This window comes from Nicotiana attenuata, chromosome 2 (genome assembly GCF_001879085.1).
Source record: "Nicotiana attenuata strain UT chromosome 2, NIATTr2, whole genome shotgun sequence".
NCBI lineage: Eukaryota > Viridiplantae > Streptophyta > Magnoliopsida > Solanales > Solanaceae > Nicotiana > Nicotiana attenuata.
Genome location: NC_031990.1, coordinates 71235184 through 71307272, shown reverse-complemented (window position 1 = coordinate 71307272; position 72089 = coordinate 71235184). Strand labels below are relative to the sequence as shown.

Sequence of the window (72089 nt, the reverse complement as noted above, 5' to 3'; positions counted from 1 at the left end):
TCATGTTCCACTCTTCGGGGAATGGCATTTTCTCAGCTGGAATTATGTCGGAAGTCCTCACTCGGACAAACCGGCCCATCCATTCTCGGTCCTTGTCCTCATCTATGCTTGAGAACAACACCTTGGTGTCCCGACGCTGAAGCCTTATTAATCCGCCTTGATAGAGACGTGGGCTGTACAGTCTAATGAGATGGTCGAGGGTAAAAGGCATCCCTTTCACTTTGCTCACGAAGAATCGGAGCAAAATGACAATGCGCCAGAAAGAAGGATGGATCTGGCCCAGGGTTATTTTGCATTGGCGGCAGAAATCGAGGATAACGGGGTCGACGGGACCCAGTGTAAAAGGGTAAGTGTAAACACTTAAAAACCCTTTCACGTGAGTGGTGATGTCCTCTTCAAGGGTCGGAATCACCACCTCTTTGCCTTCCCAATGGCAATCTTTCTTCACATGCTTCAGATCTCCCTTAGTTATCGAGCACATATATCTCGACATTGGCTCACATCGGCCAGGGACCGACGAAGGTTTCTCAACCTTGAAATCGAAAGTAAGATCTCACACCCCGGGAACGCACTCCTCGATGCGTGGCTCAATCGGCGTCTTGTCACCGGCCGGCCGCGATGAAGAAGCTTTCTCCTTTTGAGGAACGGTTTTTGATGTTTTAACCATTTTTATATGGATTCAGGGAAAGAAAAAGATGAGATTTGTAGTTTTGAAAAAAGGTTGGTAATGAGGCCTATAAACTGTGCAAGGACGGAGAGACTTGTTAAGATGTGAAGAACTTTGAAGATTTGCAGAAAGGCTTGGAAGAACTCAGAAGGATCTTGAAGATTAGTGCAAGAAAAATTCAAAGTAAAGCTTAAAGAAGTGAGAAGAAGACCCATTTAAGGATTCACGGCGATGGTTCAAAGGTACTAGTGGCCGGTCACCAACTGACGCTCATTAATGATCTTGGGAACCGTACCAACGCGATGCTTCGGTCGCTTCTATAGCTTACGTCACGAGGGTGACGTCATAACTGGTCGAGGTATAAAATCGAAGGCTGAGTTCGTTTCTTCTCATGTATACGGTTAAAACCGGGCCTACCCGATTGTGCTATTTAATCAAGACCACGGAATTGGATCGAGGGTCAGCCTCGTAATGGATCAGACCAGAACACGAAGGCAAGGTAGCCGATTCGAGGATCGAGGTGACTGTCGAGATCGAGGCCAGCAGCAATCGAGACCGACTATAGCAGGCTTCGAGCAAAGCGCAGTAACGGAAAAGCGAAACATCCGTAATCGATCGAAAATCACGGCGGAGATCCTGGAACGGATCAAATCAAGGGCGATTGTTTAGGCTAATCATGGGATTTACTTCCGTAATTAGAATTGTACCATAACTAGGGTTCCTCTGCTATATAAAGAGGGCCCTAATCATTTTGTAACCACCTTACATTCACTCAGAAAAATCAATACAATATTCTCTCTTTAATTCACATTCTCTTGTCTATCAGCTTGCTGCATTTTAATTGTTCTTGCATAACTAGCTCGAGGGTATTCAAGCTCGAGGGCTCTGCCCAAACGCAGGTTTGCTTTATATTACTATCAATTTCTATCACTTATCTTACGTTTATCAATTGGTATTAGTTGAAATCACATATCCTTAAAACCACGTTATAAATTTAATTGTTATCCGATTTTTAGGGTAAACACACTTGAAGTCAAAGTTGAAAAAGATGTCTGTGGAAGTCCAATATGAAGTAGATCAAAGATAGATAGATGTCCACCAACTCCTGGCATGGCAGAGCTAGAAATGCAAACATATATACCACATCATGGATTGATCTACTTTTTAGACAAAATTTGCAACAATAAAGAAGCACACATCTGATAAAAGAAAACCTAGATGATTTTAAAATGACTACTTCACCAGCAAAAATATCACATACACAAAACTTACTCAAAGTTGGCACAGGACTTGATGATCATAATAGAAGTTGGTTTAAGATAAGCTCTTTACGCTATGCTTAAACAAAACTTCCAACTCAACCCCCACCACAATACAATCATTGACAATATAACCTTTATTCTGATCATGCAACTGACTTAGAGGCATCAAATTTGGTATACCCCAACTCTGCGCGGTGTTTGAAAACCAATTACAATCTGTCAAAACATTAAAAAAGAAACTACTAGATATACAAAAGAGAATTTAATATTTACAAAACAGAAGTGGATAACAAAGTAATTAAATACTAGCACCATTATAATGAAAATAATCTTACAAGATAATTGCCTATCACATCCACCATTTATCTGATCCTTGATGCAGATGCTGCAATTTGCTTTCATTTTTTTACGGTGATCAAAGTCCTTGGAATCCACAGAAACTATGTATATTGAGATATAACGTGTCTTATATTTCCCACTCCCTTTTGGAATTAACCAGAGCTTCCTACACAGGAAACATAAGGATTCAGCAAAGAATAACTACAGTAGTATAAAGCAAACCATTTATAACTGAAATATGATTACTTCCTTTTTCGCTTCTCTTCCCATCAGGATAAATGATCATTTTCCTGCATCAATCATTATTAATCACATGAAGAGGGAAACATGTTTAATTAGCTTGTTACTCCAAAAAAAGGAATTTGAAAGCTTGTAAATACAATAATAATGCATTAATTAATGGGGATCAATTAATTAAGTACCATTTATAACCACCAGCCCCAAATTCATTTGATTCATACTTGTCAATGCCACTCTCGGAAAATAGGGAGAAAGACTCAATCTTCAACAAGTAGTGTGTTGGTGAAACATCTCTTACTTCAACTGTCACTTCTGCCCATTTATATTGCACACAAAACAAAAAAGATAAGCTTTATAGCAATTATTCTTTCTTTCTTTTTAAAAAAAGAAGGGTATAACCACGTAACCAGTAGTGTTAGAGTTCCATCTAATAACAATTACAATAATTCGGACAAGGGAATTTGTTGCTCCCAAACGCACACGCAAGTATACGTGGTCGACAAGTAATATAACGATAAGTTGAGTGTCGAACCCACAGAAACTTGTGTAAACTACTCACGGAATTACTAAAATTGTTATTCAGTCCAACTAAAATCAAAGTCCAATAATATGATTATATTATACTACAATTCTAAATAATAACTAAATTATCAAGTAACGAATTGATTGTTGTGTATTCAGTAGAGACAAGTATTCCAGGGTTGTGATCGATTCACCAATCATATTGTGTTCTAATTAACTCTCCCCTTCATATAATTCACTCATGGTCGCTAATTAGTCGATAAATGCTCTCATAGCCTTCTCCCGAAGTACTACTCACCTATTCTCAATAGATTAACGCCTATATTCCTATGAAATCAATCTATTAAGAACGCATTAAGATCATGATATTTAATTAAGCACGGTGACTAGGTATATTCCTATCCTAACCACAAATTCGCTCCCCCCTAAGGGTTAAGATCATGCTCTCTTCAATTCTTCTCTAATCTAAACACGGCTTTCCCAAGCATAACATAGATAGTAAATAGAACCTAACTGCTGGCCAGACAATTAAGCAATTAAACACAGAATTGAAAAAACAACCATATATTGGTGAATTACAATCAAGGTCAAGTTAATATCAAACAACAATATTCATGGCTAAATCACAACCCCAGAACAATGGGTGTTTAGCCACTCATGAAGTAATCAAACAATTGCATAAGTGTTGAATCAATTGAAAATACTAGAAAAGATGAAGAAAACTGAGAATTCTCCGCTTCCTCACGATCCCGTATGTATCTTTACTCCAAAGTGGCGTCTCCCCCTTCAAAAATAGGTTTAGTCTTGCTTTTATACGTGTTGGGTAGGTCTAGGGCCGAAATAACCTTGTCCCGGACGAAATAGGACGCATTTCACGTTACCTGCACCCAGCCCGGCGCCAAGCGCCCTCCACGGCGCCGCATTATTTGTGCACACTGTTTTCGGCGCCACAGGTGGCGCCAGGCGCTGCCTGTGGCGCCCAACTGGCCCTTTTTCCCGGTTTCGTTCGTTTTGGCTCAAATCTTGCGCGTTTCGCCCCGTTCCGTTTGGAATTTGAAAAAACGTAAAATATGAAAGTTGTAGTCCTTTGAGTTAGCTTTCCAATCATATATTGTGGAGACCAAATGGAGTTCTGAGCATAAAGTTATATCCATTTTACTAGACAGTGCGCAATATGCCTACTCGATTCTTCGTTCGCTCTAACTATCATCCGTTGACCCCCAAACACGATTCCGGCTTAATTCCTTGAGCTTTTACTCAGACTTCAAAGCTCCAAATTACTTGAATTCATTCCGTAACATCTATATAGCTCGGAATCACTTCTACAAGGCATAAAACACACAGTTAGTGCAAGACACTAGCGATTAAAGCTTAAACTCAATCAAAGTGCAGTAAATTTGAGTGTAATAATCGACTAAAATACGTAATTATAGCCTATCATCAGAATTCAAAAAGAAACTACAATGTCACACCTAGGACTTGAACTGTGACCAAAAATAAAATTTTAATGGTTTATATATAACAAACAAAAAGAAGAGATCACTATTTGCATAGTACTATTTTTTATTCAATTGAGGGGTACTAGTGTTGGAGCCATGTTCAACACTGAAAAATTACGCAATACTGTTAATTTTTATTTTTGTTTTATGTATGTCACTTGACCTTTGGGTGTATTTAATTTTTATATTTTGATACCCTATGTGGAAAATTCTGATGGACTATCCGTTTCTAGCAAAGGTTAAACAGTTCACCAGAGCAGTTGTATTTATGTGGCAAAGAGTCAGCTTACACACATACTCACACACACACTTGCACGCGTACACACATATATAAATATACATATAGACCAAAAGAAAGAAATATAATGTTAAAGTACATTGGAACACTAATAAACCTTCATCTTCATGAGCAATCAATCCCGTGCCAATGTTGCTGCCTTGGATTTTGGAGGGATTTCTTCTTTTCTTCGTACAGAAACACATGACTTACACACTAACAAATATGTACACACTCCATCCCAAAAGGAAGAAATATAATCCCATGCTATAATGTTGCTGAGGATAAAACAAAAACCCCTAGAATTTTCTCTACTTGATCCAGTTCATGTTCATTGGGATTTTGCTTATATAACCCTTTCGCTTTAGAGTTCTAAAGCCATTTGGAGTTCTAAAGTAATTTGGAGAGAGAATGCGTCTTTTTTTTTAAAAAAAAAAAAACCTTAAATCGAGATGTTTCGCCAGCACACCACTTGTTGAAAAACAATTTACTTTGTTAGAAAATACTTTTTTTTCTTTTATTTTTTACCATGGCTATTGATCACGCCCAACTATGCCTTATAAAAAAAAGGATAAAGCATTCGCTGCAAATATATTCCGGTTAAGAAGTCCGGAGTCGAATCCCACAGGAAATTAACCTATCAATCACAGCTATTGGACTCACAGAAATTCACGTATTCAATCTTCAGAGATATTTGATTAACAATTTGGGTGATTATTAACTAAATATTATGTAATAAAAATGCAGTAAATTAAGACTAGTTATAGACTGATTGTAAACAAGAATGAGAATGGTCTAAGGTTATGATTTTCCCTCTTATCGGAATCCTTTCCGCTATGTTTGCTATAAATTTGCCTAAATCTTCTCTATTGATCATGAGCACTCTGACTGTCGTAACTCTCTCCCGAGTAATTACAACAATATACTAGACATATTCTCCCGAATTACTGGCCTTAGTTACAGCTCACTTAGATCGCACCCAAGGTTTCGTTATCCCTAATCCCACATTTAAACCCTTCGTGTTGATCCCTCATATACGTTAGGAGTGGTACCTAAATATACACTCTCTCCTGAGTAATGCATACTAAATAGGCACAGCCGATTGAGGGCCCTTCAATCAACAGCAATCATAATATAGTTGAACAAACAAAGAAATTCCTAAGGCAAATCCGTATTAACATATCTGAAATTCATCCTCCAAGAGGTTCCATCAAAACCCTAGATTAAATATTTAGCTATGCATAATCGTTTTCACAATCACAATAGTAGAATTCATCAGTAATGATCAAAACAAGAGGAAGAAAGGTAAAACTCTATGCCGAATCTTCCGCCTTGCCTCTTGCCTCTTCTTGCCTTCAATAATCCTTAAAAAACCTTGATACCTCCTCTTTGGGCGACTTGGGCTTCTTATATGTTAAGGAGAGTTTCCCCCGAAGTTACGAAATTACCCCTAAAAATAATTTTCCTCGAGGTGACGAGCGCGGCCGCGCATACCACGTTCTATTTTGCCTGAAGAGCGCGGCTAGAGCGCACCCGCGCTTGGCCCACACTCATTAATTTCAGTTGTTTTCTATTTTTTTCCTTCTTCTTTCAAGCGCATTCACCTCCGATTGGCTTTCCTTGCTCCAAAGTAGCTCCAAATGCTGTTCAATATCCTCCTAATCAAGACTTGCTCCTGCAAAGCACAAAATTCATAATTAGAGCCATTTGTTGTCATTTAGCCTTCATATAACAATAAAGCATAGCTAAGTTGGGGCATAAATGGTCACTAAACTACATGAATATAGCCTATTATCAACACCCCACGCTTCAACCATTGCTTATCCCCGAGCAACCAACCATACTCTACAGAGGTTCCTTCACTAAGCAACTTCTCTAATGTATCACACCAAGAACATACTACAAGGATTGAGTCCAATAGTGTAACATCTTTGCCTCAAGAGTTGACTCTCACATGCCGCGCAATATTCCTAACTTACTCACTTACTCTACACAGACGTCAAAATGTACCTTTCCTTCATGAATCAAGTGCCCTCACATCGCAAACGAGAGTAGTTCCACAAGCAATAAACATTCAGAACAATTAGGAACTCAAATAGACAAAATTCACTCACTCTCAGAAAGAACCTTCATATGCCACAAAAGATGCACCATAGGCTTGCCCGTAGTGTACTACTCTACTAATCGAGCTCATTCAGTCTAGGATCAAATAGGACTTTATTTGGTTGTAATGTAGGCTAAGGGACGGGTAGGATACATTTGGATATAAGAGTGACTACACCTCCCTAAGCACTTTAATATATATACTTTCACATTCATAACCCCACACTTATGCCAAACCAAGACGCCACCTTTTACATCAGTATATATTAACTCCCTGCTTCTTTAACTCCCTAAGCACTATATATTTTTTTTTGTTTTCACAACAATGTAACTATTTTCTTCTTCTTCTTTTTTTCTTTTTTTTCTTACTTATTCAAAATCGTGCACCTTTCTCCTGATTTCGTTAGTTCCACTAAAAATCCAAACCAACCACCCCACACTTTAACTTTACCAGTTCATCACAATTCAAGTGCTTACGGGATGTGAAAGGGTTCAAAAATATGATTCATTCGAACAATTGGGTGAGGCTTGTAATGTGGTTGCCAAGGAAATAGGATTACAGGCTCAAAGGGGTTAACTACGGTACATAACACTTAGGCGGGTAAAATATACATATCTGGTTCAACAAAGAAACGCCTATATCACTTCCAAGACCGAATAAAACTACTATTTTGCTTTGCAAACACACAAGGCAAGTTCTAGGCATCAAATGCAGTGCACAGAATATAATAGATCTAACACACACATGGCACATGACTCACTCCAGATTGGCTTATCAAAACACTCTCGTCTGAGTACTTAAGTCAACTTAAGAACATACAATTTAAGGCACTCTACCAAGAATCGACAGATGAGACTAAGCGTCACACTAAAGTGTCTATTGTATTCAAGGCGTAACAACGTTAAGAGATTCTCTTTCCATCTCAACTCATAGCCCATAAGTACCTAAAAAATAAAAAAAATAAAAAAACTAACTACACCCGGTTCAAACAAAACCCTTGGAAAACCCAATGGGGAATTGATACACTACCTACAAAAGAAAATCTTTTCTTCTCTTTTTCTTGTTTTTTATTTTTTTTTATTTTTTTTATATTGACTTAGACCCTCAAGAAACCCGTTGAGTGATATACATCATCGGGACAAGTCGAATCACATATTTAGACAACTAACTAACAACCAAAATCAAAAAAACCAAAGACCAAAATCAAACTATGTTCCTACATATATACAACATACAAACGAAGCATCCCCACCCCACACTTAAAAAGATGGCATGTCCCCATGTCATACAAAATAAATAAATGCAAGGTAAAGGAACTTCCCTGACAGATCAGTCTTGATCGGAGATAGTGCCAGGGTCAAGGTGACACGCCCGACCCAAAGCACGCAGCCAGACCATGATTTTCTTTTCAGATTTAGCATTCTGGGTGGCCAAAGCATCAACTCGCGTCCCCAAGTCTGTGACAGTTGTACGCATCCCTTCCATCTCCTGCTCTAAGGCTGCTAACCGAGTAACCCGACCGACCCCAGATGGTCCTGCAGCTTCCGCAACATGCTCATGGGACGGCGACTCGGCTCCTACTTCCTCCTGCTCATCCTCTTCCTCCTCAGGTGCATCTGAGTCATCACTATCATCACCACCAGGTGCCACAGGCTCCTTCCCAGTAGTTACCTTATCTGCTCAAAACTTTGCCTCTCTCGGCACTTTTCCATCCACGCTCAAGTTTTCCGGCACCCGAGCTGCCCGGCATAGCCTAGTGACTAGGGAAGGGAAGAAGAAACCATATCTCTTCACCGGAAAACGACTAAACATCTCCTCATGAATAAGCTTGGCCACGTCAAAATTGTGACCATTCATAAAATACCAAATCAATGCAGCTCGAGGAGCATTCACTTCCGTGGTGTTGGAGGACGGGAGCAGACGGTTGTTAATAACATGCAGCCAACACTTCCCTTCAAAGGTGAGTGCCACTGAATGGAACTTATGCCCTTGTTTCATCCACATAATCTCCTTGCCATGCACACAAATTGTTTCAAAGAATAACTCCTACTGAGTGTATTTTCTGCCATAGGCTTCATAGTAATCCTCCATCTCTGCCACAGGTGCGGGCAGCCAGTATATTCTCCGGATAGCCTTAATAGAGGCGTCCACAGACTTCTTGCGCATTGTGACCACACCATTCACATGTTCTTTAATGTTAGCATAGAACTCGCGCACAACTATCAAATTCCCATCATCCGGTTCTTCAAAGAAAATTTCTAGCCCTTGCCTGACCAGCTCATTGTACAAGTTTGGACAGCCATATTGGAGCGACCCTATATCCATGCCCCTTTCCGGTATTGTTTCTTGGGTGGAGACGAACCTATTACTATCATAAGGACGAGCAGGAGCTGAAGCGCGCGCTCTGGAGGATCCAGCTTGGCTGTTGGATGAAGCACCGGTGGTTCGGCGTTTCTTGAAGGTGCCATAGTACCATCAAGAACATCATCAATGAAACACAAGAGATGTGAACCAAAGGTGGTTTCTTAGACTTCATCCGCCCAATTGGTCACAATTAACATTAACAACTCACTGAGGCATTTTAACAACCACCTTGTATGCACCATTCACCGGAGTCCCTAATTAACAAATTTATAAGCCAAAATCCATCACAATTGCCCCAATGTCACCCACGTTTGTTAAGAGATACATTTACAACAACCTCAACAAACCCACTAGCATACAAGAGCATACTACAAAAATAAAAAAATCTACTAAAGAAAAGAAAAAAAAACTACCACATCACCAAGAACTCAACTATCCCAACAAGAATAGAAACAATTGATCTTACCTGGTAGAGATGTGATTAGGGTAGGTAAAGGGACTGTTAGAGGAGAGAAGAGAGTGGATTGTGTGTGATTTGATCGTGAATGGGGAGTATGAGGGTTGGGGTTCTTTGGGAAGAAATAGAGGAGTTGGGTGTTTTGATTTGGGAGTGAGGGTTTAGATTTGGGCGTGAGTAGAATAGAAGAGGGAGAGAGATATCAGGTTGGGGGGGGGGGGGGGTATAAGGTTAGGTAGTATTACAATTAAAAGACAAAACTATTAATAAAAAGAAGTAAAACAAAAAAAATTAGCTTAAACTCAAGTGGTAGGCGGAATGGTACAAGCGCGGTCCAAGCGCAGTCCGAGCTCGGCCGCGCTTGTAAAACAGAATACTTTTCCATATGCGCGGTCTGAGCGCGGCCACGCTCCTGGGCAGAAACCTGAGGCAGAATACATTGCAATATGCGCGGTCTGAGCGCAGTTCATGCCCGGCCGTGCACCTGGGCCTTGAGATTTCTCAAATTTTTACCTCTCTCTTCAGCGTCAGATGGCCATATCACTTGCCCAAGCTCACCTGCACTTGTTGGTACTTACAAAAATCAAAATAACAAATTCTAACTACACTGAAATCACTACGCATTGGGTTGCTTCCCAACCAACGCCTTAGTTAATGTCGCGGCACGACAAATACAACAAATCAATGGGTTGCCTCCTATGAAGCGCCTAATATAACATCGCGGCACGACGCAGATAAGCGCGATTAAGGTACGCTCAACTTTGGAGGCTTGATTAAATGGGTCACTGACATTTTCTTTGCTTCCTCCATGCCCACATAATGTTTCACTCTATGCCCATTGACTCTAAATGTGCGAGAGTCATCGCAACAATCTCTACTGCTCCCGTGGGGCGAACTTCAACCACACGAAATGGGCCTGACCATCATGATTTCAATTTGCCCGGAAACAACCTCAAACACGAATTGTATAGCAATACCGTATCTCCAGGTTTAAAATTCCGCTCAATAATATTCATGTCATGTATCATCTTCATTTTCTCCTTGTATAATCTTGTGCTCTCAAAAGCGTGATATCTGAACTCATCCAGCTCATGCAATTCTGTTACTCTGCTTGTTCCGGTTGCTTCACTATCGAGATTCAACTGTCTCAATGCCCACCAAGCTTTATATTCCAACTCTACGGGTAAATGACACGCCTTCCCAAACACCAATTTGTATGGCGACATGCCAATTGGAGTTTTGGAAGCGGTTCGATATGCCCACAGTGCATCGTCTAACTTCCTTGCCCAATATGTTCTAGTTGCATTCACAGTTTTTGTCAGCACACTCTTTATTTCTCTATTTGAGACTCCCACTTGCCCGCTTGTTTGTGGATGATATGGGGTGTCCACCTTGTGGCATACATCATACTTCTCAAACAACTTAGTAAAGGCTCGATTGCAAAAGTGAGTGCCTCCGTCACTAAATTGCCCTTGGGGTGCCAAATCGGGTGAAAATGTTCTTCCTCAGAAAACCAATTACCCCCTTTGCATCATTTGTAGGGAGTGCTGTAGCTTCCACCCATTTGGACAAGTAGTCCACATCGACGAGTATGTACTTGTTGCCATATGAGCTGACGAACGGCCCCATGAAGTCGATCCCCCATACATCAAACACTTCTACTTCCTGAATTGGGTTCATGGGCATCTCATGTCTGCGGGAAATGTTCCCCGTCCGTTGGAATTCATCACAACCCTTTATCCATAGATATGCATCTTTGAACATTGTTGGCCAATAGAACCCTTACTCCAAGACTTTCGCAGCTGTCCTCACTCCCCCGAAGTGCCCACCATATGGTGACGCATGACAAGCCTGCAAAATAGAAGACTGGTCTATCTCAAGGATACATCTCCGGATCATGTTATCAACACAAATCCTGATCAGATAAGGCTCATCCCAATAATACATACGACAATCACGAAAGAACTTTTTCTTTTGAACAGAAGAAAGGTCATAAGGAACAATACCGCTAGCTAGGTAGTTTGCAATGTCTGCATACTATGGCGCTTCCTCGAGACTCATTGTTAGTAGTTGTTCATCTGGAAAGGTTTGCAGAATCTCTTCTACCTCAGCCTTCTTTTCAACTCCTTCCAGCCTGGATAAATGGTCAGCTACTTGGTTCTCCGTTCCCTTTCGGTCACGGATCTCCAAATCAAATTCTTGCAGCAGTAGCACCCATCGAATCAGGAACGATTTTGACTCCCTCTTTTCAATTAAGTACCCGAGAGCAGCATGGTCAGTATAAACAATTACCTTTGAGCCTATTAGTTACGACTTGAACTTGTCAAATGCGAACACCACTGCCAGTATCTCCTTTTCGGTCATAGTGTAATTTAGTTGGGCTTCACTCAACTTCCTACTTGCATAGTATATTGGATGCATGATTTTATCTTTTCGTTACCCAAACACACAGCGTAGTCACTAGCATCACACATCAGATCAAACAGTTGCTCCCAGTTGGGGGCCACTATGATAGGTGTTGTCACCAGTCTCTTCTTTAATTCCTCAAAAGCTACCCTGCATTCATCAGAAAACACAAAAGGATGATCTTTTTCAAGCAAATTACACAAGGGGTTAGAAATTTTGGAAAAGTCTTTTATAAATCTCCTATAGAAATCGGCATGCCCAAGAAAACTTCGGATTGCTTTGATTGAGGTGGGTGGTGGAAGCTTTTCTATCACATCAACTTTTGCACGATCCACCTCAATTCCTTTACTTGACACTAGGTGTCCCGAGACTATACCTTCCTGTACCATGAAATGGCACTTTTCCCAATTGAGTACCAGATTAGCCTTTATAACCTTTTCAAAACTCGCCTCAAGTTCACAAGGCAATCATCGAATGAATTTCCCACCACTGAGAAGTCATCCATGAAAACCTCCATTATCTCCTCTACCATATCTGTGAAGATGGCCATCATGCATCTCTAGAATGTGGCAGGTGCATTGCATAGGCCAAACAGCATTCGCCAAAAAGCATAGATTCCATAAGGGCAAGTGAACGACGTTTTCTCTCTATCCTCTGAGGCAATGGAAATCTGATTATACCCCGAGTACCCATTCAGGAAGCAAAAGTGAGACCTCCCTGCCAATCTATCTAGCATATAATCAATGAATGGCAGTAGGAAGTAGTCCTTCCTGGTGGCCAAGTTCAACTTCCTGTAGTCCATACAGATTCGCCATCCTATGACTGTTCGTGTAGAGATCAACTCATTCTTCTCATTTTTCACTACCGGCATACCTCCCTTTTTCGGCATACACTGCACTGGGCTAAGCCAGTTGCTGTCAGAGATAGGGAATATGATTCCCACATCTAACTATTTGATCACTTCCTTTTCCACCACTTCTTTCATGTTAGGGTTCAGCCTTCTTTGAAGTTCTCTGGAAGGTCTGTGCCCATCTTCCAGCAGAACTTTATGCATACAGAAGGCCGGGCTGATCCCCTTAATGTCTACAACGGTCTATCCAATTGCAGTCTTGCACTCAGTTAGTACCTGCAAAAGTTGTTCTGCCTGCATATCTAACAAACTGGATGAGATAATAACAGGTAGAGTTGAGTCAGGTCCTAAGAATGCATACCTGAGATGGGATGACAATGGCTTCAGTTCCAGCTTTGGTAGCTCTTCGATTGACGGCTTAGCTAGAGGAGTTTTTCTTTCCTCCAAGTGCAAAGGCTCAAATTCAAGCTCCCTTTTCCAAAAACCTTGACCTTCAAGAGCAAGTACCCACTCTGCTAAGTCTTCACCATTAGCTTCGTCTAAGTTCATGAGACAAGTTGCTAGAGGGTCTTTAAGGTTCAATGCTGCATCGTCCTCCTCCAACACTACATCCACCGCATCTGTTAGAGAGCAATTGGCAAATTCACTGGGTCTGCACATAGATTTCTGCATATTGAATGTTATCTCTTCATAGTTCAATCTCATTTTGAGCTCTCCAGTTTCACAATCAATTAGAGCTCTCCCAGTGGCCAAGAATGGTCTTCCCAAAAGTATGGGAATTTCCTCGTCAACCCGACAGTCAAGGATGACAAAATCTGCTGGAAACACAAACTTCCCAACCTGCACCAATACATCATCTAGAATCCCGGAGGTCCTTTTCACAGTTCGGTCAGCCAGCTGTAGTAGCATAGATGTGGTTCTAGCTCTTCCAATGCCTAGCCTTTTGCAGATAGCTAGGGGCATAAGGTTTATGCTTGCTCCCAGATCACATAGTGCCTTAGCAAATGCAAAGTTGCCTATTGTGCAAGGGATTGTGAAACTCCCTGGGCCAGACAGCTTCTCAGCTATGGGTCTCGTCACAACAGCACTGCAGGTCTGAGTCAGTGTAAGCGTGGCCAAGTCTTGGAAGTCAAACTTGCGGGAAATCAAGTCCTTCATCATCTTTTCATACCTAGGCATTTCCTTTAAAGCATCAATCAATGGAATATTTACCTGAATGTGCTTCAACATCTCCAAAAATTTCTTGTACTGCTCATCTTTTTGATACTTAGCCAATCTCTGTGGGAATGGTGCTGGAGGTTGCTTCTTCCCTGTAATTTGGATTTTCTGTTGTTCAGGAACTACCTCTAATGTCGGTTCCGGTGGAGTTTCAGTCTCTTTCTCAACCACATCTTCTTTGTTGGTGTTTTCTTGTGCATTCTGTACAGTCACCTCAGTTAAACCTGTTGAATCATCTATCTCAATGGGTACTGGAACCAGTGTCTCGGTCGGCCTGCTTTCACGAGCAATTTCTTGCTCCAGATCTAAGTCCCTGCCATTTCGGAGACTCACTGCCATCGGCTGCTTCGGGCCCTACTCGTTTGGATTGATTTGGGTGTCTACAGGTAACGTCCCATGAGGACGATTATTTAGGGCCATGGAAATCTGTCCTAACTGGATCTCGATATTTTTGATAGCTGACTCATGTGAGTCTACTCTGTCAGCTAGCTTTCCAGTGGACCCAATCACTTGTTGCATCATACCCTCGAGTTTAGCAAACCCATCTTCATGTCGCACAGTCTGTTGTTGTGGAGGTTGTTAATAAGCCTGCTACTGATTTTGCTGGTTGCACCCTTATTGCCTTTGGTAAGGCACCATTTGCCCCTGTAGTCGCATAGCCCCATGATTATTGTTGTTATTGTACAGCTGCTGAGCTGGTCTGTACTGTTGATTTTGCTTACCCCAATTCTGACCACCTGGTCTCGGTCCCCCGTAGTTGGCCACATAATTCATGTTCTCCTGATATTGTTAATTCTCACCTTCAGCACTCCATGAGCAGACATATGGCTGATTAATGCATGATGTGCATAGCCCCAATTAGTTGCATCAACTATGTGTACCTGCTCCTTCTGGCCTGATTCTTCCACCTTTTTGGTGAGGATGCTCATTTGTGTCATCAAAGTAGCCATATTTTCAGCTATGGAGTTAGCTGGGTCTAGAGCCACTGAGTGAACCACAAGAGTGATCGGAGCGTTCCTTGTTGTCCATCCTGAGTTTTGTGCCATCTTGTCAAGTAGGATCTTGCTCTCTCTGAATGTCTTGCTCAAAAATGCTCCACCTGCTGAAGCATCAACATTAGCTTTCAAAGTATCTGCTAAACCCATGTAAAATCTCTGCCCAAACATCTGCTCCAGAGTACCATGATGTGGACATGTAACCAGGAGACCCTTGAATCTCTCCCACGTCTCATGCAGCTTTATTTGAAGCTCAATATCTCATCAATTTTTTGAGTAGTCTTGTTGGGTGGGTGAAATTTGCTCATATATTGCTTGACTAATTCCTCCTAAGTAGTGATGGAGTTGATAGAGAGTGAATTAAGCCAAGTCTGGGCTGCTCCTGACACTGAGCATGGAAACAACAACAAACTTATTGCTTCCGGTGTGACATTGTGTTGTCTCTGCGTGGCACAGATTGAGAGGAAGTTCTTTAGATGTTGCTGAGGATCTTCAACGTATGACCCAGAGAATAGTCCCTTGTTCTGCAACAGATGTAGCATGTTATTTGTGATCTGGAATGAGTCTTCTTGTATCTGAGGGACTACAATAGCAGCTGCTAAGTTGTCAGCTATGGGTTGTGCCCAGTCATATAGTGCTGCTTTTGGCACAAGAGGTGCCACACCCTGATCATTTGGGTCATTCACGTTGTCCCTGTTGTTTAGATTACCGTCTTCCATGTCTGGTTCAATTCTTTTGATTGAATTTTGTTGTTGTTTGCCTTTCCTGTTGGCACGGTTCAATGCCTTGAACACCTTCTCAGGATCTGATAATGCTTCGAACAATTCTCCAGTTCTTGAGGAGTTTCTAGGCATGCACCTGTGAAAACCCATCTACAAACATTAGAATTTCAGTGATCAGTTTAAATTGAAGAAAATTGACTACACTAAAAGTTTCTGCACTTTTTTTTTAACCGCAATCAATAACACCGTTAATTCCCCGGCTACGGTGCCAAAATTTGATCACTATAAAAAGGAAAAAGCGGGCAAATATATTCCGGTTAACAAGTCCGGGGTCGAATCCCACAGGGAATTAACCTATCAATCACAGCTATTGGACTCACAGAAATTCACGTATTCAATCTTCAGATATTTGATTAACAATTTGGGTGTTTATTAACTAAATATTATGTAATAAAAATGCAGTAAATTAAGACTGGTTATAGACTGATTGTAAACAAGAATGAGAATGGTCCAAGGTTATGATTTCCCCTCTTGTCGGAATCCTTTCCGCTATGTTTGCTATAAATTTGTCTAAATCTTCTCTATCGATCATGAGCACTCTGACTGTCGTAACTCTCTCCTGAGTAATTACAACAATATACTAGACATATTCTCCCGAATTGCTAGCCTTAGTTACAGCTCACTTACATCGCACCCAAGGTTTCGTCCTCCCTAATCCCACATTTAAACCCTTCGTGTTGATCCCTCATATACGTTAGGAGTGGTGTTGTTCAACAACTACCTAAATATACACTCTCTCCCGAGTAATGCATACTAAATAGGTACAGCCGATTGAGGGCCCTTCAATCAACAACAATCACAATATAGTTGAACAAACAGAGAAATTCTTAAGGCAAATTTGTATTAACATATCAGAAATTCATCCTCCAAGAGGTTCATCAAAACCCTAGATTAAATATTTAGCTACGCATAATCGTTTTCACAATCACAATAGTAGAATTCATCATTAATGATCTAAACAAGAGGAAGAAAGGTAAAACTCTATGCCGAATCTTCCGCCTTGCCTCTTGCCTCTTCTTGCCTTCAATAATCCTTCAAAAACCTTGATACCTCCTCTTTGGGCGACCTGGGCTTCTTATATGTTAAGGAGAGTTTCCCCCGAAGTTACAAAATTACCCCTGAAAATAATTTTCCTCGAGGTGACGATGCGGCCGCGCTTGGACCGCGCTTGGGCCGCGCATACCACGTTATATTCTGTCTGACGAGCGCGGTTGGAGCGCGGTTGGAGCGCGCCCGCGCTTGGCCCGCGCTCATTAAGTTCTGTGGTTTTCTATTTTTTTGCTTCTTCTTTCAAGCGCATTCACCTCCGATTGGCTTTCCTTGCTCCAAAGTAGCTCCAAACACTGTTCAATGTCCTCCTAATCAAGACTTGCTCCTGCAAAGCACAAAATTAAAGCCATTTATTATCATTTAGCCTTCATATAACAATAAATCATAGCTAAGTTGGGGCGTAAATGGTCACTAAACTACATGAATATAGCGTATCAGTTGTTTTCTATTTTTTTCCTTCTTCTTTCAAGCGCATTCACCTCCGATTGGCTTTCCTTGCTCCAAAGTAGCTCCAAACGCTGTTTAATGTCCTCCTAATCAAGACTTGCTCCTGCAAAGCACAAAATTCATAATTAGAGCCATTTGTTGTCATTTAGCCTTCATATAACAATAAAGCATAGCTATGTTGGGGCGTAAATGGTCACTAAACTACATGAATATAGCCTATTATCAGCTATGATATTCTGTATTATATATTTTGGAACCGGCTAATCAATGTGAATGAGATGATATATACTAATAACAATAAGAAAAGGGGCCTTTTAACTATGGATTGGGAAGAATATCGAGCCTTAGTGCAATTTTGTTAACTTGACCTGTAAATTTTCGCTTTGGTAATAAAATTTGATAATTACCCCCCTCCACCCCCCACCCCCCACCCCTCTCCCAAAAAAAAAGAGAATAAAAAAAAGGGCCATAAAAGCCAGTAACGTCCCTTTTTCTTAGCTTTCTGGTGAGGGCACAAACTATGATAGAAAAACATATATAATGAATTTTTTTATTTTTTTGTAATACAAATAAACCCGTGACTCTCTTCTTTATGCAAAATAATGGTAATGTGTTTTTAGTTCTACTTATAAACTCTTAACATGCATTGTGATGATCAAAATATATATATGCGATGAGTGTAAACCCTCTTTCGAACACAAGAGTTGTTGAGACCAAACTTCTTTTTAGACTTTTAGTTGTTGTGTCGCCATGACGACTTCTTTTTATTTCCACCTCTTTGTTTAAAACAAAAATATATATATGATGTTTCGATTTGACTTTTAGTTGAATATATGAAATATAATTATGAAAAATACCTTTGGTTTGAAGTTGCACACCTGCATGTTTAGATTATCTTTTAAAAAAAGTATCTTTAGTTTTAACAGAAAATATTTGAATGACATATTTGTTTACCCTCAAATTCGGATAATAATTAAACTTATATTATGGTTTTAAGGATACGCGATTTCGTTCAATGCCAATTGATTAGGAAGAAAGTAAATGAACAAATTAGAGAATAAAATAAATCAAACTAGTATGCTAGCCATGTCTCGACCTTGATTCGAGGTAGTCTTGGGGTGGAACAATAAGAACAGTAAAAGCTAAAGCAACTCTGATGAACAGTAAGTGAAATAGCAGGAAAGTAACGAATGTATATATTCTTATCAGTGAATCATGAATCCTTACAAATGAATGGGATCCCTCTTTATATAACAGATGAGTCCTAAATAAGGTGCACTTCTAATTATAGTAGAAAACCATATTAACATCTGATTAACCGCTATGGATTTTCGTTCCGAGATTCACGCCACGATCCTCGACCGATCGCGGATATCTCGTCTTTTCTGTTATCAAGTTATACCGATGTCACTCGGAGTCTATCTCTTTATGGCCGCGATTGACGTCGATCTTGGTAGGCTTCGATTCCGGACTCGACGTCCTAGCTCCTTGACGCGACATTCCCATCTCGAGCAAAGGACGAAATCAGGTAGCCCCGATTTCTACCGTATACAATGTTTGAAATCTGAAACATGTTTAGATTTCATGTTGAAGCCTCATATTGTCATTTTAGAGAAAGAGCTCTCATATCTAACATATGTTTTGAGAGATGTTGCAAAGGTGCATCATGAACATGAAATTCTTAAAGATCTTCAGAGGCATACTATCAATTTGGCATATGAAACTGAGGTTGCCGTTGACTCTATTCTTGGTCAATGTAATACTCTTTGGTATCTTTTTTGCTCACGTCCTACAATTTTAAAAGAGATCAAGCATATTAGTGCGGAGGTGACCAGGATGTGGCCGGAGAACCTTGCTCTTAAGCCCTGCTCTGTGGTAGAGCCATCTAAACATATGCCAACTCAACACAGCAATCTTATGAAGGATGAGGAGATAGTTGGTTCTGAGAATGACACGAAAAGAATAATTCGGTATCTGACACGAGGGACAAATGAGCTAGATGTCATCCCAATTGTTGCGATGGGTGGACAAGGTAAAACAACTTGTGCTAGAAAGTTGTACAATAATGACATCATTGTTTATCATTTTGATGTTCGAGCATGGTGCGTCATTTCCCAAACATATAGCCGGAGAGAGCTATTACAAGAGATTTTCAGTCAAGTTACTGGTTCCAAGGACAAGGAAGATAAGGATGACATCCTTGCAGACAAGTTGAGGAAAAGCCTAATGGGAAAGAGATATCTCATTGTCTTGGATGATATGTGGAATTTTATGGCATGGGATGAGTTAAGCCTTTGTTTCCCTGATGTTGTAAATATAAGCAGAATTGTAGTAACAACTCGTCTTGAGAAAGTGGGTGAACATGTCAAATACCATACTGATCTTTATTTCCTTCCATTCCTCACACCCGAAGAGAGTAGGGAATTATTGCAGAAAAAAATATTTCAAAACGAAGCATTCCCACTTGAACTACACGATGTGAGTCTAGATGTTGTAAGAAGATGCAAAGGGTTGCCCCTAGTGGTTGTCTTGGTAGCTGGAACAATCAAAAAGAAGAAAATGGAAAGATGTTGGTGGCATGAGGTTAAAAAAGCTCTATTTTCCTATCTTGACCGTGAGTCTGAAGACTATAGTCGGGCAACTATGCAGTTAAGTTATGATAACTTACCCGACTATTTAAGACCTTGCCTTCTCTACATGGGGATGTTTCCAGAGGACCAAAGGATTTCAGTGTCTAAATTGATACGTTTATGAATAGCGGAAGGCTTTGTGCAGGACGTTGAGTCTGGGAGATTAATGGAAGAGACAGCTGAAGGTTACTTGATGGATCTCATTAGCAGTAACGTAGTAATGGTTTCAAGAACAAGATATTACGGTAAAGTCAAATACTGCCAGGTTCATGATGTAGTGCTTCACTTTTGCTTGGAGAGGAGTAGAGAAGAAAAGTTTATGTTGGCAGTGAGGGGGAACATTCAACCTTCCGATTTGAAGGAAAGTCGAGTGAGCTTCAGTTTCAGTAATGATCTTTCCAAGTTTGCATCCAAAATGCGGAAGCCTTTCCACCAACACACTGATAACCACCAATAGAGGAGAATCTTTATATTGGAATCCCTTCAGTCAGGTTATTAATTTGATGAGGCTTCTTAAGGTCTTGGATTTGAGTTCCCATAAATTGGGTCGTTTGTCGTTAGCTACCATGAATTCACCTCAAGTGTTTAATGCATGCGCAGTTATCTGTGAATTTTTGGAAAATGAAAAAATTAAGGCATGTAGAATTTACTAAAGCTTGTTTTTTTTGAGAAATGATTCTGATGAAGAAAAGAATTGTCACAAATTGGAGACTCTTACCCAGCTTCAATCACTTCGCCTTTTCTTTCACTTGTTCCACCCAAGTTACACTTGCCGTCAAATGTAAAGAAATTATTACTATGCGGGACTCGGATAGAAAGCACGATTTTCTTCATTGCGGGACTATTAAGTCTGGAGTATCTCGAATTAAGGGATCCGTATTTTATTCATTCTGGAGAGTGGTGCCTTGGAGATATCACGTACGTTCCATAAATTAGGGTGTTGAAACTTGTGAACTTAGGTATCTCAAGGTGGGATGCGTCAGAGGAATCTTTTCCCCAGCTTGAAACACTTGTTATAAAAATGTATTGGCTTGAAACACCCTTCTATTGTAGCAGTTGGATCATGGGGGGGGGGGGGGGGGTGTTTTCTTTCTCAGTGTTTTGCATATTTCCTATTCTGTTATGCTTTGTTTCATTGTCGTAAAAGTTGTGTTGCTTTCAAGTAATTTCAACTATCATTGTTTTGTTGAAAGACATGTTATTCCAGTCTGCACGACTATATACATATATTCTTCATATACATTAAGGATACCATCATCATAGAAAAAACACCAGAAATTATAGAGCTCTGCCAACGAAAATAACAGTATGAATAAAACAAACATTTGAGGTCTGTATCCAGGACATTATGAAGTTAAACAAAATATGGGCATAGAGGTTTCAAGAGGAGAAATAGATGCAAATCTGCAACATTTGGGGTGTGGTTGGTATGAAGGCCAATAATAACTAAGAAAACCAGTTGTTTTCCAAGTTATTTTCCAATAGAGAAATAGTAAAACATGTGAAACTAAAAATTTGAACAGATCTTGGACAAAGTTATTTTCCATTAATTAATCATTGGAAAAGACAATTGGTGAGCTCTACTACTTGTTTGTATGTATATTAACTAATGCAACCATTTACTTTGAAAGCCAATGCGGATGGATACTAACCAATTAGCTGTCTCTCTGTATTAATATAATATATACGTTATTCATTAACTGATGGTAACATTGACAAATACTGCAACCATTGCCTTTTGGTAACATTTGGATCCAGTCCATATGCATTAAACATGAGTCTGGTCGAACCATATTTATTCATGCTCATATTAATCTTTTCTTCTTAATTAGAGTTATCATCACAAGTTTTCTCCTACTGCAAACTTTGGCCTTTATCAGGTATATTTCCATGAACTTTCTAATTTCACTTGACATGTTATTTTGTTCAAGGTCCAATTATGAGCTGGACCATTAATCCTATCTGTCAGAATATATGGATTACCTCGACAAGAATCTAAATGATGCGCCGAGGTATCTAGTCAAGTCTGACCCTTTTTTGTGGAAAGGAATCAAAATCCTTCAAAAGAAAATGAGATTTTCGAGATACTTATATGCCACGGAGATAAATAGTTACGTCGACCATGAGAAGCTGGAAGGTCTGGAGACTCGAATTCAGTTCATGGCTGACAGCTCTGCCTTGCTCTTTGGCTTAATAAGATTGAAGATGATACATATTTTGATGAGGTTAAAGATGATGCAGATTTCGATGATGAAAATGATATTATCTTGAGTAAAGATAAAACTTCCTTATTGTATACGGTCGAGATCGAATGCCTTCGCTCTATATATACTTGAGAGGTCGTCAGAAGTCTGAGTCCGGGTAAGGCCAGGTTCGAGCTCGAGGGACCAGACCCGAGTTCGAAGGTGAAGCACGATGCATACCGAGGTCGGGTGTGTTCTACCCAAATAGTACCGTTATGGATTTGTACCAGAGCGAGCTAGATTCCTGCCACGTCCCTAAGATCATGGCGCGAATTCCGAAATAGGATCGTACAATTCCGTACTAGGCGGTTAAGACAGCTATAACAAGAATATTCCCTACTGTAAATAGAAATATTCCTTATTTAGGGTTCCTCTATTCTAAAAAGGGAACCCCAATCATTTGTAAGACCATCTTTTTACTGAGCAAAGAATATACTCTCTACCTTTTTGCCTACTATTCATCAGCATTGTCATTTAGCTCTATTGTTCTTATCTTGCTTTTATACTTATTCTTATCATACCAAGCCTACCTCGAGGTCCCTGTGCTCGAGGTCGTAGCTGTTGAATGACGTTGGGTTTGATTCACCTTTCTCTTTCATTTTTACTTCACATTTCATGATTATTAATTGGTATTGAATTAAACCACGTATTTTTAAAACCACAAATCAAATTTAATTGTTACTCTTATTTTTCGAGGTAAACAGTTTGGCGCCCACCGTGGGGCTAAAGATAATAGTGATATTTCTTTACTGATTCTTATTACACACGTTATCTTTACACTTTTTCTTGTCAAGAATCTTTGATTTTCAGGCTGAAACATGTCTAGCTCACAAAATGCACCTGTTCCTGGCAATGAGGGTCTTGGAGAGATCAACAATGTAGGGGTCGGTGTACCACCAATAAACCCTGGGGATGTTACAAACATGGAACCAGTTGATGTTGGTTCTCATATTGTTATAAACACTAGCCTAGGCACAGACCCCAAGGGAGCATACGCAGGGACGCTCGACCAGGGGACCAAGGAACGCCAGGAGGAGTTAGCCTCCAAGTGATATTTTAGATTTTGCAGGCTCAGCAGATCGCCATCGCTCAACTTCAAAGTCAGAACAAGACCCCGAGTGTAGCTGAACGTGAGAACAATCGACGTGCCGAAACAACGCCGGAAGGACCAAAATTGAAACAGCTCGGGGACTGACCCCATCATTATTAAAATGCACGAAGAACTCACTAAGAGGATCGAGTCCGGAGAAAAGAAAATTGAGGATAACGACAAGAAGGTGGAGACTTATAACTCCCGTGTAGACCAGATACCGGGGGCACCTCCAGTCTTGAAAGGTCTAGATGCCAAGAAGTTTATACAAAAACCATTCCCTTAGAGAGCAGCCCCAATGCCCATTCCTAAGAAATTTCGCATGCCCGATATACCCAAGTATAACGGAACAACCGACCCCAACGAGCATATTACTTCGTACACTTGCGGGATCAAAGGAAATGACTTGAATGATGATGAAATCAAATCAGTGTTGTTGAAAATTTTTGGAGAAACACTCTCAAAGGGAGCTATGATTTGGTATCACAACTTGGCTCCTAACTGTATTGATTCATTCGCCATGCTAGTAGACGCCTTCGTTAAAGCCCATGCCGGGGCCATAAAGGTGGCCACAAGAAAATCGGGCATCTTCAAAATAAAGCAAAGGAACGATGAGATGCTAAGGGAGTTCGTGTCCAGGTTTCAGATGGAAAGGATGGAATTCCCGCCGGTCTCAGATGACTGGGTGGTACAGGCCTTTATGCAGGGTTTGAATGAAAGTAGCTCGATTGCATCTCGACAGTTAAAGAAGAACTTGATCGAATATCCAGCAATGACATGGTCAGATGCGCACAGTCGTTACCAATAAAAAATCAGGGTCGAAGACGATCAATTGGGAGCCCCCTCGGGTTCAGTTCATCCTAATAGATTCGCAGTCAAGCCCTCGAAGAACATAGATCGGGGATCTAGATTCAATAATGAACGGTATCAGCCATTTACCGACCGAAGAAACAGCGGCCCGAGCCATAACGCTCCTCGAAGTGATCGGAGAAACGATCGAGGCCAAAGTTCTCGGCGACTCACGAGCAAGAGTAGGTTCGACAAGCACACCGACCCCGCCGAGGCTCCTAGATTGTCAGAGTACAACTTCAGTATAGATGCATCAGGGATTGTCTCAGCTATTGGGAGAATCAAAGGCACCAAGTGGCCCAAGCCAATACAGATCGATTCTTCTCAAAGAAACCCGAACTTAATGTGCAAGTATCATGGCACACATGGTCATCGAACGGAAGATTGCAGACAGCTGAGGGAAGAAGTGGCCCGGTTATTCAATGAGGGCCACCTTCGAGAATTCGTAAGTGATCGGGCTAAGAATCACTTCAGGGAGAGAGGTGCAAGAAAAAATGAACAAGAAGAACCACAACATGTAATCACATGATCATTGGCGGAATCGACGTCCCTCAACAACCTTGATGTATTATACTTCAATACTACACAAGAGGGGGGGGGGTGATTTGAGTGGTGACCAATTTTTCGCTTAAGTTGTTTAAGGAAGGACCTAGTTCTTCTAAGTATTCCTTAACCTGCTATTGCAGAAATAGTAAATGCGGAAAGTAAAGAACACAAGTATTTTACGTGGAAAACACCTGGCTCAAAAGGTGAAAAAACCACGACCTACTTTCCAGTAGGATTTTCCCAAACTCTCCACTAAAATCACTGAGCCAAAAACTGCATTTACAAAAACTCTTTTGTAAGCCTAGGACTAACTCTAATCCCGTTGTGGCAAACAGGCTCTAACTGCTGCGACAACTTCAAGTTAACTCTAACTTGAAAACTCTGAGTACCTATTACAATTGCCTCTAGATAAAGCTGAAAGGTACAATTTGAAACCACCTACTACAATTGAACTAGAATGAAAGACAAACACTTGGAACTGGTTCTTCTATCTGGTTCAAGTAGCTTCAGGTTTGCACGCTTGAATCACACACGAAATGCCTGCAAAATTGCCTTGCTATTTTGCTCTCAATTCACGTTTAACTTCTGCTTACATGCGTTACCTGTAAAAGAGAACAACACTGATATTTATAGAGTTAGTAAATAGAGATTGACTAGAATTCTGATGCTACTCTTCCTTGGTGGAAGAGTTCTAGTTGATCTCAACCTCTAACTCCTTCCATTTCTAAACCCGTGTTCTCTTTGAGAAAGGAGTCCTTCTCCTTATCCAATATGCAACCTTTTCGATCATGATCAGGAGATATTACTTCTTTCAAGTTAAGTTCATCTCCTTCACGTGCATCTCACATGCTTAAGTCTATCCGTATCTGTGCTCCACTAGGATGGACCTGGTTCATGTCTGAGTTCCTTTGTCAGTCTTCAAAACTAACCTTTACTTGGGCCAACAAATTCCCCCTTTTTGATAATGACAAACTCTGTGCTTTTCATAACTTAGGCTGTGCCAGAACTCAGCTCAACATCAATGCAATGTTAGAAATTTTTCTCACTTATCATCAAGGATCAGGTTCATCAGGTTATAAACATCACTATTCAGAATATAAACATCACAATTCAGAATATAAAGCACAATATCTTTTCTCCCTTTTGTCATCATCAAAAAGTTGCATAAACAAAGTGTGATCCCCAGATTTTAAAAATTACTCACGGCCACTGGGGCAACTGCAAATGCATTCATGGATTAATCATCAGTAATCAACTACACATTCAAACTATCAAGGAAAAAGAATCAGTTAACAAGAGCAAAAGCAGCAACTTCATTGATAGAGAATATGATTCTGCCACAATCCACAAAAAGAACCAAAAACAGTTAAAACATGAGCAACAAAAAGAAAAATCCCTAATCTGGGTCACTGAAAGGTCTAGGCAAGGTTCAGGAAATGAAGGCTTAGGAAATTAAGGCTTCGAAGAACTGGAGGGTTGGTTTTGGCTTGGGGAAGATGCAGCATGTCTTGAAGAATTCCATCATTCTTCTCCTTTTCCTTTGTGAGCTCAGTTCTGAGAGCATCTCTCTCAGATTCTACCTCTGCCAAACGAGTCTTCAGCCTTGCTATCTCAGCATCCTTTGCCCCACTTTCCTACAATAGAGCTCTGACCTTGCTATTGATAGGTGTCTTATTAAATGAACCAGGTTCGTTGGGAATGGCAGTGACCTCATAATCACAAGCAATCAAAGTATTGATTCCAAAATGGTCTTTTCTTGTGGCCATCTCCCACTTCTTCAGTGGAACCTTACAATGGGCAAGAACAGTAGTGAGAATGAAACCATAAGGAGTGGCATGGGCCTTGGAGCGATTGATAACCCGATCAAGTAGCTTGATCATAAACCCAGGCTAGTTGATCTGCCGCCCACCTTCCAGACACTCCATCAAAACCAAGTCCATGTAGTTGGCAATGTGCCTTCTTTCCTGCCTAGGCAGCATACACTTGTTGACGAATTCAAACAGTACTTTGTGGAATGGCTTCATTTCACTCTTATACACAACCTTGGCATCATTCACTTCTGTGCTATCACAGAACTTCCTAGTAATGGCTAGGGTAGTAGGAAGGGAGTCCAGACTTGGCCATTTTTGCTTAGTGTAGTCATCATAACCTTCAGACGAAATACCAACGATTTCACCCACCTCTTTTGCATCAAAAGACACTTGAACCCCTTTCACCTGGATGGTAACTCTTCCATCCTTGACCTCTGCATTGGCCATGAAGTCTTCTCATTTCTGGCCAGCCTGCCATCTAGCTGAAGGACCATGTCCTTCCACCCGTGAACCTGGTTCCTCCAAGTCCTTCAAAAGTCTACCCTTCAAGATGGTTTGTTTGCAAAACTTGGTCAGCTTATCTTGTTCATTATTGGATTCATCCTCTTCTTCACCACTCCAATCTTCCTCCTCAGTAATCTTAACTTGCTTGGCTTTCACAGCAGACCTTGTCCTTTTAGCCAAAGTAGAAGGTTCAGCAGACGTGGATACAGATGAAGACTTCTTTGAGGATGTCTTGGTCTTCTTGGGCTTAGGGGTCTGAACCTCCACCTCTACAGTCACATGTTCACCTTGATGGACCGGGTCCATCTCATCCACTTTGTTTTCCCTTTGTCCATTCTTTTCTTCTTACTTTCTTCGATTGCAACTGCAACTCCTCCTCACTCTTCTTCAACTTACTCCTTGTGGCCTTTTGGTAAAGGAATATCAGTAGTTGTCGGAGAAGCAGCCTTCCTTTTCTTGGTGGTTCTTGCAGTGCTAGGAGTTTTTGGTATTGGAGTTCTCCTTTTCTTGGGGTTATAGCTGGCAGCAACCTTCTTCTGAAGATCTGCTAGGGTCTCTTCAATAGATGAACCAGGTTCATCTGTATGCATACTGAGATTTACTAGCCCTTCAGCAGCTTCCCCTGAACTACTTCCCCCTGTTTTCTTCCTACCTTCATTCACCTTTTCTGGCTCAGTCCCACAGATAGCCATTTTAACTGTTTTAGAAGTGGGCGAAGAATCAGCCACCTCTTTCCCTTTTCCCCTCTCATCACTACGAACACCCTCACTCTCAGTTTCTTTTCCTCGTTTATTTTTACATTCTCTCCTTCTTGACTCAGTTGTTTCCACATCCATAACAGACCCAACCAAAACAAAATGATTCTTCAGATTTTCAGCTAGATCAAAAATTACCTCAGTGGGGGGATTTTGCACAGATGTTGCCTGCTTAGAATCAGAAGACCCAGTTCCTTCCCCCTCACTCGCAAACTTGAAAGAATCATCAGAATTTTGGGAATCTTGGGCTTGACTAGCCTTCAACTGTGCGTTTAATTTCGTAGAAAGCGCACCTGTAGCCACAGTTTTTCAAGGAAGCATCTTTACTCGCCTTCTCCTAGGTTGAGGGGTAGTGTTGGGTTGAGGAGTAGTGGAGGAATCGAATGGGGTAGGTGGTGGAGGTGTGCCGGGGTTATCTTGGGGGTTGGTCATTTTCTCCAAATTCTTGAAGAAATTTGTGATTTGAGTTTTGGAAGAGAGAAGAAGAGAAAGCAGAAGATTTTTGACGGTTTTGAAAATTATGGGAGTGGCGGTGGTGATGATGATGGATTTTAACGGGAGAGGGTAATTAATATGCAACGGCAGCTTTTTGTAGTCAATTAGAATTCTAACTACCCTAAATTTTCAGGTTGAAAGGGCGGTTAAGCTTCCCAAGAATCTAGGTATTTTAATACGGTGAGGAGTCTAGTTGAAACGGAACTGGTTCAAACTTAAAAGGATAGGCTTTTTGAAGTTTTTGAACATATGTAGGACTTTGCTCATAAATTAAATATTAGTATTTCTAATTGTGCGGAGTGTAGAAAACATACCTTGTTATTCAGATGAACCAGTACTGATGAACCAGGTTATTCACTAAGAATCCTCTTGATCATGCCTCTATTTGCCAAAATAGAGAAAATTTTGTTAGCGATCAGTGAGTCATATCAACACATGGCACAGGAGTATACTATTTACAGTATGAAACTGAGCAAAGATTAACCTAGATATTTACTCAAGTTCCAGATTTCCTAACTAAATTTTTTTTTATTTTTTTTCAATGTGCATTCTGAACTGGTTCCATTAGGTGATATTAATCATCCCTAGCTCTAACATGTTCCTTTCAAAGCTCTCTCTACTCAGTGCTTTTGTAAAGATGTCAGCAATCTGCTTATCAGTAGCACAAAATTCTATAGTGATCAGTCCTTTCTCATAGTTGTCCCTTAAAAATGGTGTCTAACATCTATGTACTTAGTTCTCTTATGAAGAACCGAGTCCTTTCATACTAATAGCACTTCAATACCAACTTCAATACCAAAATCCATCAACTGCTATTTGATCCACAACAATTGAGCACAACATACTCAGCTTCAGCAGTAGATAAGGCCACTGAATTTTGCTTTTTAGTATCCCATGATACAAGACATGAACCAAGAAAGTGTGCCATACCTGAGATGCTCTTCGTGTCCACAAGGAAACCTGCATAGTCAGCGTCAGCATATCCCACTAGGTTAAAGTTACTACCTTTTGGATACCAAAGGCAAAGGTCAGTAGTGCCTTTCAAGTATCTCAATATTCTCTTGACGGCAGTCAAGTGGGATTCCTTTGGATTTGCTTGAAATCGAGCACAAAGCCCTACACTGAAAACAATGTCAGGTCTGCTAGCAGTAAGATACAAAAGTAAACCAATCATACCCCTATACAACTTTTGATCAATAGATGAACCAGGTTCATCTATGTCCAATTTTGTGGCTGTTGCAATAGGAGTGTGTATTTCCTTTTATTCGCCCATTTTAAACTTCTTAAGCAACTCTTTTGCATATTTATGCTGATGGATCATGGTTCCATTTGAGTTTTGTTTAATTTGTAAGCCTAAGAAGAAATTAAGCTCACCCATCATACTCATTTCAAATTCACTCCCCATTAGTTTAGCAAATTTCTTACTTAATTTTTCAGTGGTTGCCCCAAAATTATGTCATCAACATATATTTGTACTACTAGAAGATCCTTACCTTTTTCCCTCAAGAATAGAGTGCTATCAATTTTACCTCTCTTGTAGCCATGTTCAAGCAGAAATTTGGATAGTCGTTCATACCATGCTCTAGGAGCCTGCTTGAGTCCATAGAGTGCCTTGTCTAGTTTGTATACATGATCAGGACACTTCTTGCTTTCAAACCCTGGAGGTTGCTTGACAAACACTTCTTCCTTTAAGTTGCCATTTAGGAAGGCACTCTTGACGTCCATCTGGTGAAGAGTAAATTCCATATATACAATGAAGGCTATGAGGAGTCTTATTGCTTCCAACCTTGCAACTGGAGCAAAAGTCTCATCATAGTCTATGCCCTCCTCTTGGCTATAGCCTTGAACCACAAACCTTGCCTTGTTCCTTGTAACAGTTCCATCTTCATCAAGTTTGTTTCTGAAGACCCATTTAGTGTCGATTACTAATCTGTCCTTGGTTCTTTGCACCAGATGTCGAACTTGACTTCTTTCAAACTGATTTAGTCCATCTTGCATGCATTTACCCAGTCTGCATCCTGCAAAGCCACAGCAACATTTTAGGTTCAATAAGAGATAGGAAATCATCAAAAGCACAAAGATTCTTTAATGAAGATCTAGTTTTAATTCCAGAGGTTGGATCAGTAATTATGTTCTCAATGGGATGAGAACTTTGATACTTGTAAGGTTTCACAACAAACTGATTTTCGCTAGATATTTCTCCCATGTTTTGTTGTTGAGGAACAGGCTTATGGACAGGTTCCATTGGAAAATTAGATTCAGTTCTTCTTTGTTCAGTTCTCCCTGCCAGGTTGCCCTGGATGGAAGAACCTGTTCCATCACCTGTTCCTTCTTTGGGTGCAACTTCAACTTGGGCTGTGATTTCATTTAAACTCTTTACCAGCCCAATAGCTTCATCTTCATGTTCTTGTCTCTTAGAAAGAATGTTAGTTTCATCAAAAACTACATGTACACTTTCTTCTACACACATAGTTCTTTTGTTGTACACTTTATAAGGTTTTCTATGTGAAGAATACTCCCTCATCACTTCAGGGATCAAACTTACCTAGGGAGTCCTTTCCATTGTTGTGCACAAAGAACTTGCATCCAAATGCCCTAAGATAGGATATATTTTGTTTTCTCCCTTTAAGTAACTCATAGGGAGTCTTCTCTATAATAGGTCTAGTCATGCACCTATTTATGATGTAACATGCAGCGTTTACAGCTTCTGCCAAGAAGCTATGGGGCAGTTTACTAGAAAGAAGCATAGTCCTCGCCATATCTTCAAGTGTCCTATTCTTTCTTTCAACTACTCCATTTTGTTGTGGAGTTCTAAGGGCAGAAAAATTATGATCTATGTCATGCTCATCACAGAATTCAGCAAACTTAACATTTTCAGATTCAGTTCCATGATCAGACCTAATTGATGCAAGTTGATTAGCTAGTTGTTTTTTAGTTTTTCTAACAAAAGAAGTAAACATGTCAAATGCTTTATCTTTAGATGTTAAAAACAATGTCCAAGTGAATCTAGAGTAATCATCAACAAGCACCATCACATATTTTTTACCACCTTTGCTTAATGTTCTCATTGGACCACAAAGATCCATATGGACCAGTTCCATCGATCTGGTTGTGCTTACCACTTTCTTGCATTTAAAAGAGGATCTTACCTGCTTCCCCCTTGCACAAGCCTCACAAACTTTGTCTTCCTTAAACTTGATGTTAGGCAGCCCTATCACCAGGTCCTTGGAGACTAATTTGTTGAGCTGACTTAGACTTGCATGTCCAAGTCTTTCGTGCCAAAGGAGGGGATCATTGTCCAACACACTTAAGCAAGTGAGTTCATTTTCTGAAAGAGTGGACAGATCTACAATGTATATATTGTTTACTCTTTTTTCCTACAAAACAATCTTGTCAGTGGTAAAATTTATCACAAAATATTTGGTAGAGGTAAATGCTACCAAGTTACCTCTGTCACACAATTGTGATACATTGATTAGGCTATTTCAAGCCATCTGTCAAGTAGACATTCTCAATGGAGTGTGAGTCTGTCTTACCTACCTTTCCAACCCCAATGATCTCACCTTTCTTACCAGTTCCAAAGGAGACATTACCTCCTTTTAGGTCCTCAAGTGAAAGGAACTATTTCTTGCTTCCAGTCATATGTTTTGCGCAGCCACTATCCATGTACCATATTTGGTTGCTCCCCTTCACTTGGACCTGCAAAAGGAAATCAGGGGTTAGCCTTAGGAACCCAAACTAGTTTGGGTCCCTTTCTATAGGCAAAAAGGTGAATTAAATTCTTTTTAGCCCATCCTGACAGCCTATTTTTCCCTTGAACAAAAGTTTTGTTCTTTTGACTAGCCTTTTCTTTTGCAGTACACTCACTTTTGTAGTGACCAGTGTTACCACAGTGTGTGCAGATTTTGTTCTCAGGAAGTGTGATGTACTTGTTTTTGGGATCTCACTTATGTGCATGGGTCCCGTAGCTAAGTCCTCTATTATTGCTACTATGGTGTTCTTGTAGCCATGAAAGTGCATCAGAGGACTTATTCCATTTACAAGTTCTGTCCAGTTCATGATTAACCTTGCTTAGATCTTCTTTTAGGACTCTTATCTGCTCATCTCTTTTGTACAGCTCATCCTTCATTTTTCCTAGATTTTCTTCTAAAGTGAGATGTGTGTGATCAACTTTCTTTTTACCTGTTCTTAATTTCAGTTTTAAATTTTCAGATCTAAGGTCTAGCACAGTGGTGTCAAGTTCAAGAACCTGGTTCTTCAACTCAGCATTTTTACTATCACTTTCACTAGCCCTGAGTTCCAGATTTTTGCACTTTTCAAGATTACACATTCCTTAGACAGCTGTTCCTTTTCATTGTTTATGACCTCAGATTCATCAATGAAATCTAGCAGTAACTCAGATAGACTTTCTTAAGACAAAAACTTAATTTTCTCTTTGAGATGAACCACACTTACCTCTAATTCCTCATCAGATTCTCTGATGGCCATAAGTGCTTGTTCATCTCCATCTTCATCTTCTGAATCCTCATCTCAGCTTTCTCTCCAGGCAGCAACCATAGCCTTTGTTGATCCTTTGTTCTTCTTGGGATGAACCTGTTCCTTCTTCTTGTTTCTTTGTTCAGCCCTTTCCTTCTTCCATTCAATTTCCCACCATGGACAGTTTTTGATGATGTGATCAGTCTTACCACATTTGTAGCAACCCTCGTTGGTCTGTTTTTCAGGAATCCTTGGTTTGTTGTAGCTTTCACCTCTTGAAGAACCATTTCCTCTCATTAGATACTTCTTGAAATCCTTTGTGATCATAGCCATTTCATCCTCCTTTGGGTCAGCACCTTCAGTGATTCTGAGAGCTAGACTCCTTTCCTTCTTGTGTGCATCCATCTTCATGGTTTGCCTTCTAAGTTCATAGGCAGTGAGATTTCCAATTAGTTCGTCCAACTTGAGAGTGGCAATGTTCTTTGATTCCTGAATAGCAGTGATCTTGCTTTCCCAAGTAACTAGCAAGACCCTTGTCAGAATTTTCTCAACTTTGTCTTCTTCAAGGATAATCCTTCCAAGAGACTTAAGTTCATTTGTTAGTGTTGTGAACCTTGTATACATCTCTTGGATGGTTTCTCCTTCCTTCATGGTAAAATTTTCATATTGAGAATACATCAGTGTTCCTCTTGATCTCTTCACTTGAGGAGTTCCTTTATGAGCCACTTGCAAAGTGTCCCAAATTTTCTTAGCAGTAGTACAACTTTGAATTCAGTTGTACTCGTCTGTACCAAGTCCACACACAAGCCATTTCTTGGCCTTAGCATTCTTTTCCCACTTCCTCAAATCCTCAGCATTGCAGCCAACTCTAGTCTTTGGCACATCTATTCCTTCAACATTCTTATTCGTGGTAGCCAGGGGACCATCAGTAACAATGTCCCATAGTTCATAATCCTCTCCGATGATGTGATCTCTCATCCTGTTTTTCCACCAGGAGTAGTACTGGCCATTAAAGAGTGGAGGCCTAGCAGTGGATTGACCTTCCCAGTTTCCAGGTGGTGCACTCATCTTGATATGTTCCTAAGGTGTTAGCCTCTTCAAGGATAACCCGCTCTGATACCAATTGATGTTTTATACTTCAATACCACACAAGAGAGGGGGGGTGATTTGTGTGGTGACTAATTTTTCGCTTAAGCTGTTTAAGGAATGACCTGGTTCTTCTAAGTGTTCCTTAACCTACTATTGCAGAAATAGCAAATGCGGAAAGTAAATAACACAAGTATTTTACGTGGAAAACACCTGGCTCAAAAGGTGAAAAAATCACGACCTACTTTCCAGTAGGATTTTCCCAAACTCTCCACTAAAACCACTGAGCCAAAAACTGCATTTACAAAAATACTTTTGTAAGCCTAGGACTAACTCTAATCTCGTTGTGGCAAACAACCTCTAACTGCTGCGACAACTTCAAGTTAACTCTAACTTGAAAACTCTAAGTACCTATTACAATTGCCTCTAGATAAAGCTGAAAGGTACAATATAAAACCACCTACTACAATTGAACTAGAATAAAAGACAGACACTTGGAACTGGTTCTTCTATCTGTTTCAAGTAGCTTCAAGTCTGCACACTTGAATCACACACGAAATGCTTGCAAAATTGCCTTGCTTTTTTGCTCTCATTTCACGTTTAACTTCTGCTTACGTGTGTTACCTGTAAAAGAGAACAACACTGATATTTATAGAGTTAGTAAATAGAGATTGACTAGAATTCTGATGCTACTCTTCCCTAGTGGAAGAGTTCTAGTTGATCTCAACCTCTGACTCCTTCTATTTCTTAACCCGTGTTCTCTTTGAGTAAGGAGTACTTCTATTTATCCAATATGCAACCTTTTCGATCACGATCAGGAGATATAACTTCTTTCTAGTTAAGTTTATCTCCTTCACGTGCATCTCATATGCTTAAGTCTATCCGTATCTGTGCTCCACTAGGATGGACCTGGTTCATGTCTGAGTTCCTTTGTCAGTCTTCAAAACTAACCTTTACTTGGGCCAACAAACCTGTATTCAAGTGAACCAAAGTATCAATCACCAGAGAAAAACAAACTCGGAGCTATGTGCCCGAGGACACCTTATCATTCTGTGACGAGGAAGTAGAAGGCATATCTCAGCTTCACCACGACGCCCTGGTAATATCTATCCTTTTGAATAAAATTCAAGTTAAACATATTTTAGTGGATCCAGGTAGCTCAGAAAACATAATCAAATTGAGGGTCGTGGAACAACTCGGCCTACAAAATCAGATTATACCTGCATCCCGGGTCCTGAATGGCTTTAACATGGCAAGGCTGCCGAACATCGACCGAATGATCGATGCCACGATTGGCCACGAGACCTTAACTTTTCTTGATGCCTACTCCGGGTACAATCAAATTCAGATGAACCCGGAAGACCAGGAAAAGACTTCGTTCATTACTAAATTTGGAACTTATTGTTACAATGTCATGGCCTTCGGGCTTAAAAATGCAGGAGCAACGTACCAACACTTAGTTAACAAAATGTTCCAAGAACAGATAGGTAAAACAATGGAAGTTTATATTGATGACATGTTCGTTAAGTCCCTGCGCGCAGAGGACCATTTAGTTCATTTGCAGGAAACATTCGAAATCTTAAGTAAGTACAACATGAAGCTTAACCCGGAGAAATGTGCCTTCGAAGTCGATTCGAGCAAATTCCTTGGCTTCATGGTGTCAAATAGAGGTATCGAGATTAACCCCGATAAAATCAAGGCCATCGAAGATATCAAGGTCGTGGATAACGTGAAAGTCGTGCAAAGGTTGACGGGTCAAATAGCTGCTTTGGGCCAGTTCATTTCGAGGTCATCAGATCAAAGTCACCGTTTCTTCTCCTTGCTCAAAAAGAAGAAGGATTTTGCATGGACCCCGGAATGCCAACAGGCCTTAGAAGAGTTAAAGCGGTATCTGTCGAGCCCGCCTTTGCTCCACACCCCGAAGATAGATGAAAGGTTTTATCTCTACTTGGCAGTATCGCAGATAGCGGTAAGTGGGTTATTGGTTCGAGAAGATCAAGGTGCGCAATTTCCTATCTATTACGCGAGTCGTACCCTAGGAGATGCTGAAACTAGGTACCCCCACTTGGAAAAATTAGAAATTGCATTGATAAGCGCATCTCGAAAGTTAAAACTATATTTTCAGTGTCATCATATATGTGTATTAACCACTTACCCCCTTCGAAATGTTTTGCATAAGCCCGAACTGTCAGGCCGATTGGCCAAATGGGTCGTCGAGCTTAGCGGGTACGATATCGAATATCAACCCCGAACGGCCATCAAGTCTCAAATCCTAGCTGACTTCGTGGCTGATTTCACGCTAACCCTCATACACGAAGTAGAGAAAGAACTTCGGTTAAGCTCTGGTACAACGTCGGGGTTATGGACCCTCTTCACAGATGGTGCCTCAAACGTGAGAGGATCCGGGCTTGACATTATCTTGAAGCCACTCACCGGTGATATCATTAAGCGGTCTATTAAAGCTCCAAGATTAACTAACAATGAGGCCGAGTATGAGGCTATGATTGCAGGTCTTGAGCTAGCTAAAAGCTTGGGAGCAGAAGTCATCGAGGCCAAATGCGATTCTCTATTGGTTGTAAACCAAGTAAACAAAAGTTTTGAGGTCCGAGAGGATAGGATGCAACGGTACTTGGATAAGCTACAGGTAACTCTACACCGCTTCAAAGAGTGGACTCTGGATCATGCGCCTCGAGAGCAAAATAGTGAGGCCGATGCGCTTGCCAATCTGGGATCTTCGGTCGAAGAAGATAACATCGTCCCGGGGGCCGTTGTCCAATTTTCAAAGTATGTGGTAGAAGAGGGTCATGCCGAGATAAATTCAACAAGTCTGACATGGGACTGGAGGAAGAAGTATATTGACTATTTGAAAAATGGGAAACTCCCATCGGACCACAAAGAATCGAGAGCCCTACGAGCCAAAGTTGCTAGGTTTGCATTAGATGAGGATGGAAAATTGTATAGGAGAACATTCGATGGGCCATTGGTGGTATGTTTTGGCCCGGAGACACCTTCGAGAAGTTCATGAAGGCACTTGCGGGAATCATTCCGGCACCGAATCTTTGGTTCGCAAAGTTATCAGAGCAGGTTACTACTGGGATAGCATGGAAAAAGATACTAAGGAATTCTTAAGAAAATGCGATAAGTGCCAACGATTCGCACCAATGAACCATCAGCCTGGAGAACAACTCCATTCGTTACTATCCCTATGGCCTTTCATGAAATGGGGGATGGATATAGTCGGCCCTCTACCAACGGCGCCAGGTAAAGCCAAATTTATTCTGTTTATGACCGATTATTTTTCTAAGTGGGTGGAAGCACAGGCCTTCGAGAAGGTCAGAGAAAAGGAAGTTATCGACTTCATTTGGGACCACATCATATGCCGGTTCGGGATACCTGCCGAGATTGTGTGTGACAATGGAAAACAATTCATCGGCAGCAAGGTGACGGAATTCCTCGGGGCACACAAAATAAAGAGGATCCTATCGACACCATATCACCCAACTGGAAACGGGCAGGCTAAGTCCACAAACAAAACTATCATTCGAAACTTGAAGAAAATATTGGACGATGCGAAAGGAAAATGGAGAGAAGTTTTACCCGAGGTCCTTTGGGCATATCGAACGACACCGAAGTCCAGCACGGGGGCCACCCCGTATTCCTTAGTATATGGCTCTGAGGCCCTCATTCCCATCGAGGTCGGAGAACCCAGCGCTAGGTTTTGACATGCATCGGAGGAGTCAAATCACGAGGCCATGAATGCTAGTCTCGAGTTATTAGATGAATGGCAAGAAGCAGCGCTTGTTCGGATGGACTCACAAAAGCAAAGGATCGAAAGATACTACAATAGAAGGACCAATCTTCGACACTTTGGAATCGGGTACTTAGTTCTACGAAAGGTCACCCTCAAGACACGAGACCCTAATGAAGGCAAACTAGGCCCGAATTGGGAAGGACCGTACCGAGTCCTCTGAGTTGTCGGTAGAGGGTCTTACAAACATAGCACAATGGAAGGTGAACAACTGCCAAACAACTAGAACATATCGTTACTCAAACGGTACTACTGTTAAGGTACGACTTTATCCTTTGTCCATTTGAGTTTAAAACTAACTTGTTATAGATTTTCGATCGAAGCCATCGAAGATACCCGATCTCGAAGATACCCTTTTTTACACGAAGACCTTAGGTTTTAAAGCATACGTTGCACTCTTTTTTCCTTAGCTCGGATTTTGTCCCAAATGGGTTTTACCGGCAAGGTTTTTAACGAGGCAACAATTATATGCTACTTAAGGAGAACTCAACAGTATCCAAGGTCTCTTTTCAATCAACCTCGAATAATGGGGGTCATCACCCTCGGAGATTATATTTTCAAGGAAAATACTTCACACCTAAGAGGGCCTCGATAGGAAAACTTTTTAATGGGCCAAACGGTCAGATGAACCGTGTCCATATAAAACAGTCAAGCTCCGAAGGCAAAGCATGTACGTATGTATCAATTATTTGAAGAAGCATTTTGTTAATATCAAAAACATTTTGTGTCTCAAAGAAGTCTACTGTTACACGAACTCTACACTTATAATCCTACGGGAAACGGCTCAAGAGCCAAAGCATAAAAGCACCCCCGAATACTCGGGGACTGTCATCTACAATCGGTGCATCCGAGTCATCAAAAACTCGGACTTATAAGACCTCAAAGGGGCACCCCCCTCGAAATAAAGGCGAAGGCCAATATACTCGGGGACTAACTTTTCGAACAAGGTTGGAAAGTTATTGGGAAACAAGTCCAAGTGACATACCCGAAGGCTACGGCCATACTAAAGACTACGGTCATACAAAGGCTACGACCAAAATAATGCAACTCGGAGATGTCCGACTTCCGCTATACATTAAAGGCCTTCAAACGTAAAAACCGGTTAAATCAGGCTACCCTCGGCAAAAGCAAAATATGAAGGGCTTCGATAAATTCAGCCCCTGAAAAATCTGAGGGCCTCGATAAATTCAGCCCTCGAATAATTAAAGGGCTTCGATAAATTCAGCCCCCAAAAAATTCGAGGGCCTCGATAAATTTAGCCCTCGAATAATCAAAGGGCTTCGATAACGTCGGCCTTCAGAAATACCTCAAGAGGTATTCAATTATGTTTGCACAAACAAATTACTAATAAGGTTCCGATACGTCGAACCTCCAAAAAACCAGACGGGTACAAAAAAACACATGCTAAGTCATACAAAAATTTTACTAAGTATTTTAGCCGAAAAGAGGGAAAAAGTATAGCCACTTTAAAGGCCGAATCGGCCCAAACTAAAGAACCTAAAGGCCAACCTAAAGAGGCTAAGGGCCGACTCAAAGAGCCTAAGGGCCAACTTAAAAGAGCTTAAGGGCCAAACCATATAGAGTTCAAGACCTCGCTCTCGCTCAACTCGGACTCAAGAGTCCCATTATTTCGAGGTCATGTCGAATTGATTTAAGCTTGGCTCGAGGATGAACAAAACCCTAAGGGGTATTATATTGATCAATAAAAACCTAAGGGTTTATTATGTTCTGAGTCCGAATCAATACTCGGACTGATTGTTTGAATTACGAAGTCTTCCGCAAATGAGAACAAAATAAAATTCAACACAAGTTAAGGATAGAGCAAAAAGATACTTTATATTCATGGGGGTGTTTTACAAAACATATTTACAATGCCCGCGAAGGGCCCTTGCACAGAAAAGAAAATGAAAAACTAGACTATTTTCGGGGTCACACCCCCGGAAGCGTCATCTTCAAAAATTGCACCTTCAGCAGCTCTATCTTCGGGAGCCTACTCTCCCTCGGGAACATCTTCTTCACTTTCCCCGTCCCCCGAGCCACTCGCTACGTTCTCATCGTCGGAGGAGACAAGAAACCTAGCATCGGTTTCCCGCGCCTTTGCCTCGGCTATCTCCTCGGCAAGATTGAACCCCCGGGCATGGATTTCTTCAAGAGTCTCCCTCCGGGCTTGGCACTTAGCTAAACCATTGCTCGGCTTTCCGCGGTCGGAGGCCTCCCTCAACTCAGCTTGAACGGCCGCAGCATCCCTTAAGTACATGGCAATGAATTTATCAGCCGCAGCCTTCGTCTTATTAGCTTCAGCCTTAGCTTGTACAGCTTCAGCCTTGGCCTGTACAGTTTCGTCCAGGGCTCTAGCGAGATCAGCCTCCAACTCCTCGATCTTCTTGGACTGAGCCAGACCCTTCGCTTTAATGCCTCGGAGCTGGGATTCAGCCGAGGCCAGTTGGGTCGTAACGGCTTCTTTATCGGCAGCAAGTTGATCCATATTCTTCTTCCATTGATGACAATCAGCTTTAACTTGATCAACCTCGCTCCGGAGCTGCCCAATCATCTCTAGCTTTTGCTGCAACTGGGATATCGAAGTGTTAGCCTCCGAAGTAGGGCCAAGAAGGCAGTACTCTGTTAAAATTACAGTTACCTGCTCATCTAGCTCGGACTCGATTTTTTGAGCTTTGGCCAATGCGGTCCAGAGATCCTTAAGATCCTCTTCCTTTTGGCTACAGAGGAGCCTTAGGGCCTTCTCTTCGCCCGAAACTTTCTTGTGCTCATCCTCACATTGGCTCAGCTCAGCTCTAAACTTTATGATGGCCTATACGTGGAATGGAGATATATCAGTCAAAAGAAAAGAGAAAATTACAATAATGAAAGTAAGTACTTACCCGGGAGAGGAGATGTTGAGCCTCTTCGAAGATGGTGGATGCATCGTTAAGGTCATTGGCATCCTCAATCCCAACGTAGCAACCGTGAAACGGATCTTCCTCGAGGACCTTTCTCGGATCGGGCATACGCAAAGCGTTGGCTTCCTCGATTGCCCCCTCGGAATAAGTTGGCAAAGAAAGGGAGTAACCTGTTGTCGCGGCCCCAAGCTCTTCACTCGGGGCGTTCTCATTAGCTTTGGGGGTCTCAGCATTTGCCCCCTCCGGTATAGTTGTTGAAGATGGAGGGACGATCTCAACCTCCGAGGACACGGGGGCCTTGCCCGCATCTTTTTTCAGAGTTTCCTCACCACAAGATGAGGTCTCTGGGACAGAGGGCTTGGCGGCCTCGATGGGTTTCCTAGCTCGAGGCACCAGCACCAACTCTTCATCGTCATTTTCTTCATCACCCCGGGAATAAGGGGTCGAATCCGCGCCCGCTTGAGCAAACCTCTTCCGCAGCCTCCGAGTAGGGGTTTTCTTATCCTGAGGGTCTTCGGGCTTCAAAATCCTCTTCCTTTTATTGTCCTTCTCCGATTTCGAAATCGAAGGCTTGGTCTTCTCCCCGAGCGGAGCCGGCCTCATCTTAGATGCATCCCCTAAGGCCTGCACAAGTAAACATGAGTAAAAGTATTTGAAACTCTGGAAAGCACTTACCATGGTTCTTGGCCTCTCACTGGCCCTTCGCTAATTTACGCCACTTGCGCTCATCGTAGGAAGAGGTGACGGCTAAATTTCGGACCCAATCCTCGAGGTCTGGCACCGCGAGGGGCGCCCAGGCAGTGGCTGCCAAAAGAAGGGTAAAGGTATTATGAGATGAAGAAGCAAAACATGAATAGATATCGGGGAAAGGAACTCCACTTACGATTAAAGTTCCACCTCTCCGGGAACGGCATTTTGTCCCCGGGGATTACACCCGAAGTTCTTACTTTGACGAACCAACTCATCCAACCTCGATCTTTGGTCTCGTCAGTACTGAAAAAGATGGCATTCGTTGTTCGACGTTGCAACTTGATGAGCCCTCGAAATAGCTAGGGCTGATATAATCGAATCAGGTGGCTGAGGGTGAATTCTAACCCCTCAGCCTTTTCGGAAAAGAAACGCAGCATGATCACGATACGCCAAAAAGAAGGGTGAATCTGACCGAGGGTGACTTCGTATGTTTTGCACAAGTCGATCACCACCGGATCGAGGGTACCCAGTGTGAAGGGATAAGTATAAACACTTAAATAACCCTCCACGTGGGTAGTAATGCTTTCCTCGGGGCTCGGGATCTAAATCACGACCTCATCTCCCCAGCCGCAGTCCTTCCTCACATCCTTGATGAGCTTCTTCGATATCAAGCTAATATATCGAGATGCGTGCTCAAGCTAATATATCTTACTTTACTTTTATTACTTAATTGTTCTTATTATTCCAAGCCTACCTCGAGGTCACTGAGCTCGAGGTCACTGCTGCTGAGTAACATTAGTTTGATTCACTTGTCTCTTTCATTTCTACTTCACATTTCATGATTATTAATTGGTATTGAATTAAATCACGTATCTTTGAAACCACAAATCAAATTTAATTGTTACTCGTATTTTCGAAGTAAACGCTTATCTATTAAGCCTAGTGGAGCTGAAAATGAAGAACATTTTTCTCTGTGAACTAAGGACCTCAATGTTTACTCAATACAGTTCTCGTTAGTTTTTCTCAGCGATAACCAAATCATGTTATTAATGGTAATAACTTCAATGAAGTCTTAGAGAAGGTTGGAGTTCTTGTGGGCGACATACTTTGTGTAATTCAAATGCAACTTCTTTCAGGATCGACAACCAAAGATGAAAGTATCTTGGCACGATTCAGATATTGGAGAAAATTGAAGATCTAAAGGCACTAATAATGAATTGTATATAAATTGTAAGCAAATGTTATTTAGAGCGGGTAATATACAAAATTAGGACAACTGTGATAAATAAGTTTAAAATATTGTATATGAACGAAAAAATGATAGAACTAATATGAAATATCAAACAATAATAAATTATATTTTCACTTTCAATATATTAAATATATACTATTACATTTCATCGAATATTTTCTACAGAAAAAAAAAAGAGTATTTTGACTGAAGCGTCAAACAGTAATAGACATTTTAATCGCTGGAAATTGAAACTACAAGGTTGAACCAAATGGCGATGACTGATGAGGACGCAGAATATAGAGAAGAGAATATTTAGGGGAGTTTGTTGGAGTAATTGATAAGAATTTCATTTTAAGGACTAGCTTAAATTTAAGGATTCTATTTTGGTCCCGTTCCGCATGGAATATGTGAAGGGTCATCTTTTCTTTACCTTTTCTGGAGAATTTCATGACCTTAATAAACGAGTTGCTATACTTTGAAGCATTTTTTTCAATAATTAAAAAATAAAAAGGCTTAACAGATCATTGACAAGAAGGATCTGGGACTAAAATTGGTAAGGTATCAGGCAAGTTGTTTCAATTATTTCAAGCTTCATGTAATAATATAGATTAATGCGTCCCATCCAAATGATATTAAAGTTAGTTTTAGGATTAATGAATTTTATGTACTGGCTATGAAACCTAGCTCCAATAAATATATGGTTAGGTATAGGTGTGATAACTACAATATTACATGTTCAACTTGCAGCAGTAATATGACTTAGTTTTCTCTAATCTATATTGGTTATTTCCCCATTCGTTGTGAGTTATAGTTAAAATTGTAATTGCATACAATTTTTATTGACCTACTACTCTCATTACTTCTATCCAAGGGAAAAAAATAAAAGAGAGCTACCTCGATTTCTCATGTTCCAAGAAAATTTATAATCATTGGAATAATTAATCATCAATCGTTTATACAGTACAGGTAATACATAAGAAAAGTCAGAGAGCCATTTATCAGTTACAACAACCATGCAAATTGTATACGGTCAAAATCAGTGAAGGCCGATTTTAAGGCTTCCATGGCATTTTCGAGCCCGGCCTCGATGAGCTCGAAGCGCAGTCTAAGGCTCGAAGCCCTCACCTCGAGAGGGTATATCGAGGACTCATCATAGCGTACCTCGAGGCAGCATGAAAATCGACAACCGTCATGGAAGGGTGGGAAGTTCCCGAGGACACGTGATTGGAACTGACAGAGTCTGCAAGAATAGTACAAATCCATACTGAGACGTTACACAGCTGTACCAATAAGCATTTCCTCATCATTACTAGACATGTACTTTGTTGAGGTTCTCCCCTCCTATATATAGGGGACCCTTGTCATTTTGTAAAGGCACGATACATTGATTATATACAACATTTTCTGCTCTTGCTTAAACAATTGTTCTACACATTTATTGCTTATTCTTTCATTGTTCATTCATTGTTTTTCATTTATTGCTCATTATTAACCGCAAAAGGTCATCTTTGAGGCTTTCATTATCATTGTTTCTTCATCAATAGCTCACAACCAACTGCCTTGAGCAAGCCTCGAAGCCCCTGCTCCGGCCAGCTCGAGGCTCAGTTTTGTCACAACTTAGGTTTGTTGTCTTTATTCTCTTTATTTACACTTAGCATCTATTTCCTAACAACTAGTATTAAAATAGATCACGTATTTTTAGAACCACAAAATTAAATATATTGTCATTACCATTTTCAAGGTAAACAGTTTGGCGCCCATCGTGGGGCTAAAAATAATAGTGATTGTTTTGGTGCTAGTTTTCTGAAAACACAAGTTATTCTTCACACTTTTTCTTGTCCAAGAACCTTTGGTTTCAGGTCAAAATGTCTAACTCAGCAAATGCACGCAAAAATGACGGTATTGGGCTTCATGGAGAGAACGGTGCAGATGCCGCTGTACCACCGCAAAACCCAGGAGTAACACCAGCAGATGCCGGTTTGCCACCGCAAAATCCAGGCGCAGCACCAGCACAAATCCCCATCGACGTGAGCTCATGCAACGCTGTGCATGTCGATGTAAGCTCTCATACCGACGGAAGTGTGCGCGGGGAGGAAAGAGACGTTAGCCTTCAAGTCATTTTTGAGATGTTGCAAGCACAACAAGTGGCTATTGCTCAGCTACAAAGTCAACAAAAAACTCAAAGCACAGTAGCACCAGAAACGGCTCCTCGAGTCGAGCAGGCACCAGAGAGATCGAGTAACAACGGGTCAGCAGCAGCCCCTGCTATTATGAAGATGCTCGAGGACCTCACCAAAAGGATTGAATTAGGAGAAAAGAAGATAGAGGATAACGATAAAAAGGTGGGACTTATAACTCGAGGGTCGATCAGATCCCGGGCGCACCTCCGATCCTGAAGGGCGTAGATTCAAAGAAGTTCATACAGAAACCATTCCCACCAAGCGCGGCTCCAAGCCCATCCCGAAGAAATTCTGAATGCCCGATGTCCCGAAGTATAACGGGACCACGGACCCCAATGAGCACATTACCGCTTATACTTGTGTTGTAAAAGGGAATGACTTAAAGGATGACGAGATTAAATCCGTCTTGCTAAAGAAATTTGGAGAGACACTGCCGAAGGGGGCCATGATGTGGTATCACAACCTACCCCCGAACTCGGTAGATTCATTTGCCATGTTGGTAGACTCTTTTGTGAAGGCACATACCGGTGCCATCAAGGTTGCTACAAGGAAGTCCGACGTCTTCAAGATTAAACAAAAGGAGAACGAGATGTTGAGGAAATTTGTATCTCGCTTCCATATGGAGCGAATGGAATTACCATCGGTCTCCGATGACCGGGTAGTGCAGGCCTTCACTCAGGGCTTGAACGAGCGAAGCTCGATAGCTTCAAAGCAGCTAAAACAGAATTTTGTTGAGTATCCCGCTGTGACCTGGGCAGATGTACACAACAGATATCAATTGAAGATCGGGGTCGAGGACGACCAATTGGGAGCCTCTTCTGGCTCAGTATGTCTAAGCAGGCTCCTAGCAAAGGAATCAAAGTCTACAGAAAGGGAGTCAAGATCAGGCAACAAAAGGTATCAGCCATACTTCAAAGATCAAAGAGACACTTCGAGGCGGAATATACCTCGAAATGATCGAGGCCAAAATTTCCAGGGACTTATGGGCAAGACTGGGTTTGACAGGCATTCGAGGCAAATAGAGGCACCCCGATTGTAGGAATACAACTTCCACATCAATGTCTCGGACATCGTATCAGCCATGGGTAAAATCAGAGATACCAGATGGCCAAAGCCCGCACAGTCAGATCCTTCCCAAAGGAACCCCAACTTGACGTGCGAATACCATGGCATTCACGGTCATAGGACCGAGGATTGTAGACAGCTCCGAGAAGAGGTGGCCCGGCTGATTAACGAAGGGCACCTTCGAGAATTCCTCAGCAATCGAGCCAAGGACCGCTATAGAGAAAGAGAGGCGAACGGAAGGAATGGACCAGAAGGACCTCAGCACATCATTCACATGATCGTTGGAGGAACCGACGTCCCACAGGGACCCATGTTCAAACGGGCCAAAGTGTCCATCACAACGGAAAGGCAAACTCGGAGTTATATACCCGAGGACGCCCTTACATTTGGAGAAGAAGACATCAAGGACTTGTCCCTACCACATAATGACGCACTGTTAATTTCTTTCCTTTTGAATAACGTTCAAATTAAACGTGTGCTCGTAGATCTAGGTAGCTCGGCCAACATAATCAGGTCTAAGGTAGTGGAGCAGCTCGGACTGCTCGATCAGATCGTACCCACCTCTCGAGTCCTCAATGGATTCAACATGGCAAGCGAGACAACGAAGGGAGAAATCATCCTCCCAGTCAACGTGTCCGGCACAGTGCAAGACACCAAGTTTCATGTCATCGAAGGTGACATGAGGTACAATGCCTTACTTGGAAGACCGTGGATACACAACATGAGGGCGGCACCATCAACTCTTCATCAGATGATGAAGTTCCCTACAAAAGATGGTATAAAAACAATGTACGGAGAACAACATGCAACTAGGAGATGTTCGCGGTAAACGACATGGCACCAACATCGACTCTCCCCGTTCCAGGTGAGTTAGGGAACAGGCTCACCCCCGAGGAACAGGTGGTCTATGAGCATTCAAATAAAGATGACGAAGAAGACTTCCTCACCCCTCGGACCTTCGTTGCCCCCGAGGAGTCGGATGCAACAAAGTCAACAGTCGAAGAACTCGAACAGGTCGTCCTGATCGAGTACCTTCCAGATCGAAAGGTATACCTGGGAACGGGATTAACATCCGAACTCAGGAAAAAACTCATCCAATTTCTTATTAACAACATTGATTGCTTTGCTTGGTCCCATTTAGACATGACAGGGATCCCTCCGGAAATAACCACCTACCAACTAGTGTCGACCCCAGGTTCAAACTAGTAAAGCAAAAAAGGAGGCCTCAATCCGAGGTAAAACATGCGTTCATCAAAGACGAGGTAGCAAAACTCCTTAAAATAGGATCAATCAGGGAGGTAAAATATCCCGAATGGTTGGCTAACATGGTAGTGGTTCGCAAAAAAGAAAATAAATTAAGAATGTACGTAGATTATAAAGACTTGAATAAAGCATGCCCCAAAGACTCATCCCCATTAACCAACATCGATCACTTGATCGATGCTACTGCCGGCCACGAGATCCTCACTTTTCTCGATGCCTACTCCGGGTACAATCAAATTCAAATAAACCCAGAGGACAGGGAAAAGACTTCGTTCATCACGAAGTATGGTACGTACTGTTATAATGTAATGCTATTCGGGCTAAAAAACGCAGGAGCTACGTACCAACACCTAGTTAATAAGATGTTCGAACATCAAATAGGCTAATCTATGGAAGTTTACATTGATGACATGCTGGTTAAGTCCCTGCGTGCAGAGAACCATTTGACTCATTTGCAGGAAACATTCGATATCCTTAGAAGCTACAACATGAAGCTCAACCCCGAGAAATGTGCCTTCGGAGTAGGATCGGGCAAATTTTTAGGCTTCATGGTGTCGAATAGGGGATCGAGATCAACCCTGACAAAATCAAGGCCATTGAAGAAATCATAGCGGCTGACCGGGCTGATAGCGACCTTAGGTCAGAGTCATCATTTCTTCTCCTTGCTCAAGAAGAAAAACAACTTTGAGTGGACTCCAGAATGCCAATACGCTTTAGAGGAGTTAAAACGGTATCTCTCGAGCCTGCCTTTACTCCACACCCCGAAGGACGACGAAACGTTGTACTTGTAACTGGCCGTATCTGAGGTAGCGGTAAGTGGTGTGTTGGTTCGAGAAGAACAAGGTACGCAATTCCTTGTTTATTACGTAAGTCGGGCTCTAGGAGACGCTGAAACCAGGTATCCACACTTAGAAAAATTAGTTCTTGCATTAATAAGTGCATCATGGAAATTAAAACCCTATTTTCAATGCCATCGTATATGTGTTTTAACAACATACCCTCTTCGAAACATCTTGCACAAACCCAAATTATCGGGCAGATTGGCCAAATGGGCCATCGAGCTCGGAGGGTATGATATAGAGTACCAACCCCGGACGGCTATCAAGTCCCAAATTTTGGCCGAATTCGTGGCCGACTTCACGCCTACCCTCGTGCCCGAAGTAGAGAAAGAACTCTTGCTAGAAACGGGCACGTCATCGGGGATATGGACCCTATTCACCGATGGTGCCTCGAACGTGAAAGGGTCCGGGCTCGGCATCATTCTGAAACCACCTACGGGCGGTATGATTAGGCAATCTATAAAAATGCAGGAATTTACTAACAACGAGGCCGAGTATGAGGCTATGATTGTAGGTCTTGAGCTGGCCAAGAGCCTAGGAGCGAAAGTCATCGAAGCAAAATGCGACTCCCTTCTAGTAGTCAACCAAGTAAACGGGAGCTTCGAGGTTCGAGAAGAATGAATGCAAAGATACTTAGACAAACTTCAGGTCATATTGCATCGTTTCAAAGAATGGACTCTGGTCCACATTCCTCGAGATCAGAACAGTGAGGTTGATGCACTCGCGAACCTGGGGTCACACTTGCGAACCTGGGGTCACACTTGCGAACCTGGGGTCGTCCGTCGAAGAGGACGACATACTCCCAGGGGCTGTTGTACAGTTATCCAAGTCGGTAATTGAAGAAGGCCACGCCGAGATCAACTCAACGAGTCTAACATGGGATTGGAGGAATAAATACATTGACTATTTTAACAACGAGAAGTTGCCCACATGCCCAAAAGAATCGAGGGCCCTTCGAGCCAAAGCAACTCGATTTTCACTCGACGAGAATGGAACATTATATAGAATGACCTTCGACGGACCTCTAGCAGTATGCTTGGGACCGGGGGACACCGATTATGTACTTCGAGAAATCCACGAGGGCACTTGTGGAAATCATTCTGGCGCCGATTCTTTGGTTCGAAAGGTGATCAGAGTGGGTTACTATTGGGACAGCATGGAGAAGGACACCAAGGAATTCGTTCGAAGATGTGACAAATGCCAAAGGTTTGCGCCAATGATTCACCAACCCGGTGAACAACTACATTCAGTCTTATCACCATGGCCGTTCATAAAATGGGGGATGGATATCGTCGGCCCCCTACCAACAGCGCCAGGTAAAGCTAGATTTATTCTTATGACTGACTATTTCTCGAAATGGGTGGAAGCACAGGCCTTCGAGAAGATAAGAGAAAAACAAGTCATTGACTTCATCTGGGACCACATCATATGCCGATTCGGGATCCCCTCCGAGATTACATGTAATAATGGGAAGCAGTTCATAGGCAGCAAGGTGACGAAATTCCTCGAAGATCATAAAATCAAGAGGATCCTATCACCGCCATATCACCCATGTGCAAATGGACAGGCCGAGTCCACGAACAAGACCTTCATCCAAAACTTGAAAAAGAGGTTAGAAAATGCAAAGGGAAAATGGAGAAAGGTATTGCCCGAAGTACTATGGGCATACCGAACAACTTCGAAGTCAAGCACAGGAGAGACACCATTCTCTTTGGTATACGGGTCTGAGGCTTTGATACCGGTCGAGGTCAGAGAGCCAAGCGCCAGATTTCGACATGCCACCGAGGATTCGAACAGCGAGGCCATGACTACGGCCCTCGAGCTACTAGATGAAAAGCGAGAGGCCGCACTAGTCCAAATGGCCGCCCAAATATAGAGGTTCGAGAGATATTATAACAGGAGAACAAACCTCCGATACTTCGTAGTGGGGACTTAGTCCTGAGGAAAGTCACCCTCAACACTCGAAACCCAAATGAAGGGAGGCTAGGCCCGAGCTGGGAAGGACCGTACCGCGTCCTCGAAGTAGTAGGCAAAGGGTCCTACAAACTTGGCACCATGGAAGGCGAGCAACTTCCAAGCAATTGAAACATATCGATGCTCAAACGCTATTATTGCTAAGGTATAAACTTATCCCTTTTTCATTTATGTTTCATAATAACTTATTGCAGGTGTTCGACTGAGAGGAATCGAAGCACCCTCCAACTCGAAGACTTTGGATTTTAAAGCATGCGTTGCACTCTTTTTCCCTTAGATCGGGTTTTATCCCTAATGGGTTTCACCGGCAAGGTTTTTTAACGAGGAGACATCTATATTCTACCTAAGGCGATTCAGCAAGTATTCAAGGCTTCTTCTCAATCAACCTCGAATATTGGGGGGGGGGGGGGGGGGATCCCCCTCGGAGGTTATCTTTTCAAGAAGATCGAGTTATGCCCAAGGGGACCTCGATAGGAAAATATTGTATTGGGCCAAACGGTCGAATGAACCGTGTCCATGTAGAACAATCGAGCCTCCGAAGGCAAGAACATGTACACATATATCAAGTAATCAAAGAAGCCTCTTTGCTTATCAGAACACTTTGTGCTCCAAAGAAGTTCACTACTTTCTCATAAGACGGCTCAAGGGCCAGAAACTCTCGAACACTCCGGGACTGTCATCGACAGTCAGCTCATCGAGCCATCGAAGACTCGAACTCGTAAGACCTCGATCAGGCAACTTCGAGCTTGTAAGCCCTCAATGAGGCAACATCAAATCTGTAAGATCTCAACAAGGCGTGCTCAAATTTATAAGACCTTAAAAAGGCATAACCCCGATATTAAGGCCAAGGCTATATATTCGAACTTGTAAGACCCCTAAAAAGGCAATACCCTCGATATAGACGCCGAGGTTACCGCACACGGGGACTAAAGGCTAAGGCCAAACATAAAGACTACGGTCGAACTAAAAGTCTACGACCGAATTAATGCGGCTCGGAGACGTCCGACTACCGCCATACAACTAAAAGCCTCCAAATACTTTGAAAAGAACAGGTTAATCAGGCTACCCTCGGCATAAGCAATGGAGCTTCGATAAATATCAGCTCTGAACAATAAAAAAGGCTTTGAAAACAATCAGCCTTCGATGAAAAGGTTTCGAAAATTCAGCCTTCGAGCGAACCTCCCGAGGTACTCAGCTATCATCACTCATCGACTCATAATCGAGGTTCTCGTTTGAGCCGTCGAAGAGTCGGACGAACACAAAACATGCCAAGGCATAATCAAAACTTCAAAAGTCTTTAGCCAAAACGAGGGGAAAATATAAGCCATATTAGAGGTCGCATCGACCCAACCTAAAGAGCCTAAGGGCCAATGCATAAGAGCCTAATGACCAATGCGTAAGAGCCTAAGGGCCAATGCGTAAGAGCCCAAATAGCCTAAGGGCCAATGCGTAAAAACCTAAGGGTCAGTCTAAAGAGCCCATAGGCCGATCTAAAGAGCCTAAGGACCGACGTGTTAAAAACTTGAGGGTCGATAGCCTCGGGTCGAAATTTGACTCGAGGATCGAACCCCGAACGGTCAATTGATAATCGTTCATCGAGCATGAAAACCTGAAGGGTTTATATCATAAGTCCGACACATCGGACTGGTTATCGGCAAGCGTCAAAGTCTATTCCAAAAAAGCAAAGGAAAGACAAGAAATGACGAAAAGCAAAGATCCTTATATATAATGAAGGTCCGCAAAGACATATTTGCCAGGCTCGCGCCTGGAACTCTCACACAAAAAAAGAACAGATAAAAACCTAATCTACCGCCAGGGTCACTTGACCGGACGGAGCTCCCTCAGAAGATGTGCCTTCAACAGCTTGGTCCTCGAACCCCGGAACATCAACGGCCTCCTCCCCCTCGGGGACTTCGCCTTCATCTTCATCACCCTCCGAGCCGCTTGTCGAACTACTGGCTGAACCATCATCGGAAGAAAGAAAAGCTGCCGATTCTTCCTCTAAGGCCTTCACCCTCTCGATCTCAGCAGACAAATCAATGCCCCCTGCATGTACATCCTCGAGAGCCAGTCTCCGAGATCTCAATCAGGCATGCTCCAGGGCTCGGGTCAGTTCAAGCTCGGCCTCTTCAGATACCTTCCTGGCTTGAGCATTTGCAGCAGCAGCATCTTCTCGGTACGAGGATATGAGCGCATCGGCTTCGGACTTGGCTGCGGATAGCGCGGCAACCGATTCAGCATAGAGATCCTTGTACTTACTACTATCCGCCCTCGCATCTTGAAGATGATGCTCAACCGAGATCAACTTCCCCAGAAGGGCATCTCTCTCGGAGGCTATCTCGTCCACACGCTGCTTGAGTCCGAGAATCTCAATATCCCAGGCTCCGAGCCCCTCCCTGATCAGGACATCTTTCTTCTCAAACTGCAAAGATCAACCCAAAGGTGTTAAATGCCAAAGTCAGACAGGCACAAAAAAAAAACATACGAAAATTGTATTACCTGCTCAGCAAGATCGATACGCTCTCGAGACACCGTCTCCAAACGAGCCCGAAGGTCATGAAGTTCTTCCTCCCTTTTGGTTAAAAGAGCTCTGAGCTCGTCAGCCTTTGATAAGAGCCTCCTACATTCTTCCTCATAGCGGGTTGACTCAGCCAGGGACTTAGCAACGGCCAGATTGTAAATCACTATAGCCTGAAAGCACGAAATCAGGAAAAATGAGGACCGAAGCTCGGAGCGTAATCGACGACAGATCACCTGTTTGCATAGCCTCTCGACTTCCTCGAGAATGAGCAAGGTGTTAAGTTTGGGATTTTCTTCAACCACAGTAAAGAATCCTTCAAACACGTCGTTCTCCCCGAGGGACGCCCCAGCATCGAAAGTCTTTCTATTATGGGCATCCCGTATCTCCCTCGGAAAGAATGTCGGACCCAACGGAGAGCCACCCACATCAATAACTCCAGCTGGATCGATCGGGGCCTTCTCTTGCTTTCGGGGAGCCTTAGAGCTGGGGTCCCCTAACTCATCTACCAAACGCTCCTCAGCTCGGGGAATGTTTTGGCCATCGACCGGCTCAGGGACATCGTCTGATCCACCCTCGAGAGCCTCTTCGGCCCGAGATGGAACAACATCACCAACTTCTGGTTTGGAAGCCTTCGGGTCAGCAAGACCCGAGGCGGAGTCATCTTTCTCTTCGCCCCCAGCTCGGGGGCTCTTCGCTACTTCCGAAATTAGGGCCACTGAATCAACCTTAGGCTTTTGAGCTTTCGCCTTCTTCGGTTTCGAGGATTTGGTCGGCAATTTTCTCTTTCTCTTCTTCTCCTTAGCAAGTTTTGAGGTATCCGCCTCCCCGGAGGAGGTTTCCCTCATCAAAGGGGCATCTCCCAGGCCTGCACAAACACAAAAGGCAAGTACGAAAAATGAGAATACAATCAAGGGGTACCTCTTGTAACGAGCTCAAGAACGGCAAAAGAAAAACCTCACCATGATTTTTAGCTTCCCATCGGGCCTTGGCCAGATCGCGCCACACGCGCTTGGCATACGGGAAAGTCGAATCAAGCTGGCGAACCCATCCCGAAAGATCCTTAACCGCGCCAGGGTACCACTCAACAGTTGCATCATCGAAGGAAGCTAGTTCAAGAGGGAAAATGGTCCAAAGGAAAGAAAAAATATTTAATCAATATATTCACTTACGATTCATATTCCATTCCTCGGGGAATGGCATCCTTTCAACAGGAACTAGATCTGAGGTCCTAACTCGGACAAAGCGGCTCATCCATCCTCTGTCCTTGCCTTTGTCGGTACAGGCAAAGAAAGCCTTCTGGGCCCGACATTGAAGCTTAATCAGACCGCCTCGATAAAGTTGAGGGATGTACATCCTAATCAGATGGTTAAGGGTGAAAGGTATCCCCTCGACCATGTTTGCAAAGTGCCTAATCATGTAAACAATGCGCCAGAATGATGGATGAATTTGCCGAGCGTCACCCGGTATTGTCCGCATAAATCAAGGATTACGGGCTTTATCGATGGCGAGGATGGTTCTACCGGACCTAGGGTAAAAGGATATGTGTATACACTAAGGAAGCCGAGTTTGTGTGTCGTTATATTTTCCTCCCCAGAAGGAGCCTCCACTTGCACCGCCTCTCCCCAGCGGCAGTCAGCTTTCACCTTCCCAGTGTCGGTTATCAGGCTAATGTATCGGGACATGGGTTCGCACCGCTCCGATTTCGAAGAAGGCTTGTCAACTGTGAAATCGGAGGATGTCTCACAGGGGTCCGGGGATGCATTCCTCAAGACGAGGAGACACTATGGCCTTACCCTTAGACGAGCGTGAAGACGAAGAAGCTTTATCACCTTGGGGAACGGTTCTAGAGGTCTTCGCCATTTCTACTGAAAGATTTCAGAGGAAAAGAGAAAAACTGGGTGAGAAACAAGCGCAGGAAAGAAGTAAGGAGAGCTGTTGAAAGTTCGGAGATATGATGAAGAACAAGGAGTGAAGGATTAGAGTATTTATAAAGGCCAGTAGTACGCATTGGGGAAAGCCAAAGGACGGCCAACCATCGTAATTAGTTCGAGGCTTTTCGAGAGTCGTGCGAACGTGACTTTTGAACATCCCTTTTTTGTCACATCAACTGCTCGCGTGACGTAACTGACATAATGGTGTATGCATTGAAGAGTTGAAGAATTCAAATCATTCCGTGTTATTTCATTCCAAGAAACGCGAGGACTATCTGTATACGGTCAAAATCAGGGAAGGCCGATTTTAAGGCTTCTATGGCATTTCCAAGCCCGGCCTCGATGAGCTCGAAGCGCAGTCTAAGGCTCGTAGCCCTCACCTCGAGAGGGTATATCGAGGACTCATCATAACTTACCTCGAGGCAACATGAAAATCAACAACCATCATGGAAGGGTGGGAAGTTCCCGAGGGCACGTGATTGGAACTGACAGAGTCTGCAAAAATAGTACATATCCATACTGAGCCGTTACACAGTTGTACCAATAAGCATTTCCTCATCATAACTAGACATGTACCATGTTAGGATTCTCCCGGGGACCCTTGTCATTTTGTAAAAGCACGATACATTGATTATATACAACATTCTCTGCTCTTGCTTAAACAATTGTTCTACACATTTATTGCTTATTCTTCCATTGTTCTTCATTTATTGCTCATTATTAACCGCAAAAGGCCATCTTTGAGGCTTTCATTATTATTGTTTCTTCATCAATAGCTCACTACCAACTGCCCTAAGCAAGCCTCGAAGCCCTGCTCCGGCCAGCTCGTGGCTCAGTTTTGTGACAACTTTGGTTTGCTTTCCTTATTCTCTTTATTTACACTTAGCATCTATTGCCTAACAACTAGTATCAAAATAGATCACGTATTTTTAGAACCACAAAATCAAATATAATTGTCATTACCATTTTCAAGGTAAACACAACTATAGAGCATTCAAAGAATAGGTCTGAAACAAGTATGATATTATCTTCTTGTAGTCACCAATTTGTGTGCCTGTATTTGGATCAACAAGGTAAGGTACCTGCAAAATGAATTGGACTTCAATTTAATTTTCACTAGCAAAAAGTTGTCTAATAAAATGGGGAAAACCAGTTTTATGTCAAAACTTCTCTTTTGAAGCTAGAAATATTATGAGCAATGATGCACTCTCTTGATTTAGCTTGTTCTGAAACATAAAGAAATAAAGTAGAATGAGTTGCAACAAAAAGATCACTTCCTATTCCCAAAGCAATCTAGCCAAAGTCGTGATTCTCCGGATCTTTTGCAAGGGAAAACTTCAATTACAGATGGTGTTTCGCTGATACTGCCATGATCGTGGGTTCAGTTGCTTAGAGGCAGAAAGCCTAGAAGAGGCCTAGAAGTCATAAGGAACTGTACCGGCAGCGAACTCTAAGGTTTGGCTTTTTCTTTTATCGACTTATTTAGGTAATATGTACTAGATGGTAGCGGATATGACCGGTACTGACATAGAAGAGGGATAGACTATAAATCAATCAATTAAATATTACTCCCAATTAGTTGGAATCAACCATATGAATCCTTTGCATCCATTCCACTCTATTCGAGACTAACGCATGTTCAGAAAATTCAATGTTCATCGGATTCATCAAGTTTGACTATTTAGGCACGTTGTCAACCTACCACAACCCTCCTTTAAAATGACTAAGCGAAGCTTCGTTAGCAGAGCTATAGAAGGGTATTAGACTGCAGGTTAACAAGAACATCGAAAAGGAAACCTAACCTCCTTTCCACCAGATATTTTTATGAGTAACTCTTCACGTGCTGATCCTTCAGCTACGTTATTCAGTATGTAAGGAAGCTCCAGTTCACAAAGTGCTTCACGCACTATCCGAGCATACTGTGACAGGAAAAAATTGATAAAAGGAAGGAAACAATTCTGTCAATTTCAAAAAAGTAGTATTTTGCATCAGTACATGAGCATGTTTGTCTTTTGCTCATATTACAGGTTTTTCTGGGAGTTCCTCCGTATTTAAGGATAGCATAAGATAATAGTGCATTTAGTCAAACCATGAATTGCATATATGCTAATCTACATATTGCTTTTCATGATCAAAGGCTTATGTGAGGCAAATATGATTCAAATATTTATAGAACCTAAGTTCATTCTATGTGGCAGAGCAATTATGAGAAGACCTCAATCAGTTAAATAAGCAAATTTTCCACAAGCTTCGCGATATGTTTCATTGGTCATTAACATCCGATACGAAGTCAAGTTTTCAGGAAATAGCAGGTTCATGACTAAAGGGCCTGTGTAAACTTAAATGCAAATAAATCTCGTAGCTTGTCCAGTAAAAGCTAAAGCAGATCATCTAAATGACTAGTGAATGGATGATGTGATTGGACCTTTCCTGGTAGGGATTATAAGAAGAATAGTTTCTGATAATCATTAGTGATGGCCACGACAATTTTTTCAACTTTAGCCAGTTTATATCTGATTATCTGAAGTCTCAAATTAAATAATCACCTATTTCGTGGTGCAAAGAAAATTTGTCAAGTTACAAGACGAACAGTCAATATTTTCTCTGAAATAAGCATTGATTTAGTAGTAGTCTTACAGGATTATTCTCATATGAGAAGAGTTCCAGCTTTTTAGGCGGTGGCTCTTTCCTGGATCTATCCCATAATGTCATTCCTCTTCCTGCTCGAAGAAGAGTTGGCATCCATCCTGTTATGATGGTACTGTACGTTTCCAATACATAAATTATGTTAAAATCATAAACAGATCAATATACATTTGTCTTCAAGCCATAAACTGCAGTTCAGACTTCTGCGCAATATTTAGCATCATATACTTTGAAAGGAAATAATACCATCAACCTAGAAGTTGAGTGACTACTGTCTTAATCAGCTGGTTTACATTGCATTTTTTCACTGCTCAATGATGTTTACAGAGACCATGAAATTTCTGCTGTTCTAAGTGATGGTAAAACACTTTGATCTTGTAATGTATGCAGAAAATATTCTCAGGCTTGAGTCTAAGAAATTATAGCAGTCCAGATGGTAGAGGCCTAATTTCTTTTGGCAGTACACATAATTGTTTGTGTTACTAAGTGAAAGCCGTTAAAAAGAACTTGCTTACATATAGATCTCCAGTTAAAGATGCATCCATTCCTGACTAGTTTTACTTCTATATTGTTTATGTACTATGACCTCTTTCGCTAAATTTCCATTTCTGAACAGACATGGAATCGTAAGGCAGATGACATGAATGTCATTTTAAGTCAAACAGCCTGTGGACTATAATGAATAGAAAATAAGTACCTCTCATTTATCTCTCAACATTCAGCTTCAGTCAAACCTCTCTATAACATCCTTACATAACACCCATTCACTATAAAAGCCAAGTTTTTCTTGGAACCAATTTTTATGTTATGTTATAATATATGTTTTCTATAACAGCACTTCACTATAGCGGCCAAAAATATCGGAACAAACGACGCTGTTATAGAGAAGTTTGACTGTAAATTCACTGGGTAAGTCGATCGACAGGTGTATTTTATACATTGAACACAAATACCATCACAAAGCAGAACTAATAGAGAAATCAATCATAGAAAACTGATCTGAAGGTAATTTCCTCTGCAGTAGCCTCTTCCTTCTATGCTATCCCATCCCGAAGTCCCTCTCCCCCAACCCCCGCGAGGGAATAAGTGCCAAAATTAGGATGTTTCATTCATTAGTGAAGATAGGTGGGGGTGGACAGAGGCGGATCTAGGATTTAAACTTTATAGGTTCAGATTCGCAATTTTACCATATCTCATCTAATTTAATGGATTCAAAATTTATTATTTGTACATATTTAATGATTTTTTGGACAAAAATACAGGGTATGAGCAAAAGCTATGGGTTCAATTGAACCCATAGCTTCTACACCGGATACGCCTTTGGGGGTGGAGCAACCTTAGGCTAAGCGATGTCCGGTGACAACGTTTGGTTGAAAACTTTTACTACATATAAATAAAATGTAAGAACAAACGCTACATAATACAGTCAAACCTTTCTATAACAGCATCCTTTGTTCTGATAATTTTTGGCTTTTATAGTGAGTGACTTTTATACACCTATAAAAGCGTTTGACGTTTAAATATTATTTGGTTGCTATAGATAAAAATTATCCACCAATTAAATTCTTTTCTTTTGTTAATGTTACATATAAAAAATAAAATAAAAATTACTCAAATTTAAAATCTCAAAAGATATGCATATTTCATCAATTAAATACTAAAGAAAGCTAATATATTATTAATAAATTCATAACTAAATGTGCATTAAATAAATGTGCACATCTTCAATTCTTAAACATTATCCACGAAGGAAACTTTGTCCAATATAAAAAATATGTGCAGATCTTCAAATATCGAACATTATGCAAGATAAAAACTTTTGTGCAATGGAATAAAAATATGCAAGCATATGTTATAATGGAATTGAATGAAATCTTTAATTATGGAAGTATGTACTAACATAGCATTCTTTATCATAAGTGATGCATTTATGTTTAAAAATATTTTATCAAAATCTTTAGACTTATTATTGGTGATCTCAGAGATTTTACATGGTTGTTATAGAGGGGAATTACATAGAGTGTACAACTATAAAGATGATTGTTGCTTTTATAGGTAAAAAGCGATTATAGATAGGTAAAATATAACATAAAAAATCGGTTCCGAGAAAAAATTGACTTTTATAATGAATAGCTATTATATACGGATGTTGTTATAGAGAGGTCTGACTATATATATTGACGATATTGGACAAAATACACTTCCTAGTTCTACTGGTCAAACATGTCACTGGCTTAATTGGTCCGGCTTTCAATCCTCAGCTTTGACATGTATGTTTTACATTTTTTTAGCCTCATTTATTAAATATAAAATTGAGGATGCAAAAGGAATCAATTCCTAGCTTCACAATTGTAAGAATCTACTATACCACTACGCTGAAGTTCCTTTTAATGGATGGAAAAAAAGTTCCTTTTGATGTCTAAACGAGGAAAAGATTTCTTGAGAATTATGTTTCTACTAAAGTTATCATGAATACATTTTTGAAAAAGGAAAACTTTTTAAAAGTGTTGTAGTAATATACTTGTATTGTGTTTTATTAATAATGTCAAAATTCTGTTTGATTTGTTCATTTGTTCAGTTCTTTAAATGCCGACACCACTTACAAAAATTCTGAGTATGCACTGAAAATAGGTACTTAAAATACCTTTCCAAGAGGCCAGTAGATGGATTCCTTCCTTGACCATATTGCTGAAATAAATATTTAACAATATCACCTGAGAAAGAAAAAACCATTCATTAGTTTACTAGAGCCTAGAGGAACGGAGTCATATAGAAAGCTCGTGCAGCCCTGCATGAAGAGTTGGTGCTAGAATGCAGGTCGTCTCATCAGTTCTTTCTAATATCATATCCCAATCAAAAAGGAGGTGCCTCCGGATGAAAAGGAGTTGGTATGATGTATGATACCCACTGCAGCTCTTGTTCTCTCTTTATTTGCTTCTTTTTTTCTTTTGGTAAGTCGTTCATTTGCTACGACATATGGGTCTTAGCATTCATTCTAAAGTAGCTGATGTAATTAAAAATGGCCAGTGGTGTGCTCGGCTGGAAGAAAATGATCTAGAGAACTACAACAGTAGGTGAACCCCATTCTTATGGCTATGCTTCCTTCTACTGGAGCTGTGTGAAGTGAAATGGAAAGGAGACACATGTAAATATTTCCATTAGAAACAAGGGAAATGGGCACCTTTGCTGTGACTCCTAAACAATCCCAAGAGTAGCTTTCTTTCTTTGGCTTACCACTCCAGACAGACTTAGCACACTGGACATATTTAAGTGTCGCGAGATTGTTGAATATAAATATCTACTACTTTTAAACCCAACCTGAGAGGCTGAGACTGTAAAATCTTTTTTTTCTTTTTCTGGCAGTTGTTCTGACCTATTTGCCACCAGATTCGGCAGAATTGCTCAGTATATATGGGTTCTTACTCTTGTCATGACGAACTTGCCTGGTAATCCAATGTCCCAAAAGCAAGTCCTCTTTCAATAGTGGGTACTAAAGCTTTGCTTTTCTTGTGTGAAACTGTAGAAGGGACGGTAAAATAGTAGTGTAGTTGCTTAAACCAGACATAACTAAGAACTAAGTTGTTCTCTCCTTGCTTGATGCATCTACCCCTACAACTGTACACCAAACATAAAAGTTCCTGCATCGACTGCTAGAGAAAAAAAGGGGGATAGCATCTGTTCTTAAGCTAGTTAAGACAATCAAGGGCACAACTATGCTTAGTATTTTAATCCAGGGCAGCACAAATTAAATGCTTAACCCGCCCACTAACATTTAAAAACTAAAGCATGTACGTAGTATTGCTACCTAATTTGGCTGGAAAACAAACGGTTATTCAGCACTAAGATGAAACTGCCTCAAACACCAATAATTCAATAGAGAAAAGGAACTCCCAGCTTCTTACCACTTTCATAGAGTGAAGTTCCAGTATTTGGGTCCACAAGGAACGGGAACCTGCAAAATATCAACAATTCACTAAGTTAAGAATGATAGAAGGAACAGTAGTAGGCTAGAACCTAAACTTTGAAAACTATGGCCCTAAACAAATACCTAGTAATTAGCTTCTTGTCTCATAGTGAACCTTTTTAGTTGGAACTATACCACCCCTGTAAATAGTGCGGACTATTTTTTTGGATTTTGTTACCTCCCATCTTTTTGATAAGGTTTGTTACCTCCCATCTTAGCATAGACTCATTTGTACTGGAGCTATCTATCCCACCCTGTTGTACTCATTGCAACTGCTTACAACAACAAACCCAGTGAAATTCCACATGTGGGGTCTTGGGAGGCTAGTGTGTACTCATTGCATCTGCTTGATGCTATTTAATGAATTTTACTTACTTCGTCAAAAAGTGATTAGCTTCTTGTCTCTTATCCATATGAATATACTAGGCAAGGATATCCAGTTAAGGGGATATACAAAGATAGGATTCAGAAAGAAGAGACATTCTTTATAATAGAGTCATCCATGAACTTGTTTTCAGAAATAATTATCATACTTCTTAGGGTTATTCTCTTCTGTAACATCCCATAACTAACATTCATCTTGTTCCCTAACACTACAAGGTTATCCATATTCAACGTCCAATATCGGAAAACATGCTCGAAAACCTCAACAAAAGGCAGCACTAGCTTTCCGACGACCGCCTCATCGTACGTGACAATTTTCTTGATTTGCCATGGATTCTTTAAATCTAGAACTGGAGGAGTTTATATGTCTCTTATTTCTATTAGGTGACGAGTTACTAACCACGGCGTGTTGCTAGCTTTGCATGCTTCTGCTCTTGATGGGATGAAATTGTAAAAGAAAGTCTTCTTCATCATAATGAAAGTCTAATTTGATGAATTTACAGACAAAGAAACTTTGGTACAACATTGAGAAAAGGTGTTTAGGATTTTATAGGGATGTTTTCATATTGATTTTGGAAATTTAAGGTACTAGGGAATGTTTTCCAAGTAAAGTTGGGTTTCCTATTTTTACTGTATATAGGATAAACAATTTATATCGGTTTATGAAACTTGCCTGGTATTTATTACTATTTTACTACCATATCATATTATAAACGCGTTCAAGTCTCCTTTTTTCTTCAATTTTTTGAATCTTTTAAAAAAATATATTTTTAGTATATTTATTTTTTTTACGCTTAGAAGTCAATTGTATTACACTACTCCCACCTGGATTCGACTACTATTGGCCAGATGGACATGATAAGAGATGTTCATCCTCAATTGGGACTCTACTATTGGCTAATGATGTAGGGTATTATTTTTTGAGTTGTAATCGTATTTAGTTGTTATGTTTATGTTTTGTTGCAGCCAATATCGTATGGCTATTGCAAATGGGAAGATAATGAATTTCACCCAAGAGCCAAACTTAAAACACAATTTCTTTTTTTTAAACTTTGATCACATATATCTGAAGTTGTTCTGAAGTGGCTAAACATGTAAATGTTTATACATTGTGTTATAACTTAAATGATGATCCCAAAATCGGTTAGTTGTGTGCGCCCCAATTGAGGATGAATATCTCTTATCATGTCCATATGGCCAATAGTAGTCGAATCCAGGTGGGAGTAGTGTAATACAATTGACTTCTACCGTTAAAATTAAATATACTAAAAATAGTTTTTTTAAAAGATTCAAAAAAATGAGACTTGAACGTGCTTATAATATAATATGGTAGTAAAATAGTAGAAAATACAAGGCAAGTTTCATAAACCGATATAAATTGTTTATCCTATATACGGTAAAAATAGGAAACCCAATTTTACTAGGAAAACATTCCCTAGTACCTTAAATTTCCAAAATCAATACGAAAACATCCCTATAAAATTCTAAACACCTTTTTCTCAACGTTGTACCAAAGTTTCTTTGCCTGTAAATTCATCAAATTAGACTTTCATTATGATAATGAGGACTTTCTTTTACAATTTCATCCCATCAAAAGCAGAAGAAGAAGAAGAAGAAGGAGGAGGATGCAAAGCTAGCAACACTCCGTTGTTAGTAACTCGTCACCTAATAGAAATAAGAGACATATACCCTCCTCCAGTTCTAGATTTAAACAACCCATGGCAAATCAAGAAAATTGTCACGTTCGATGAGGCGGTCGTCGGAAAGCTAGTACTGCCTTTTGTTGAGGTTTTCGAGCATGTTTTTTGATATTGGACGGTGAATATGGCTAACCTTGTAGTGTTAGGGCACAAGGTGAATGTTAGTTTATGGGATGTTACATAAGAGAATAACCCTAAGAAGTATGATAATTATTTTGAGATGTTGGCTAATGATGATTATGCATTCGTGATTCAGAAAGAAGAGACAGTCAGAAAACGATATAATAGTGTCATCCATGAACTTGTTTTCATCTTCCCCTTCTCATGGTTCAGCATTCTTTATTCTACCTTTTAACTAGCATTTCGGAACTTGTTTTCTTTCCAGAAAAGGAAAAAAATCCTCTAGTGCTTGCCAAATTAACAAAACCTTAATTAAAAATTTAATCTGAAGATGATCTACATACTGTTCTTTGCCTCCCAATCTTCTAACCATTTCTCGGTGTCTTACCGAACCCTTTGGACATGGATAAATCTACAAAATCACATTTGGGCCGTAAGATAACCACATAGCAAAGATAAAGCAGAAATATTGACAAGATAAATAACTTTAGTATTCAACATATTAATGCGATTATATGTTGTGGCAAAAGAATACATTAAAACTCATAATCAAGTCACAACAAAAGAATCAACCACAGAAGGGCTTCGCATTTAAACCATGTTCTTTTTTATTCCTATTAACAAGTGATGAGGACCGATCTGGATCTTTCAATAACTGGGAGAATTGCAGATTTTCATGTTTAATAGAAAGCAAATGGTCCGATGATATGTCTAAATTATATAATTATGTAACATAATGGCAAGGTTTTGAGGTGAAACAGAAAGAAGACTTAATTTAGTTTGGATGAACCCCATCTACTTCAGCTTCAGGTAATCTGCAAACAGATGCTGAGGATCCCTTTGAGGAATAGAAATTGAGATAGCATCTAGCTTTATGATGGGCACATTGCTAAATTGTATTTCCCCGTACAGCGTCTAACAAAACGTAATAAGTACAATGATACCAGAAAAACTGGACTTTCTCAAATCTAGCTAATCTCGTGATCTTACATAGGATATATTGCCGTACTCAATCAAGTTTCAGAAAAAATTAAACCTTTTCAGCATAAAAGGTGTAGATTCCAATTCCCTACATCTCAAACTTGGAAGAAGAACACTCGTCAGCTTTCTTTGCTTCTATTTGAATGTTTAGATAAGAGACTCGATCTGAATTTTGAAAATTTCTTGCAAAGACGTTGTATCAGTTCCAAAACCAATAGCCAGTCCTACTGATAGGGAAAAATAAAAAGAGAGAAAAACCAAGAACCAGTCCATACAGAGTCCCCTTTATCTCCTCAGGATATCGTGTCTTAACTGAAACCCTCACAGCCCTCATTTGAGGAAAATAACATAGAAAAAGAAACCAACTGCTCCCCTGTCCTTAGCTTGCAAAGACTGCAATTATGTTAAACTGGCTAATGAATACTTTCCTTAGATTTTATTTGAATCCTGTTTGACTATCATGGACATCAAGAAGAGAAAGTGTGAATCGATTATTATCTTGGACTCTTTTTCTCATAAAAGAAAAAACTATTATGGAATCAGTGTGGATTAAAACTTGGAAAATTATACCCAAAAAGTGTGAAGGTGGGGGCAGTTTTCAAAAAGTTAAAAAATAAAATAAAATAAACAAGTAATACCTATATCAGTGTATATTACATTGAACTTTTGAGATGGAAACTTGTCCATTTGGGGAAGGACTCAAGTACTAAAATGGTAAGTATTGTCAAGTAATTTGGAACAGACAGGGTGACTCTTAAGCGCGCTTAGCTATGTTATCTGTGTAACTTTGATGGATGTATATATATTCCTAAAGCTACTAATAAACTACATCATTATAGCAACTGCAGTTTTCTTTTTTCTACGTGAAAGGATCTTACAGAAAAAATATTACCCCATGGATTTTGAGGTAGGAATCATACTAAAAGAAACAAAGGAAGGAATCTACTTATGCAACTGAAACCAGAAAAGTTGATATCACTTATTTTAGCATATGTTCTTTCTAAATATATAAAAAATAAACTGCAGCAAGTAAAGGGTGGGGTAAGCTAAAGGGTTTCTATTACATCTGAAAAAATGGAAACCAAGACTAGGAAGTTGGAAAGATACAGGATCAAAAATCATTACTCTCTCGTTTCGGAACAAGAAAAAAGGATTTTCCTAAAACAGAAAAAAATTAAAGAGAAAAAAGAATAAAGAACAACTGAGGCTAACTGCATTTGTTAAGAAGAGCATTATGGGACATCAGAAACTCGGTGTGGACATGAACCTAGTCTAGAATCATGACTCGCTCCAAGAATATTGCACCTAATTACAACATATATGAGGAGAGATGAGGATTATCAAATTAAATCTTGAAGACAATACTCACTTCTGCAGATAGATCAAGTTCGGTCATTGCCTCTCTAACCCTTCTGCAAAATGGGCACGCCTCTGTTGACAATTCCTATAAGAACCTGAGTTATTCCATTATGAAGCAACACATGCATTCAGTTGCATCATTACACGAGATAAATGTGGATGCTACACCCCTTAACGAAAGTTTCTAATAGGGTTCATATTTAGAGTTGTATGAAAAGTTACATTTAATGCTCCTACAATCAGTTTAGGTTTCACATTTAGTCACACTACTTAAGGGAATTTTCCTAATTTAAAGTGTGCTGTGTGCATAGCTTGAGAAGAGAGAGATTAGAGAATACTGCAAAAGCAGACATATCAATAAAATAAGCTAGTTTTCGTCTAGTTCAACTGACTACGAAACAAATAGCTTACCCCTTCATTTTGGGTAAAAGATGCTAACTCTTAGATGACAAGCTGGGTATTTATCAAATATAAGCGTTGATACTTTGTCATATGAGCATTACAAGCTAAGACTCTGAACTTTCCACTTTGTTTTTGCTCATGCGTGTATGAGAAAAACATACTTCAAAGTTTTTTTATTTTTCTTCAGCGTGTCAAATCTCATAGATACAGAAAAACTGCTAATGTTTGTAATTCGAAGGGACTGATGATTTAAGCTTAGCACACAACAAAGAGATGCTCACCAAATTCAAAGATCTGCAGGTGCATTGGAGGATTAACTTTAGTACCATCTTTACTACCTAATTTACCATATTGTGCTCTTGAACCCCATGGAAGTCTTGCCAGGGTAGAAAGTCTGGATGTTGCTTCCTACAAGAAACAGGTTCTCAAAGATCAAGTGAAACATGAAAGGCTAAAATGGCAGCAATAAGTAAAAATCTAAAACAAATTAAGCCAGCAACTCGTCTAACAAAGTTAACAGCTATTTGCATACATTCCCATAATTATGTTCAGAGAAATAAATGTGTTAGATGAGATTGTAGCTATCAAAATAATTCTACAAAGTTCAAAAATCCTATCTAGTATCTAACCCAAAACCATGTTATCTCAGAAAGACAAAGTGAAAAAATCAGACCATTAATTCCTTTTTCTTATTCTTCTTTTCGTGAATAAGGAAATCAAAGTTTTCAAGGGTTGTGCACATACATCAGCAAAGTCTATGCTGCTCTAAGGAAAATAGTAACTTACAAATAACCTAATTGTTTGCTGATCTAAGGGGATTAATAAATTACTAATTTTCACTTCTGTTGCTAATCAATCTCTAATACATCATATATCGAAATAGTCGAAATCCATACACATTTCAAAGTTAGCATGATCAAGCTAATCACAAAGTGAATGAATTGATTTACAAACTTAAAAGTGGTTAATTTCTGCAAAATCTAGGATCATTTGGCATGGGAAGTCAATAACTGGTGGAAAATTTGAGTCCTCCTTCTTCTTAAGTCTCTGAGCTTTCACTACTGCATCTCATGATCTTTTTTTGCTTATTTAACATCCTTCTTTCTTGTTTCCCTTCACAAGATTCATACAACAATCTCATGTTTTAAGTTTCTTTAATTCGTATTTTGTAATAAGTGGCATTAATGCCTAACTTTAGATAAATTTAACTTCTCTCACACATAATTATCTAAAGATCCACTACGAATGTTTTCCAAAAAATTTATAAAATCACCATACCCTTAATGTAGCTAGAATTTATGTAACGGCAGGAAGGAAAAACAAAAGAGAAGTACAAGCAAAACTTGAACAGGATATTTATTTAATAGAGAAGCACTGAGCTTTAACAGGTAACCCTGGGAAATAACCAGCTAACTGATCCAAACTTGCAGCTTCGATAAAAATCAAGCTACTAGACACTAGCCTATAGAGAGATCCCTAAGCATTTGTGAATGTTTAAATTACTATTCCTTTTTCTTTTGGCAGATATACGCACGACTAGATCATCTATCCAAGATTAGCTCCATTGTTTTTCTTTTTCCATTCCAATTGTCTATCAACCTCAAAGTAATTATGTTTGCCTATTCGAACGACTTCTATACCAATACTGATAATGCATGACCAATTGACAATAACAGGTGCAGAACTCGACCACGTAAAATGAAAAACAACTCGAAGAACTTATAATGTGATGGTACCTCCAATAAATAGTTTCTTTTGGTTGAGGGGTCTCCTCCCTGCATGATGACCAACAATATTATAATAAACATAAGAATGTCAATTAATTTTTACATGAAGAAAGCAGAAAAGAAACAAATAACATTCAGAAAATAGAATCAGCAGCACAATGAACAAACTACTAGGCATGACCTTAGACTAGACGCATCCCCTGGAAAGCAGTTGGTTTAGGATTTTAAATGAGAAATCCCAAATTTTCGAATATTGAAATGAGGAGAAAAAGAGAGTGAAAGAAGAAAAGAACACTAAAGCAATATAGGAAAAGAACAAACTCACTGAAAAGAGTTTAAGCAAGGGGCAAAGAAAAGACAGTAAACTGGTAGAAGGGCCAACACTAATCTCAGCAGTTTGAGCGGAATCTTGGGTTTCCATTTCTTGGTCAGAAGATTTCAATTTCAATTTCAATTTCAATGCTGGGTATCTGTTTCCTTTGCGGAGGGAACCCGACTTCCCATTTCCTGGGATTACATGCTTTTGGCATTTGAAACTGAAAATTGCAAATATTGAGGAACTGGTGGAGTTGTATTTGAATGGCAGAGTTGGAGGAGCGAATAGTGAGTGAGTGGGAGAGAATGTTAAGGATGACATTGAGAAATATTCTGGAGGGTTAGGCCCGTAGCTACAACTTTTACTTGGTTTTGCTCGCTCTTTGATAATCTATCTAGTAGCGTGCGGAGCGTGAAATTTGTAAAAATAGCACGGTGTCTAGCTGGTTTTCGGATTGGTCATTCAAAAATAGCCAGCGTTTACCAAGCCAATAAAAAATAGCCACTATTTTACTGCAACAGAGACCGGTCCAGCATAATATACTGGAGTTCGGTACACCTGTGTATGAACTTCTAGCATATTATGCTGGAACTCCAACACACGGAAAGTTCCAGCATAATATACTGGAGATTCGAGCACTTGTGTATGAACTTCCAGCATATTATACTGGACCGGTATACTTTGCTGGAACTCCAGTATATTATGCTGGAGTTCTAGTGTACTTATGCTGCAACTCCATCATATTATGCTGGAGTTCCAGCATACTTATCCTGGAACTCCAGTATAATATGCTGGAGTTCAAGTATACTTATGCTGGAACTCCAGCATAATAATATAATATACTGGTGTATTTTCCGGGTTTTGAACAGTGTTTTTGCTCAGATTTATCTTTACATAAAAAGTGGCTAAATTTCGATTACTTTTGAAATTGGGTTATTTTTGAACGACAACTTGTAAATCTGGCTATTTTTTAATTTCTCCCGTGAAATTTTAAAAACTTTAATTAGTTATTCCAATGTAACAAAAAAAAAAGAAAGGGAAAAATATCAGTTTAACCAAAATTGTCCCTTAGTAGGTTTATTTTTTGTCCTTTAACTATAACTGAGCTTTTTTAATCTCTTAACTTTGCTAAAGCAATATCTTTGATCTAACCAGTTGAATGTTGTTAAAACTAACAGTGACTACAGCCTCATTTATTTTTTTAAAAAAATTATGATGTATGAATCTGAATGCACATATGGATATTAAGATGTGTATTAAGATTAAAACATCTGAATCTAAATACATATATGAATATTTAAGATGTGTATTAATATCTAAATGCTAAATAATTAAGACTGTTTGTTTGTTTGTTTTTTCCAACATCTGAATGTATAAAAAATTTCCTTATTTAACAATCAATAAAATAGAAAATTCAAATAAAATACTAATTAATCTAATATTATAGGAATAAATATTTTTTTTAAATAATATGGTAGTTGATGGTGGTGATGGCTGATAATGACGCTTATGAATGCCGACTGGAGGCGGTGGATGATGGTCGTTGGTGGTGGTTTTGATTGATGGTGGTGGTTCAAGGTAGTAACTAGTGGTGATTGGTAGTGGTAGTTATGGTTGAGGAAGGTGGTATTAGTTTATAATGGTGGACAATGGTGGTTGTGGTTTATAATAGTGGTGGGGTGGTTGATGGTGGTGGGTGGATGGGTGGTTGTGGTTGAGGATGATGGTGGTCGCATTAATTGATAATGATTGGGGTGGTGGGTGGTGGTAGTAGATAATAGTGGGGTTGGAGATAATGGTAGTCGATAATGATAGCAACGGTGGATATGGTTGAGGATGGTGGTGTTTGAGTCTGGTGGTCGGTGGCGGTGGTTGGATGGTGCATGGTGGTAGGTGATAATGGTGGGCAGTAGAGGCGGTTAGTAATTAATGTGGATGATAGCATCTTAATGAAATTAAGTCTCTGTTATAGATATTAATCAATAAGACCTATTCAGACTTGTTAAGTGGTTGGGAAATATAAAAAAAATACTTAGTGATTAAGATCTGAATAATTAACATTCAGACATAAAAAACAAACGCACTTAATATCAGAGATTTGAATTATTAAGATTCAGACTTCCATTATGTCACGCCCCAAACCTGAAGAGGCATGGTCGGCACCCGGTGCCATACTCGGCCCGAGCGTACCACTCTGTAACTGTAAACTCTGGAGGGGTAACACTCAACTTAGGCCGATGAGGCCATGTTCTAAATCATCTGAAAATAGGGGTGTTCAAAACCGAACCGAAACGGAAAACCGAATCAAAACCGAAGCTTAGTGGCTTATTGGAATCAGGTTAACGGGTTAACGGTTTAACGGACGGGGAACGGATTGAAATTTTTTTATTAACGGCTTATCGGTTTGGGGGCTGATTATTCAGTTTTCTTAGCGGATAATCCGTTAACCCGTTAAGAATATATATATATATATATATATATATATACATATAAAATTTATTTTTATCCATATATATATATTAAATAATCAAAAACCCTTTCCACTTCCAGTACTCTATCTCTATTACTAATTTACTATTAGACAAATTTTAATTGCTTGCTTCGCGCATTCTTTTCAATCCTATCAAACCAAAAACAATTTACTTGATTGCTTCACGTATTCTTACCACCTCTAGTAGGTGCAGTGGAAGTACCAAAACTTAACAAACAAGAGATAGTTTAACAAGTAGAATCTGCTGTTAAAATGGGTTTAACACATACATCTGCAGGTTTGCTTGCATGTAAAAAAAAACGTCAGTCCGCACACATTTCGGCAGGTGTTCTTGGATTGTTTAGAAATTAGAGCGACATCTAAAGAAAATTGGAGCAGTTATAAAACAGGAGCAAGAAACCCCATTCTTTGACCAACATCAGCATACATTTGAAGCATGGCGAAGCAAATTTTGGACCCTCGCTAAATTTGATAAATTGTGTCATGTGCAATATAGATTGAATTAGGCCGATGAACCGCCCGATAAGAGCGAAACCGATACCAATCCGCCCGATATCTTATCGGGTGGCTAGCGGATTAATACATCTAAAAGCCGATAACCGATAAGCCAAATCGTTAAGAGTAAATAACCGCCCAATCCGCCCGGTAAGTAGCCCTATCTGAAAATAACGTCTAAAACCAGCAATACCAAACTAAACATCTACATAGGACTGGTAAAGCCACAATACTGATATAAATAATATACAGGACTCGTCTACAAGCCTCTAGGGATGACAGAACTATATCATGACCGGGACAGGGCCTCGACCTATCCATCATACTTATATATATAAAATGGACTCTAAGGTATAAAAACTGGTAACTCCGAGGAAGTGGAGCTTATCAACTAAGCTAATGTTTGACTTTGTCTACTGGGAAGGTCTATCCAGGTGTCTATCAGGACCTCTAGGTATGAAATGCAGCGTCCCCAGCAAAAGGTACGTCAGTACGAAATAATGTACCAAGTATGTAAGGCAACAGAATAACTGAAAGCTAAAACTGAACTGATAATATAATAACTGAAAGTACATGGGAGTCAAATATAATTTGAAGATATGCTTACCTACTGATACTGACTCATCTCTCTCAATATAGTAAGTAAAATAGTTTTCCGCCCCTATAAGGCTCGATATGTGTAACTGCTCTGCCGTAGTAGGCTCGCTCATAGGCGCTCGGTAATACTAAGCTCTGTATCTCGGCCATTCTGGGCTCGCTCATAGGTGCTCGGCCACAATAGGCTCGATATATAACTTACCATCTGATCAAATGTTGCGCAATAGGGGCTTGCCCACCGATTATAGCTCGGTGGTGGTGAAAATACTGTAATACTGTATATATATAGACTATATGCTCTCTTGACTGAAAGAAGACAATACTTAATTGAATATAAAGTCCTGATAAGGGAGAATACTATAACTTATGAGACTAGGATAATGTACATAAATTAAGTAGTACGAACTTCTCTTTATGTCTCGTTATCAACTGCATGTATTTACGAGATCATGCCAAAATGAAGAAAAGGTTTAGACTTAACATATCTCAAGTCGTTAATGCAACTCAACAACAAGCTTACCACAACTAGTGTTGATACCCA

The 72089-nt window shown here is 40.5% G+C and overlaps 1 protein-coding gene and 1 pseudogene across 1 annotated transcript; one reads left to right on the top strand and one right to left on the bottom strand.

Annotated features, from left to right (window-relative positions):
• LOC109220880 lies at positions 18803 to 23547 on the top strand (annotated as a pseudogene).
• Positions 55088 to 68322, bottom strand: LOC109212304. The gene is made up of 10 exons (XM_019375938.1): positions 67975 to 68322; positions 67659 to 67697; positions 66204 to 66330; positions 65531 to 65592; positions 63525 to 63592; positions 60915 to 60964; positions 59657 to 59726; positions 57004 to 57127; positions 56169 to 56285; positions 55088 to 55448 (listed from the first exon to the last, which is right to left on the bottom strand). The coding sequence occupies exons 1-10, from the start codon at positions 68284 to 68286 to the stop codon at positions 55350 to 55352; spliced, it is 1068 nt and encodes a 355-aa protein (XP_019231483.1). The 5' UTR covers positions 68287 to 68322; the 3' UTR covers positions 55088 to 55349.

Coding starts and splice junctions, on each gene's coding strand:
- LOC109212304 (XM_019375938.1), bottom strand. CDS start 68,286: ATGTCATCCTTAACATTCTCTCCCACTCACTCACTATTCGCTCCTCCA. Junction 63,593..65,530: donor AACTTGATCTATCTGCAGAA/GTGAGTATTGTC, acceptor GTGATTTTGTAG/ATTTATCCATGTCCAAAGGG. Junction 59,727..60,914: donor AACTTCACTCTATGAAAGTG/GTAAGAAGCTGG, acceptor TTTCTTTCTCAG/GTGATATTGTTAAATATTTA.